This window comes from Pongo pygmaeus, chromosome 14, assembly GCF_028885625.2.
Source record: "Pongo pygmaeus isolate AG05252 chromosome 14, NHGRI_mPonPyg2-v2.0_pri, whole genome shotgun sequence".
Lineage (NCBI taxonomy): Eukaryota > Metazoa > Chordata > Mammalia > Primates > Hominidae > Pongo > Pongo pygmaeus.
The window spans coordinates 39,213,910-39,285,623 of NC_072387.2; the positions used below are offsets into that span (position 1 = coordinate 39,213,910).

At 45.2% G+C, this 71,714-nt stretch overlaps 1 protein-coding gene across 5 annotated transcripts; it reads left to right on the top strand.

Moving 5' to 3' along the window:
* The first annotated feature begins 642 nt into the window (after positions 1-642).
* Positions 643-53,024, top strand: ALOX5AP (arachidonate 5-lipoxygenase activating protein). Of its 5 annotated transcripts, XM_054446585.2 has the most exons (7): positions 643-737; positions 857-972; positions 24,028-24,152; positions 32,427-32,526; positions 40,714-40,784; positions 44,567-44,648; positions 52,540-53,024. In XM_054446585.2, the coding sequence occupies exons 2-7, from the start codon at positions 881-883 to the stop codon at positions 52,700-52,702; spliced, it is 633 nt and encodes a 210-aa protein (XP_054302560.2). In that variant the 5' UTR covers positions 643-737; positions 857-880; the 3' UTR covers positions 52,703-53,024. The 5 variants fall into 5 exon arrangements, with proteins under 5 accessions (XP_054302560.2, XP_054302558.2, XP_054302559.2 ...); XM_054446583.2 differs by having other exon boundaries at positions 713-972; XM_054446584.2 differs by lacking the exons at positions 643-737; positions 857-972 and adding an exon at positions 1,934-2,290.
* Positions 53,025-71,714: the final 18,690 nt, after the last annotated feature.

Here is a 71,714-nt window from a genome sequence, read left to right on the forward strand (position 1 = left end):
CAGTACTTGTAAATCCACTTACACTGCCTGCTGTTGAGTCATTTGTTTCGTCTTGAGGAGCATGTCATCCTTGTTCCTAGAAGATAGTGAGTTTATAGACAGTAGCCAAGCAACAGCAGAGCAGCCTCAACCAAAACGATTTTCCATTTTGGTGGGATGAATTGAAACACAAGCATCTTCTATCCAGGGGAGATTTGGGGATCATAAAGAATCAATCTGAGCTGGTACCACCATATTGGCTGCTGCATTAGTTTTCTAGAGTTGCCGTAACTAGTCTCACAAGCTGGGAGGCTTTACACAACAGACATGTATTGTGTCATAGTTCTGGATGCTAGAAATCTGGAATCAGGTTGTCTGCAGGGCTGTGTTCCTGCTGAAGTCTCCAGGGGAGAAGCTGCTCCATGGTTTTCTCTTAGCTTCCAGTGTTGCCAGCAATCCCTGGTGTTCTTTGGCCTGCAAGCGGATCACTCCCATCTCTGCCTCCATTGTCACATGGCATTTTCTCAGTGTGCCTGATTCTGTGTTTCTTCTCATAAGAACATCAGTCATATTGGATCACAGGCCCGCGCTACTCCATTATGACCTCATCTTAACTTAACCAATTACATCTGCAGTGATCCTGTTTGCAAATAAGGTCACATTCTGAGGTTCCAGGAATTAGAACACAGACATATCTTTTGGGAACAAAATTCAAGTGATAACAGTTTCGAAGACAGACTAGTTCTGGAGTTTGTAAGGTAAGCCAGGACCAAGGTGCCAGGATTGTCATTCTGTAAGGTCTAGGAACAAAGTGATGTTAACAGAAAGAATACGTTTTTGTTTTTTGTTGTTGTTTGTTTGTTTGTTTTTGAGACAGTCTCACTCCATCACCCAGGCTGGAATGCAGTGGTACAATCTTGGCTCACTGCCACCGCCATCTCCCAGGTTCAAGCGATTCTCCTGCCTCAGCCTCTTAAGTAGCTGGAATTACAGGTATGTCCCACCATGCCTGGCTAATTTTTGTATATTTGTATATATATTTCTTTTAGTAGAGACTGGGTTTCACCATGTTGCCCAGGCCGGTCTCGAACTCCTGCCCTCAAGTGATCCACCTGTCTTGGACTCCCTAAGTGGTGGGACTACAGGCACAAACCACCACGCCCAGACAGAAGGAATATGTTTCCTTCAAGTCTCACTTGACTGGCTGCTTCCCTAGATAACAACAGAGGATGTCTGTTGCAGTTCTTCTTGCTGGGGAGTCTAAACTGGAATAAAACACCCACTATCTCCATCAGGCTTGCACTAGAGCCCAGCTCTAGCTGGAGAGAAAGAAGCCAACCCGCACAGACACAGGACTGTAGGCATGGAGCATCCGGGGATATTTGGGTCCTGGCTCTGATGTGCCTGAGGCCAACTTCTCTCTGGCCATGCTGGCGTGCATGAGCTCACTAATCTTCCTTTTTGCCTTCCATTTTCTCCAATCCTGACTTAGCAAAGGCTAGGCAAAAGAGGCTCTGTGTGAGTTCGAGCAAAGCCTGAGATGCTGGATTTTCCAAGATACAAGAAGGGGCTGCAGGCTGGGTGAACTGGTGGTGGAGGAGGGAAGGATTAATTTCCCAAGGAGGGGAAGGGGCCAGGACATCAGGCCCAGGGGACTTTGAAGAGGGGGTCGTGGGTAGGAGGTAGATCAAGTAGAGTGACACAAAGGTCAGGAAAGAGGAAGTGTCCACACTGTCGTTCGACGGGCTTGAGTCTATGGGACTTCCTCCCTGCATGGTACAAGGAAATGAGTAAGTGAGATAATGTTGTAACTTCTGGCCCTCTGACATTGCACTGCCCCGATGTCACAGTTGGAAACTGTACCTGCCCCCATCCTTGTCTGGGGTGTGTTTGGTCTGGGGAGGGCTGGTGAAGCAAGAGGTACTCAGAAAAAGGACAGAAATTGCTTCCTATTATCTGGGCATTTGGAGGTGAAGGGGTCACAGCTCTGGCAAAGACAGGGTTGAAAGGGCCCAGGCTCCAGGGAGGGGCAGCTCTGCATGGCCTGATTCCTGCACCCCACCTTTGCCCACTCACACCTCCTCTCATCTCCCGTTTTTGAAGAGGAGGACCCTGTCACATCTGGACAACTCTGCAAGAACTCTGTAGAACTGACTTCACTGTGAACCAGGCTCCAGAAGTCAACAGAAACAAAAATGCTCACATTTAATCGCAATGCTCCCTGGCATACACAGAAGACTCTGAAAACTTCTGAATTTGGGAAATCCTTTGGCACCTTGGGGCACATTGGGAACATAAGCTATCAGTGCTGGTGTGTGTGTGTGTATGTGTGTGTGTGCACACGCACCTGTGTGTGCATCTTCTACCATGCCTCCTACAAATTTGACGTGGGCCCAGGGCCATGTTCAGTGGTTTTTAAGAACCGAGGCTCCCAGAAGCAGTATTGGGCAGCTAGAGTGGCCCCAGGATCTACATCAAACTCTACCTGCTTCTGAACCAAATTTCTTCTAGAATTTTATTCCATAAATCTGAATTACGGCATCAGACTCCTAGCAAACACTAAAGGAACTCTCTGCCTTGCATTAAATAACTGTGGTCTCCCTGAAAGGGTCCCTCTGGAGGTAACTCCTAGCCCTGGCTCTTTAGAGAACAGATGCTGAATAGGCATTAGGGAATGTGATGGATGTGCTAACCTTCAAAAAAAAAAGGCCTGAGCTGAGTGCTCAGAGATTCACAAAAAGCTGACAGCATCTCTCTGTTCCATTGGAAGCTGGGTGATCCTTTCTACTCTTTCCTGAGAAAGGCAGTTGGGCAGGAAAAAGCTGTATCTCTGTCCTCACTGAGAGAATTTCCAAGTCTGAGGGTGAAGGACCAGGAGAGGGAGACCTGATGGGTCGATGAAGGACATCATCCACTTGAGTGAGAACCAGAGGGATCCCATCATTGCCCAGGGCAGATGCCCCATTTTTGGGGGCATCATTCATTCTTTCCTGTTCTCCCTGCATTCTTCTGGCTCCTGCCCAGGAGAGGTGGCCGCTGGCAAGAGAGCTTGGTGGAGGTGGGAGGTGGGAGGTGGGGGGTGGGAGGTGGGGGGTTCTTGAGCCAGGACCTAGCACATAGTCTCCAGCCTGCTGATGGCTGTCTTGGATGCTTCAAAGGGGAGAAGATCCTATACGTGGGAAACATTGGTGGGCGTTCTGCTGGGGCATCTGTGGCCTCTGAGAAGGCTACCAGTCTCTCCTAAGCTTACACCGTCACACCCTGGGCACTTGTTGAATGACTTTACTTAGCTTATAGCCTCTGGTTCCTGTTGGAAAACTTAGGGCTTGCCACAGTGTTCATTTTCCTTTGCGGGCAACTCTGTTCCTGGCACTTATCATATTATGCACTGTACTCCCTGCTTTGAGTTGTGTCAAGGTTCTGAGAATCTATCCCTTGGCTTGGGAGGGGTCATCTCTGTGGCCAGATCATTTCCTGATGGGTCCTGAGGCACCACAACACATAGGAGGCTTGTCCTCTCTCTGGGGTTCACTGCCTTGCTCCTTCTCCAGGTCAATATGTGACCTTGGACCGGTTGCTTGAGTCCCCTGGGCATTCAGAAACAATTAGGTTTCCCTGGCTTTGGAGCCTGGCAGCCTGGCTTTGAGAACCGGGCTTTAACTTGTCACGTGACTATGGCCAAGTTCCTGGGGCTCTCCAAGCTTCACTGCCTCTGTAAAAAGGGCAATAATATAATACCTGTCTTACTGGGTTTTGTCCATGTTAGATGAGACATTGGGTACAAAGCACTTGGTCCCGTGCCTGGCACATTTACTGCACTTAATGTATGATAGTTTTCTTATTATTCTAAGAAACAGTATGGCTTTGGGAGTATAGTTCTGCCACATTGCAGTGGCCAGAGTGAAGGTGGTGAGTGCCTTCTGGGGCCCTGGGAGTCAAGGTTATCCTCATGCCCTTTCTTGCTTGCTCCTCAGTGTGGCTGCCTCTATGTCCACACCATGCAGACGCAACAGGTAGTTTGAACCTCTGAGGCCCACAGTGGGATGGGGAGGCAAGGACATCACTTATGGGGTGGGAAGTGGCCAATTCCCCAGGAAATGTCCCCAGCTGCCTTTTCCATGGCTCCTCTTGAAACCCTGTGGAGGCCACATTCGTGTTGGGGAGGTCTTTCCCATGAGGATATGCTCGGATGCCTAGGCATTTTGAAAAGCCCTCCATAGAGTTTCCTTTTATAACACATGAGCATCCCCTTGGGCTTCTGGGCTTCTGGGTTGTTTTTTTTTTTTTTTCCAGGACCTTATTTTCAGGCAAGTGGCCCTTTGACCTCTAAGGTTGTCCTTTCCTAGCTACTGAATCCAGCATTCAAAGTGATAAAACAAATATATAGTAATAGTAAAATATCAGTACTTAATGGCCTGATAAGAATGTCACTGCAATGCTGAGTTTGGGCCAACATTTGCCTACTCCTGCCATTGAGCCCGGGCTCCCCTCCAGAGCTGAGCTGCTGCAAGGGATCTGAGTAACTAGGGCTGTGTCAGAGTGGCCATGACAGCCACCGCATGCTAAGGAAGAGATCCCCAAGGACAAGGAGAATCCCACGTGGAGCTACTTGCTTCTTTGTCAGTCTTCTTTTTCTGTATTTCACAACCTTCTAAAACACAACCTCTCAACCTCTATTGTTGGCCTGCATTTTTCAATCACGAGCACAGCTTTACCTGGCTCCATGCTTTGATTGACTATACCTGCCAACACTGCAACAACAAGAAAAGGGACACCGGCCTCATACCACTAGATGGTGTGTAGCCTGGGCATGAGGATAATTAAAAACTCCCTAGGGGATTTTAGTATGTAACACAGTTTGGAAACCATTGATGTAAGACCTTCTTACTCAACATGTGCTCCAAGGAGCAGTTGCATTAGCTTATCAGAAATGCAGATCAGGCCGCACTTGGACCTGCAGAATCAGAATCTGCATTTTATCAGATCTCGATGTTATTTGCATGAACATTAGCTTTTGAGAAGTGTTGCTTTAAGAGACTAAGGGGGTCAATCTACCTCACTTTGCAGCTCTGTGTTCCTTAGTCATTGGCTAAAATATCAGCCCCCCTGCAATGAGCCACCCTCCCTTGTACAGTCAGTGATGGTCTGTGAACCTTTAGCCAACTGGAAGTGGGAGGGGACACAGTCCACAAAACACTCTCCTGACTTCTGACACCAACTACAAGTTCAAGGGGTTCCCCAAACCACCCTGAGTTGTGATAATTCGCTGGGAGATCTGACAGAACTCACTGAAAGTTGTTATACTCATGGTCGCGATCTCTTATAGGGAGGGAATACAGATTAAAATCAGCCAAAGGAAGAAGCACACAGCACAGAGTCCAGGACAGTGCCTGACATGGAGCCCCTACGGTCCTCTCCCGTGGAGTCACGGACAGCGACACTCTCCTGGCATTGACGTGTGACAACACGCAGGGAGTGTTCCCCACCAGGGAAGCCTTGGTGTCCAGGGTCTTTACTGTGGCTCTGTCACATGAGCACAGCTGACTGCCCATGCGGCCGATCTGTTCCCAGACTCTCCACCGCTACACATCACTCACAGTCCCTGCTCTAAATCACACACCATGACCCAATGTCCCCAGGAAAATGAAAACACTTCTAGCAGGCAGGATGTTCCAAAGCCTTAGAGATCACCTCTCAGAAGCTGAGGGCAGAAGCCAGACCTCTTTCTGGGCAGGGTTAAATTCTTTATCACTGTTTTTGAAAAAACTCCCAAATTGAGTTTTTCCCCTTCACTTATAGCAACATAACAACAGTCATCAATGCAGAAGACTTCTGTGAGCAAAGGTGTGGGGGAAAACCCCAAGCAGTGGACACCAGCTGGTGTCCTCCAATTTGATTCTGACTCTGTCTACTGGGAGATAGTGTCAGATCCTCAAGACTAAACCCTCCTTCTCCCAGTCAGAGAGCTGGCCTTTGGAACTTCTGACCAATCCACTTCAAGTTGAGATTCCCACCACTCCGCTCTTTGGGTTTGGTTGATTTGCTAGAGTGGCTCATAGAACTCAGGGAAACACAGCTACCAGTTTATTGCAAAGGACATTTTAAAGGATAAAAGTAGGCAGATAAAGAGATGCATAGGGCGAGGTGTGGAAAGGTACATAGTGCAGGAGCTTCTGTCCCTGTGGAGCGGGGGTGCACCACCCTCTCGTACATGAGTGAGTTCTCCTTCACCTGCCTATCAGCCTCTACATGTTCAGCTCCCCAACCCAGTCCTCTTCGGTTTTTATGGAAGCTTCAAGACACCCACATTCTTTCCCCAGGATATAGGGCAAGACCTTCTCTGGGGAGGGTTCTAAGACCCACAATCAGAAAGGTGGGGTGGGGGCAAGATTAGAGTCCTGCCTTGAGAGGCAGGTGAAAGGGGTTGGGGGAGTAGGTCAGAAAAATTCTGTTTCTTTTTTTCTTTTTTTTTTTTTGAGATGGAGTTTCACTCTTGTTGCCAGGGTGGAGTGCAATGGCGCAATCTCAGCTCACCGCAACCTCCACCTCCCAGGTTCAAGCGATTCTCCTGCCTCAGCCTCCCGAGTAGCTGGGATTACAGGCATGTGCCACCACGCCTGGCTAATTTTGTATTTTTAATAGAGATGGGGTTTCTCCGTGTTGGTCAGGCTGGTCTCAAACTCCCGACCTCAGGTGATCCACTTGCCTCGGCCTCCCAAAGTGCTGGGATCACAGGCGTGAGCCACCTTGCCTGGCCAAAAGATTCTGTTTTTGAGGCCTGCCTCTGAGGTCTAACACACTCAACCTTATAACAAAAGACTGTAGTAAGGGCTATGGGAGTTATGAGCCAGGAACTGTGGATGAAAACCTATTACAGATATGCATATGTATATATATATGCATATCTATAATAACTCCACAACTACACACTGCCTTATTGGTCAGTTCTCTCCATGTCTCTGACCCACCCTTGCCCCCTTCCTCCATCCTTTTCTCCATCCTCCATCCTTTTCTCCATTGCATACCCATCCACTGTGCCCTTTGGGATGCTCACACTATGAACTGCAAACTCTCGTGTGGCTTCAGCCTCTTCTCTGAAAGTTCCTCTCACCTATTGCTTTCTCTGGAACCTGCCATCCCTGCCACCTTCTCAAAAAAGGCCTTTTATTCTCTCCATTCCACAAAGCTCAGGGTCAAAACATGGTGTTTACACTGGAAGCTGAGGTCACATCAGTAGCCAGGATCAGAGTCGCCCTAGCTGCCCAATGCAGCTCCCAGGCCTCCTGTAAAACCTTGACATTTGAGGTCATGACAGCCCTCTCCCGCTATGCTCATAGCTGACCACTGAACACCTGGACACTCCCTCCCCCAAGTTCACAGAGAATGTGGGCACATGTCTTACAGTCTTCCCTTGATCCAAACTACTGCCTTCATCTTGAGTGACAGCAGCATCTTTCGGATGTCTTGGCCTGCCTAGCTTTATTTTTGTGTTCTGCCATCAAGTTGCCACTTCTGTTGCCATTGTGCCTGTCAGCGCAGTGCAGGCTGTGGTGAAATCCCAGGAGCTCAGGCATCACACTGACCGGGTCTGAGTCCTGTCTCAGTTGTCAGCTAGTTGTGCAATGGTGGGAAAGGGACCTACACTTTCCAAGCCTCAATTCACTCATCTATGGCATGGTGACAATAATGAAGGTTGATTTAAAGTCCTTTGTAAGAATTAAGGGTTATAATAGATATAAAGTGCTGTATCTGGTATACCTATAAAACATTCCATAAAAATTAGTAATTGTTGGTCATGTAATGATGACTCTCTAGGCTAGGATTTCAGCTTCGTTGCATGCACATGGTGCACTCACATGGCGTGACCTCTCTCTGTCTCAGTATCCTCATCTGAGGACCGGGATAATCATACCTCTTCAAAGGAATGTCGTAAAGATTAAATAATATGTGTAAGGCTGCTTGCATTTAGCTGCATTCAACAAATATTTCTGTATCCTTCTCCTCATTTCTCCTTACTTTCTTGCTTATTATCTGCTCTAGGTATAGATTTCAGAGAACTAGCTTGTTACAATCCTTCATAAAATAACCAGGCTGGTTAGGGCATTTCCAAGAGTCAATATTGTTTAGTGACTATTCTCTGTTTAATCTATTTTGATTGTCCAGTGTCATCTTTGGCTATGTCATAGGTTGTTGGCTTCTTCTAGAGAAGTGAGACTATGGACAAGTTCCAAGTGAGTGAGGCAACCGGTCAGGATATTCTGCTGAAAAACTCATGTCAGTTCTAATTCGTGATTGTAATTCAATCACAGCCTGAGAACAGTAGGACTGTGGTTCAAATGCTCTGTTCCCTTTTTTTCCCCCAGAGGATAATTTTTTTGTTTTGTTTTGTTTTGTTTTTTTGTTTGTTTTTTTTGAGACGGAGTCTTGCTCTGTCGCTAGGCTGGAGTGCAGTGACGTGATCTCGGCTCATTGCAACCTCCGCCTCCTAGGTTCAAGCAATTCTCCTGCCTCAGCCTCCCAAGTAGCTGGGACTACAGGCGCATGCCACCAAGCCCAGCTAATTTTTGTATTTTTAGTAGAGACGGGGTTTCCCCATGTTGGCCAGGGTGGTCTTGATCTCTTGACCTCATGATCCGCCCACCTCGGCCTCCCAAAGTGCTGGGATTACAGGTGTGAGCCACCATGCCCAGCCTCTAGAGGATAATTTTTAAATGTGCTTTTGCATTTGGAAAATGTGATTGGCATTTTTTTCTAATTTTCTAATATGATACGCTGTCGGATGCTATGGATTACTTAAACCCTCTGGCCACCTAGAAAGATCTTTAAGTGGTTCTCAACAAGCTTCATACGCAATGTAAATTGTATTATCTCTCAGGATGTGTGAGAACATCTGTTTTTCTTCTAATGCAGTAAACATATAAGGGTCTCTTGGGATATCTTTTAAATAGACTTAATACAACATTCAGGGATGATAACAAAGTATAATCACAGTCGTAAGGGAACGTGAGCACTTCATATTAATAACATTGGAATCTTATGCTTAATACAGTGTTAAAAGTTGACAAACATGTAGGAGTCAGAAAATTCAATTAAAATTATCACAGTAATATGAATTTAGCCACATCCTGTGTTAGTTATGAATCCATTTAACACCACAAACAGTAATATTTTTAGCCAGTTTATTCAAAAGGAAAACAGGAACTAAACCACTTTCATGCAATATATACTCTGTTAATGTGGTCAGGCTAATTTTGCTGGGGGAAGGAACTTAACTTTTGAATATTTGAATGTCCAGTCATTTAATCTGAATATCCTATTTCCTTGCATGTTGCAAAATTTCTGTCAATAAAAGGCAGAAAAAGAAATCTCTTCTCCCAGCTCATCCCTAAGAGAATGGGTTGTCTGTACCCTGAGAGCATTTTATGGGGGGGGACAACCACTTTTCTAATTTTCCTTCCCACTTCTCTGTGGGCACAGATGCTCTTTGGTTGAAAGAGTTGTAATTCAGTCCCAAGATGAGGTGTGGATACTGCATCCCTAACCTAGATCTGGGGACCCCATAGCCACACACATGGGGGAAATGGAGCTTGTCATTCAGTTCTCTAGTCACTGCACAGGGTTCATGGACTCTTCATTGATCCCACCCCATGCTCCTTCTCTCTGCTAGCCGAACACACTTCTCTCTTCTTTATCAGGAGGCCATAGGAGATGGGCATTCATTTTTAATACACATACATCTGCATCAAGTCTAATTTTGCCATGTCTCAATCCAACTGTCAAATGGGTTGTTTGGGGGCTATGGTGCTTATCAAACATTTACTCAAGAATAGCCAAAATCAGCCAAGCAAGGAGAACTTCAGCAACATTCCCAAATGGCCCCAACCAAGTACTGTAAGACTGAGGATAGCTAAAGGGTCTTGAGAGGGACTTCTCAGGCAGTGGCACCGACATTCATCTGGTTGTTTAAGTCAGAAATCTGAGCACCGTTCTTGACTCCTCTTCCTTACCCCCCATCCCTCACTAAGCATTGTGCTGCTATTTAGTAAACAGACCCTCAATGCACAAACTTCTGTCTAAGGCCATGGCCACCACCCTAGTCTAATCCACCATCTCTTCTCTGGAACAGACCCCAGCTGCTCTCCCTGTCTCCGTGCTGGTCACTCAATCCATGCTCCACACTGCAGCCAGAGTGCTCTACAATGCAAATCCATTTGTGAGACTCCTCCTCTTAAAATCCTCAAGTGGCTTCTCTTCGCCCCCAGGATCATTTTGAAACTCGTTAATGGAAGAGGCATGGCCCTTTGTGATGTGGTTCTCCAACCCCTCCCACATCATCTTTTCAATCAGATTTCCCACTAAATGGAAATTTTTTCAGGTCCTCAACTTTATGGTGACTTTCTCTTGCTCAGGATCTTTGAACATATTGTTTCTTCTTTCCTTTGTATTTGCCAAGACACCACTTCCTCTGGTAAGATTTTCCTGACATCCTCTATAAAAAAAGATTGAGATAGTTGACTACTCAAAATGTTTCCCATTCATTCCAAGCTCTATTCAAGGCAGTAAAGTGCCCGGCTGACAGATTGCATTCCTCGTCTTTTCTGAAGCTAGCAATGGCCATGCAACAGCATTCTGGCCAATAAGATAGAAGTGGAAGTCGAAGGGTGGGATTTCCAAGAAAGCTCGTTGAAGACATAATTCCTCATTTCACTTCTTACTCTTTCTCTTTCCTGCTTCCTAAAATGCGGTGCAGATGGCAGACACTTCAAAGCTGTCTCAGGCAATCATGTGATGTTAAGGCAGAAACCTGCTTTATGATGGGTAGAAGAGGAAGAAAGAAGGCACCTATGTTCTTGTTCACCTTGGACCACACCAGCCCTGGCTTGCCTACCCCTGGAATTCCTTTAATGAGAGGCAAATGAAAGCTTACATGTTTAAACCATTGCTATTTTATTTTTTTTTGTTTATATGCAAAAGAACTTAATCCTAAACAATATTAACACTAACTGGGTCTATTGCTTGGTACTAAGCCAGTGCATGACACATGGTATATATGCTCAGTAAGTATTTGTTGAATGAGTGAAGAAATAAAAGAACATAGAGGATATATAACAGTCCTCCTGCCCAGATGTCATCTGATCCTCTATCTAGGCCTGTAAAACTGTAACTGATATAGTTTGAATATTTGTTCCCTACAAATCTCATGTTGAAATTTGATCCCTAATATTGGAGGCAGGGCCTAGTAGGAGGTGTTTTGGTCATGGTGATAAATGGCTTGGTGCCGTTCTCACAGTAACGAGTGAGTTTTTATTCTAGTGGTTCCTGCAAGAACTGATTGTTAAAAGAGCCTGGATCCTTCCACCCCTCTCACTCTTGCTTCCTCTCTCTCACCTTGTAATCTCTACAAGCTCTTCACCTCCCCTTCTCCTTTTGCCATAAGTGGAAGATTTCTGAGGCCTCACCAGAAGCAGATGTTTGTTCCATGCTTCTTGTACAGCCTGCAGAACCATAAGCCAAATCAACTTGTTTTCTTTGTAATTTCCCAGTCTCAGGTATTCCTTTATAGCAACACAAATGGACTAAGAGAGTTTCTAATGCTATGGTTCCTTTAGTAGGTCAGTGTAAAACCCTGGATTACTCCTGTAACAAATTACTTGTAACTCTTCTCACCACACATATTTAAAAATAGTTGCCATGTTGAAAATCCTATAAGATCATATTTTATTTCAAATCCAACAACTCATTGCTAAAGAGATACAAGAAGCAGAAAACACACAGAGACTAATGTGTTGATGATTTTTGTGAGGGACATAAGGTCTGTGTCTAGATTCATTTTTTTGCGTGTGGCTGTCCAGTTGTTCCAGCACCATTTGTTGAAAAGACTATCTTTGCTCCACTGTATTGCTTTTTCTCCTTTGTCATAGATATCTGGTCACCTTACCTTAGAGTCACAGATGAATGGTCCTATTACTTAACCACTGAAAATACAGGCCAAAGCAAATAGAGGAATAAGGGATATATAATAAAGTATTTGTATACTTGACTTGGCTCTAAAGGAAACATTGCGTGTCTGTGTAAAAAGAATGAGTGAGAGTTTTCCACCATTCAATATTTCTAATCTTTCTGAAATACAAAGCCAGGACATCCTCTAATCCATACATTCCATAGTTTGGTTAATATAAATTCCTTTATTAAATTCTTATTAAATAAAGTTATTTATGTTTCTATGAAACTCATTTTAACTCCTAAGTGAAAAATACTACTGAGCTAACTAAACATCAAACATTTTTAATTTTTAAAATTTTTTTAGAGATAGGGTCTTGCTGTGTTGCCCAGGCTGGCTTTGAACTCCTGTGCTCAAGCAATTCTTCAAACTCAGCCTCCCGAGTAGCTGGGACTACAGGTGCATGCCACTGTGCTCAGCTAAAAAAATTTTTTGAAATGCTCTTTTAAAATCAGTTTTATTGAAGTATAAGTTACATACAATAAAATGTACTCATTTTGAGAGTACAGTTTGACAAGTTCTGACAAATGTGAACAACCATGTAGCCATCATCAAAAATAAAGATATGAGACATTTCCATTACCCCAAAAAGTTCCCCTGTGTCCCTCTCCAGTCAATATCCAGCCCTAGCCCCAGCTCCAGGCAACCACTGATCTGCTTTCTGTTGCTATAAATTGTACTTATCTTTTCTAGTGTTTCACACAAATGGAATCATACAGCATTCACTCTTTTGTGTCCATCTTGCTCAGCATAATGTTTTTGAGATTCATCTATGTTGTGTTCCTCAGTAGTTTGTTCTTTTTATTACTGGATAATTCCATTATAAGAGTATACCACAATTTGTTTATCCATTTACTGCCTGATGGGCATTTGGTTGTTTCCAGCTTTGAACTATTTTGAATCCTAAAAGACTGCCAGTTTTGAATGAGACCCCAGAACAATGAATGTAGGCTCTGTATACAAGTTCAGGCTGCTGGGCAAGCTGCTCTGCCACTTAGGCCTTAAGACCCAACTGACATGGTGGTGCTTAAAGTAGATGTGATGGAAAGGGAGGCTGTTTGGAGCCTTTGGCGGGCCTTTATAGGTGAACCCCAGCATAGCACTTAATGATTTGGAGCAAAGCTGTGTCATTCCCCGAGGATAACTATTCACCTTTTGAGAAACATCTTCTAGCTACTATCAATAATAAACACTGAATGCATCACCATGGGCCACCATGTTGTCTTTTGACCTGAGTTTCCATCGTGAACAAGAGTCATCTGACCCAAGGCAGAAAGTTGGGTGCACACAGCAGTGTTCCATCATCAAATGGAATATGAGATTGGGCCCAAGTAGGTCCTGTAGGCACAAATAAGTTGCAAAAGCAAGTAGTACAGGACCTTGGCCTGGCCAGTACTGTTGCCAAGTTGACTGCTCCCTCTCAGTCTGCATCTGTGGCTTCATGGGGAGTTTCCTACGACTACTTGATGGAGGAAAAAACAAACTGGAGCATAGTTTATAGTGCTGGTATTACCCAAAGTGGCTAGCTGAGGCACTACAGCTCCACTCTGGGGTGCCCGTGAAGGACAGTGCCAAAGGAAAACCCCCTCAGTGGGCAGAACTTGGAGCAATTCAAGTGAGTGTTCATTTTACCTAGAAGAGAAGATGGCCGTAAGTTGCAGATTTACACAAAATCACAGAGAGCGGTTAATGGTTTAGTCTGATAGTCAGAACTTCCAAGAGACATGATTAGAAAACTGGTGACAAGGAGTCCTGGGGAAGAGGTATATGGATACCTCTGAACGCACACAAAACATGAGAATATGTATCCCATATGAATGTTAACCAAAGAGCAGCCACAGCAGAAGAGGATTTTAAAATCAGCTGAATAAGATGACTCATTCTGACAGCATCTGCTAGTCTCTTTCCCCAGCCACTGTTGCCCAATGGGCTTACATACATCATGGCCATGGGGGCAGGGCTATGTATGGACACAGCAACATGGATTTCCACTCATCAAGGCCAATTTGGCTCCAGCCATTGCTGAGTGCTCAGCCTGCCAAGATAGAAATCTATGCCAATATGGCACCATTCCCTGGGCTAGAAAACCAACTGGTGGAAGATTGATTACATTGGACCTTTTCCATCATGGAAGGCACAGTGCTTTGTCTTCCCTGGAATAGACATTTACTCTGGATATGGATGTGCCTTCCCTGACTGCTACAATGCTCTGCCAAACCTACCATCCATGGGCTTAATTTTATTTGTTATAAAATTTCAACCACCATTGCTTCTGACCAAGAAAGTAATCTTACAGCAAAGGAAGTACAGATATGAGCTTCTGATCATGGGCTTCACTGGCCTCACAGTGGAGCAGGTGGCCAGATTAGAACAGTGGAATGGATTTTAAAGGCTCAGTTACAGCACCAGCTGGGTAGCAACACCTTGCTGGCCTAGGGTTATGTCCTCCAGGATGCTTTAAGTCAGTGACCAGTATGTGATGCTATTTCTCCCATTGTCAGGATTCATGGGTCCAAGAATCATGGGGTCAAAATGGGAGTGGCTTTTCTCACTATCACCCTGGTGTTCGAGTAGTAATTTTTCCTTCCCATTCCTGTAACTTTGGGCTCTGCTATTGCAGAAATCTTAGCTCCTGCGGGGGGAATGCTTCCATCAGGGAATACAATGGTGGTTCCACTAAACTGACAGCTGAGTTTGCCATCTCCTCATGCCAGTGAATACACAAGCAAGGAAGGGGGTTCCTTTCCCACCTAGGGTTACTGATCCTAATTACCAAGGAGAAATTGGACTGCCACTTCACAGTGAGGGTGAGGAGTATGTACTCTATGTGTCTGTGATTAATGTCAATAGAAAGTGACACCAACCTAGTACACAGAGGACTGATCATGGTCCAGGCCCTTCAGGAATGAAGCTTTGAGTCACCAGGCAAGGAACTTGGACTCACTGAGGTGGGCGTATTCCAAGGAGAATATTTTATCTATGTCCATCTATGTCCATCTATATTCCATCTATGTTCCCCTTGGAATTCCTGTTCATGAACATGGGGAATTCCAAGGAGAATATAGAATGAGTAGTGGAAGGTAGTTATAAATGTCAGTCAAAAACCACACAACCAGTTTGAGAAATGAGGAAGGTAATAGTGTTGAATATTTCTTTTTATCTTGATATAAATGTATTTGTGCATATATTAACCAGTTTATTTATTTATTATTATTTTTTGAGATGAGCTCTCGCCGTGTTGCCCAGGCTGGTCTTGAACTCCTGGGCTCAACTGATCCTACCACTTAGTCCTCCGAGTAGCTGGGACTACAGGCATGCACCACCATACCCAGCTAACCAGTTTTTTTTTCCTATTCCTCCACTCAATTTCTCTACTATGCAACATAATATGTGTTAATGGTAGTTAACTTTATATCTCAGTATTAAGTTACAAGATATCAAAAAGGGAATGCGACTTAGTTACAAGCAGAATGAATATCACTCAAAGACGAATAAAGAGAAGAGGATTAATGCATTTTCTGTTGGATGAGAGAAAGTTTCATTGTTAGGCGGAAGCATGATTTTGCCTTCTTTTTCTTTTCCAAAGTCTCACTCCATGGCCGAGGCTACAGTGCAGTGGTGCGATCTTGGCTCACTGTAACCTCTGTCTCCTGGGTTCAAGTGATTCTCCTGCCTCAGCCTCTACAGTAGCTGGGATTACAGGTGCGCCAGGCTAATTTTTGTATTTTTAGTAGAGAAGGTGTTTCTCCATGTTGGCCAGGCTGGTCTTGAACTCCTGGCCTCAAGTGATCCACCTGCTTTGACCTCCCAAAGTGCTAGGATTACAGGTGTGAGCCACTGTGCCCAGTCACCACGGTCTTTTTGGGAGGCAACTTTAGCATGGTTAAGAGGTGTGAATGGATGCTAAGCTAACACCAGGTAAGCCCTGGTAGATTTGTATTGTGTCAGTGTGCCTACGCTGGAGCCATGTTTCCCCAAATTCACTTTTCCTACATACGTCTGGATTAGTGTGGGCCACTGGAGACATTTCACATGAGATGAGGAAGGTGGGAGTGAAGGAGCAACATATTTTACACTGAGCAGGTCAGGGAGGGCATATGGCTCTGTCTCACATTGTTGGGAATCTGCCCATCATCTGGTTGGCTTAGGTCAGTGGCTGAGCTCACAGCTGTTCCAGCTTCTGCTGGAAACTCCTTCGGTTTCTCTGACTGCTCTGTGATGAGGGCATCAGATTCTCCTGCAGAAAGCCCCAGCGTTGAAGTTGGGGCTTCATGTTGGTGAGTGATAGTTACTGGTTCTAGCCCATCCTGTGGTTTCTTGCAAATTTCAGTGTCACCTGAGTCTTGTGGGTTTTGGGTTGTTTTTGCTTCCCACGCTTCATGTCTTTCTTGCTCTCCTGACAGTTTGCCCTTTAGATTTTAGGATTCAGCACCAGCCACAGAAGCAGCAACTGCACTGTTAAGGGTTGAATTGTGTCTCCCCAAAAGGTAGGTTGAGGCCCTACCTGCCAGGACTTCAGAATGTAACCTCATTTGGGAATAGCATGATTGCAAATATAATTAATTAAGATGAGGGCATACTGGCTCAGGATGGGCTCCTAATTCAATACAACTGATGTCCTTATACGACGGTCACAGGAAGACAGAGACGCCAGGGGAGAACACCATGTGCTGATGGAGGCGGTGGCAGCTGCCAGCCAAGGATTATAACCAGAAGTCAGGAAAAGGCAAGAAGGAATCCTCCCTTAGTGATTTTAGAGGGAGCATAGCCTGCTGACACCTTGATTTTGGACTTTTATTCCCTAAAACTGTAAAACAATACACTTCTGTTGTTTTAAGCCACTCAGGTTGTGCTACTTTGTTACGGCAACTCCAGAAAACAAAAACACACTCAGACTCTTTAATCAGCCTCCATAATTGCATAAGATCTAATCCCTATAATAAATCCCTTAAAAATGTCTGTGTATATATATTTAAAAATATAAAATATCTTCTAGTGGTTCTGCATCTCTGGTCAATCCCTGACTGATACAGAATATGTATTTTCATTTCTAATGATGAAATACCTGAGTGGAATTTCTAGGACATATGGTAAGTGTATGTTTAGCTTTTAAGAAACCGCCAACTTGGGGGAATTGCTTGAGGCCAGGAGTTCAAACAGCCTGGGCAACATAGTGATACCCTGTCTCTACAAAATAAAAAATATTAGCAGCGTGTGGTGGTGTGTGTCTGTAGTCCCAGCTACTCAGGAGGCTGAGGTGGGAGATTCACCTGAGCCCAGATCTTTGAAGTTATAGTGAGCTATGCTCACGCCACTGCACTCTAGCCTGGGTGACAGAGTGAGAAAGCTGGTCTCTAAAAAACAAACAAACAAACAAACAAACAAAAAAGAAACTGTCAAACTCTTCCCAACATGTTGCCATTTTTACATTTACCATTTTACATTCTTACCAGCAATGATTGATAGTTCCAGTTGCTCCATACCCTTGCTGACCATTCCAATAGGTGTATTGTATTATCTCATTGTAGTAATAATTTGTATTTCCCTAGTGACTAATGATGTTTAACATCTTTTCATGCACCTATTGGCTATATGTATATCTTCTTTAGCAAAATATCTGTTGTTATTTGAAGAGCGGAAGTTTTACATTTTGATGAAGTCTAATTTATTGATTTTTTTTTCTTAGATGGCTCATGCTTTTTGTGTTATCTAAAAATTTTGCCTTCTTCATGGTCACAAAGACTTTCTCCTATGTTTTCTTTTGGAAGTTTTATATTTTTAGTTTTTGTGTGTATGTTTAAGACCCATTTCTAGTTACAATTTGTGTGATTTTTTGGAAGGGTCAAGATTCATTTTCTTTCCCATAAGAATATACAGTTGTTCTAGCACACTTGTTAAAAAGACTCTCCTTTCCCCATTGAATTACTTTGTCAAAAAATCAACTGAGCATATATGGGCATCACGAGTTTTAATCCTATTAGAACTGAATGTTCCCAAGGCAGGCCATACCCATGACTGACCTGCTTTTCTTGGATTGCCTACAAAACAGATAAAGCTAAGTCTGGAGCAAGGAAATCCATGTCTAACCTGTTTTTTTTTTTTGTTTTTTTGTTTTTTTTTTTTGAGATGGAGCCTCGCTCTGTCACCCAGGCTGGAGTGCAGTGGCGTGATCCCAGCTCACTGCAATCTCTGCCTCCTGGGTTCAAGTTATTCTCCTGCCTCAGCCTCCCAAGGGGCTGGAACTGTAGGTGTGCACCACTATACCCATCTAATTTTTGTATTTTTAGTAGAGATAGGGTTTTGCCATTTTGGCCAGGCTGGTCTTGAACTCCTGACCTCAGGTGATCTGCCCGCCTCGGCCTCCCACAGTTTTGTGATTATAGGCACGAGCCACTGTGCCCGGCCTTAACCTTTGATTTCTTACACAACACACTACGTTATGTTTTCCATATGCATAGGTCATTTGCTTCATTTACCTACAAATGCATAAGCAATACACTGTGTAGTGTGAATTTGTGATGGGAAAAGGAAGAGGTTTTGCGGATACTACATTGGCTTCCTGCTATCTGTCTGTGTGAATGGCTATGGACTTTGTCTTCTATTTGTTCGCTTTGCACCGATATGATCAGCTTACAACGTAAGATTCTAGAGAAAGAAGGTTATATCTGTAAAGCACTCTGAGCCTGTGTGAAGTTTAATCAATAGCGTATGAGGTTACAGCAAATTCACTATCTTTCTTTCTTCAGCTATAGAATGACGTGAGGATTCATCTCAATTTAGTTCTGTTCCGTTCAGAACCATGAGCTAGCTGTTCATGGAAGGAAAGCCCACCTGATTGTGGCCAGGAAACGAGAAACAACACTTTAACCAGGTTGATTTGGTTCTCACAGACACCATTGGCATGTAACATCTGGAACAGACCATGACTGGTCTCTGTTCATATCACTTACCATTCAGCTCAATATTGGTCTGAAGATTCTTTAGACTAACTGAAATGAAAAGGAACTGTTGTGTAACCATCCATAATTCCAGCCTGTAGACCTGGGCTGTATCTCTATGCCTTGCCTGGCACTGACCCCACCTCCTGCTCCCTCTCCCTCACCACCAGTCAATCCTTGTCCTAATGAACAGGGAGGGCAACCCTGAATGGGGAGTGGAGGGAAGAGATGTCATGAGATGGCAACGTGCACCCTGAAGTGAGGATGAAGGCTACGTGAATGCTGTAGGCTGACAGCCGGGCATAGTGGCCCCGTTGTCATGGCGATGGAGGCATGTTGATGCGAAGTGTCTGCACAGCTCCTAGGATTTTTAACAGCAGCTGGGCAGAGCCTCGGCGTCCCTGAATTGTTGCCCCCCTGAGTCACTGCTTGGCCCCAGCTGTCCTGATCTCTGTTGACAAATGGTTGTCCTTCACAGTCAAACTACTAACAGTACTCTAATTAATCAATGTGCTAATTATTCTTGCCTACTCCCAGCACATTTGTCTAACTAACCTGTCACACACAGATCAGTGCAGCATATGCATAATTACGGAGGGCGCTGGGAGCAGGGGATGGGTGGGAGAGGGGTGGGCTCACAGCCCTGTCGCTGTGGGATATTTCTTGTAAAATTACCTTTGCTAATGGTCAGATGTTGTGGGGATATGTTATTTCCCATGAAGTGTATATGTCTTCCTTTCTTTCCTTTCTAAAAATCTATCTTCAGGGCTGAGGGGCCATTGCTCAGTGCTTTAGCCTGTGAGGGGATTGCCAGGCACAAATGCAGAAGGACCAGGGAGCCCCAGGTTCTGAAGACTATTCCGGTAGCAGCACGTAGAGTGATTAAAACTCCAGACTTTAAAGCCAGACCGGCCTGGGCTTGAACCCTTGTTCTGCTCCTTGCTATGTGGGTCTTTGCCTTGACCACATTTTTTTTTTTTTTTTTTTTTTAAGACAGGATCTCCCTCTCTTGCCCAGGCTGGAATGCAGTGTTGAGATCACAGCTCACTGAAGCCTCCATCTCTACAGCCTCAAGCGATCCTCCTGCCTCGGCCCCGAGTAGCTGGGACTACAGGTCTGTGCCACCACGTCCAGCTAATTTACTTTTGTAGAGACGGGAGTCTTGCTATGTTGCCCAGGTTGGTCTCCAACTCCTGGACTCAAGCCATCCTCTAGCCTCGGCCTTCAAAAGTGCTGGGACTACAGGCGTGAGCCACCGTGCCAGGCCCTTGACCCCTCTGATCCTCAGTTTTTTTAACCCCTCTGATCCTCAGTTTCACTTTCTGGGCAATGGAAGGGGGATAATTTGTCCCTCAGAGGGTTGCACTGAGGAGCAAATGTGAGGCTCTGGGTACAATGCCCAGTACAGACTAGGTCCCCACGACACAGCCGCTCAGCGGCTCCGGATTCTGGGCTGCTCTGGGCTGCGGCCAGGCAGTCTTGGGCGGGAATCCTGGCAGGCACGGCGGGCTGCGCTCCCCTCCCCGGCTCTCGCGGTGCCCCTTGTCTTTTTGTTCTGTCTCAGCAGCTCTCTATTGAGATGAGTGGCATTTCCAGAGGCTTCACCTCTGATAAGTGTTCCTCTGCAGCTGCAGCCAGAATCTTAATGTGCGCGCTGTAATTTAATGGCCGTCTCGGCTATTAACACGCTCTTCCCGGGTGAAGTGGACTCCCTCCATCCCCGGGCCTCTGCACGTGCTCTGCGCGCTGGCTGGGGTGACTCCAAGGAGCTCAGAGGGTGGTGCCCGGCACCTCTCCCCAGGCGCCTTTGGACCTTCTAAAGCGCGAATGGCTGGAATTTTCTCCCATGTGTGGGGCCCCAGAAGGTGTGGGTCCCTGTGTTCCACGGAGCCCGGAAGGTTTCCAGTGGTGGTGGGGGCTGACCACGTTGGTCCCCGTGGGTGCTGTTTTCATGTGCGGCAGATTGGGAAGAGTTTTAAAGCCAGAAGCGTGTAGGATAGAGAAACTTCTTTAAAAACTGGAAATTTAAATCTGGGGATTATAACTATTGGACAGTCAAGTGCAATAGTAAATACACCTCTCACTCCCTCCTCCCAATTTTTCTTTGCGGGATTAGTCAGTCCCCCTCTGCCACGTGGTAGTTGTGAGAACTACCAGGGTCTTCATTCTCCTGCCATCTGGTTGACGTCTCCAAGAATGGACACCCGGGCAGCCTGGGCCAACGAGGCTGTCCTAAGACATTAGATGAGAGAAGTCAGTCTTTGACAGGTGATGGAAGCTATAAAATGTAAAACTCCAGAGTTGTTGAAGATGTCTCCAGGAAACAGGTCTGCAGAGAGAATACGTTTGACATGCTAAGAGAAGCTGAGAGAGAGCGAGAGGAGAGATTGGAAGAAAGACAGACAGAGATAGAGAGAAGGGAAAGAGAGAGAGAGAGAAAGGGACAGAAGAGAGAGAAAAAAGAGGGGGCCGGGCGCGGTGGCTCATGCCTGTAATCCCAGCACTTTGGGAGGCCGAGGCGGGCGGATCATGAGGTCAGGAGATCGAGACCATCCTGGCTAACACTGTGAAACCCTGTTTCTACTAAAAAATACAAAAAAATTAGCTGGGCGTGGTGGCGGGCGCCTGTAATCCCAGCTACTGAGGAGGCTGAGACAGGAGAATGGCGTGAACCCGGGAGGCGGAGCTTGCAGTGAGCTGAGATCGCGCCACTGCACGCCAGCCTGGAGCCACAGGGCAAGACTCCGTCTCAAAAAAAAAAAAAAAAAAAAAAAAAAAAGAGGGGAAGGGCGGGAGAGAGAAAGAACTACATTTAAGAGAGAGAGAGAAAGCTCTCTAGCTCCAAGGCCTAACCACATCTCTGCTCTTTTCAACTTCGGTTGTCAGATTTTTTAGACTCTTTGAGTGAATAAGTCCTCCTTTTTGCCTAAACTAGTTTGAGCTAAGTTTCTGTTGCTTGCAACTGGAATACTTTGTAAGAGGACTGGCCTTCATTTCTGATGCATTGTCACTAAGATGTAAGTGTTAGAAGGGCTAACTCTTTATGGGGTTCATACTCCTTGGCTACCAAAACCTAAGGGTCCCCTGAAACTTACCAAACTGCAGGTATGAATTGGATCTCACTAAGGTGAACATACAAATCTTGCAAGTGCTGAGCCCTAATCAATCTTGTAAGAACTCTGTGGTAGTTAATTTTATGTCAAATTGATTGAGCTAAAAAGTGCCCAGGTAGCTGGTAAAATGTTTTTTCTGGGTGTGTTAGGGAGGGTGTTTCTGAAAGAGATCAGCACTGGAATCAGTGGACTAAGTAAAGAATTCCCACCCTCACCAATATGGTGGGTGTCATCAATCCACTGAGGGCCTGAATAGAACAAAAAGCGGGCAGAAGGGCAAATTCCCTCTTCTTCTTGAGCTGGGCCATCCATCTTCTCCTGCCCTTGGACACTGGAGCCCCTGGTTCTCCAGCTTTTGGATTCAGACTGGGTCTTGCCCCATTGCCCTCCTTGATGATCGGGCCTTTGAATGCAGACTGGTCTCCATCAGCAGCTTTTCTGAGTCTCCAGCTTGCAGATGGCAAACCATGAAACTTCATGGTGTCCATGAGCATGTGAACCAATTTCTATTATAAATCTGCTGTATATATATATGAGGAGATTTATTTATATATTGGTTCAGTTTCTCTGGAGAGCCTTGGCTAACATAAAGTCTATACTCTACAAAGTGCCCTAGGTACTCAGGGAGTACCCAAGTGTGTCATGACCAGCCCCACAGCCCTGGCTGCTGGCTTCCCCGCATGCAACTCTGCACACTGCCTCCATCAGCCTTTCTCTCTCAGCTGAACCGAGGGCAATGAAGCTGGCCTCTGGCACTGTACATATGAGGGAGCAATATCTTCCCCCACAATGACCTCTTCCATGCCGAGATGCAGCCCTCCTTGCTGCCACTAGTTACAGTGGTCCATGTTCCCTTTCAAAGTGAAGTTTTGATAAAAGCACCTCTTAACCAATGCCAAATAGCTAAGTCTGGGACAAAGATTGCAGGTATTTTGCATTTTCCATGTAAACTCGGAGGGATTGCCAGTCACACTGAGCTGAGCTGCAGAATACCAGGCAGCCACCTCACCCACCCAGCAGGTCCACTCTTATACTTTCTCAGAAAGCACAGCCACTCTACTCTTATTAAGTTGAAAAGAATTTCCAGGAAGGTGTTTCTGCAATTGCCTCAGAAAAGTCAGTTGCAGTGTTTAACAATCCTTTGGAAATTTCCCTTAGGGATCATCTGTAACTCCATTTCTGCCTTTTACCTGAATTCTTTGGTTTGGTTTGAATTCTTTGGTTTAATTTATTAATTCCTTTTATTACTTTTCTCTGAAGAAATGGAGATATCAGCTGTCCCTCCCCACTGCCATTTATTCCTTCCTTCATTCAAACCTTATGTGGCTGCTACTTACCTTGTGTTAAGTGTTCACTATTTTTCTTGGAATTCAAAAAAAGAAGGACAGTACTTGGGGCACAGATCTTTTGGTGTTCTATAAATTTTTTTAAAGTTTCATTTTACATTTCTGTGTGTGTTTGTGTGTGTGTGTGTGTGTGTGTGACAGTCTTGCTCTGTTGCCCAGGCTGGAGTGCAGTGGTATAATCATTGGCTCACTGTAGCCTCAAAGTCCTGGGCCCAAGCGAACCTTCCCACCTCAGCCACCCAAAGTGCTGGGGTTACAGGTTTATGCCACTCTGTCTGACCTGAAAGTTTTGGGTTTACTTTCCCTTCTTTCTCTTTGCTGAAGTCAGAGATGATGAGAGCTTCCAGATTCTCTGGTGCCTGTGCTGGGCTCATGCTGCTCATGGTCTTGGGTCCAAGATTCATTCTGGAGACTCTCAGGGAAGTTTCCCATGACAAGGAAGTGTAGGAGAGTGTGCTGGCTTTGTGTGCTCCTCTGCCAAGCCCTGCTTCTCCTGGTAGGTCACACTGAACCACAGCCAGGGCATTTTGGTGGTTAGTTAAAAAAAAAAAAAAAAAAAGGAAGAAGAAGGCACTGTGTAATTGTGCTGGGGATCTTCAGAAATTGTAACGATGAAAGAGTGCAAGCTCTCACTTCCCCTTCCTGTACAGGGCAGGTTGTGGAGCCGGAGCCAGAGCAGTCCTCTCTGGAGAGCCTGAAGCAAACATGGATCAAGAAACTGTAGGCAATGTTGTCCTGTTGGCCATTGTCACCCTCATCAGCGTGGTCCAGAACGGTAAGGAAAGCCCTTCACTCAGGGAAGAACAGAAGGGGAGATTTTCTCTGATGGTTGTTTGGAAGTCAGGCTTAAACAATTGTGTCTGTGTGTGCGCATGCACACACACTTTTACCTTATTTTTTTTTTTGCTTCTTTTTCTTTGAATGTATAGGGTTGTGTGTATTTCTGTGTAAATTTGGGGTTTTCCTCCTCTTAGTCTTTCACTTTTGTGGTGATGACTAGTCCCGTTTTTAGAGCTAGGGCTGCAACTTGAAGGTTTTGCTAAAAACCCTCACCGAAGTGTCTATGATCAGCGTTTTAACTATTAATTAATGGGGCCAGGCAAGGGGTGGAAGGTGAGAAGACTAGAAAGGGAACATGGTATACACATTTACTTAGATACTGGGCTTTTCTAACATCTGCAGTGCAATTGAAGTTACCAGTCATCTGCAGTCTAAAAAGAAAGTGATTTTGGGAGGTGCGTAGAAAAAATAATCTCATTATTTTTCCTCTATATTACTTTTTTCTTTTTTTCTTCTGAAGAAACTTTTTTTTGGTGATACCTTCTTTTTCTCTAGCACGTATAATTTTGAAAGCATTTTTCATATGCATTGTAGACTTCGGAAAGAGAGAGAGAGAGAGAGAGGAAAATTGTCCTGTTCGGCGTTTGCATTTCCATTATTCCTGCTATTAGTTAAAAACAACAACAACAACAACAACAACAAACAAGCAGGATACCTAGGTCTGGAAAAGGGAGGATTGTGTAGAGCTGTCTCCCTAAAGTTCTGAGTTAGGACTGCCTCAGACCACTTTCATAAGTATCTCCAGTGGCTTTGTGTTTTATATTTATTAAGATAGAGAAAAAAAGAGTAATTACTAAGGGCAGCTGCTGTAGCTTTATGGTGATTACTGAACATTGACACGCTGTCATGTTTTGGAACTTTGAGTATTTAATCACTTTGGGATATTCTATTTTCCCCCATCTTGAGTGTGGACAGATGCTGGTGATGTAGCCTTCTGGGCACAGAGCAAGCCTCCCCCTCAGCCTCCACACCAGAAAGGCTCAGCTTCACACACTCCAAGTATGTTTTCTATAAGAACTACACTTTGTGGCTTTCTGACCCAAACATTTTTATACTAAATTACACACAACAAAGTTGTAGCTCAGAGAGGGAACAAATGGCTTATTTAGGCCACCATTTTCTTGAGCCATTATGATTTCACACAGGGCTCCCTTGGCCCTGTAAATTGGCAAGGATTCCATTATTCAACCTGCATACATGTACAGAGACCCTGCTCCGGGCCAGATAGTATTCTGGGTACAGGCAGATAGAGCAGGAAACAAAACAGCTACAGTGATGGACAGGTCAGCCTGCAGCAACGCCTGCAGTCTCTGCGAAGGTAGCTGTATGGGTGAGCAAGTGGCCAGCACTTATTCAGCTCTGGAAGGATCTCCCCTCTTGCCTCTCCCCTGACAACCATCAATAAAACCGAGGAGCATCGGTGGACAGGGGACTTTGTGCCGCCTCCTCTGCCTGTGCAGTTGGGGCTGAACCCAGCTACGAAGTTTGAGCTCACTCTCTCCGGCTCCCTCTCAATTCAGAGCTGAACTGTGGGAAGCTTCAGAGCTCTCTGTTTCAAGGACAGGTTCTCCTCACCTCTCCTAATGGAGGTGCACCAGGGAACTGGCCCTGCTCTGCCCAGGGCTTTGTCCTGGACTTTGCCGTCATGGTCTAGCAAACCCTGTTCAGATTGAGGTGGGTGGTGAGATTTCGAATTTTTTTTGACAGATAGGATTAAGTCTTCTTCCGTGGGACAAGTGGGAGGTAGAGGTAAGATTAAAGATGGCCAAATGTCTGAGTACTGACAGCCACAATCTGGAGATCTAGATTTTTACAGACCACAGGGCACAGTGGCCTCACTAACAGAGTTCCCGGAAGTGATGAGTGTGCCGGGGGCTTCCTGGTTGAAGAGATACTAGCATGGACCAGCTGGAAGCTAATTTTTTGGGCTGGAGTGTGATGGCCTGCACATCACTGCCTCTGTCCCTCCATTGTCACAGCTGCCCCTTGGGAGCCAGCTGAGGCAATCTGTGGTCAGAGTGACTTTGCACAGTTGTCCTGCCTGTGCTCAGGAAGGGAGTTTCTGTGGTCCCTTTGAAACCACAGAAGAGCCCCTCGTATACTTCTCAATGGAGGGGGCAAAACATTCAAATAACTCAGGAGATAACACCACTATTTGTTTTTAACTGTGAGTTTTTAGGCAATCACAAAGATTCAGATGTATGCCCAAGCCTCTCTTTGCAATTCTAATTAACCTCAATGTTGCAACCATAGACCTACCTTACAGAGTTCAAAAAAATATGCAAAAACTCTGCCTTTCTTCTTCCTCATACCCCAAAACGCCATTCTGAACACTTCCTGTTAGTTAAAAAAAGATTTCCATGGTGTTACCAGGCACTGTACACAGTCTGTGTCCCAAGACAATGAGGTACAGTTCCACATGCGCCCATGACTGGGCTGGGCTCTGCACTCTCTCTATACTTTGAGAGCCTGATTTTCTGTGATTGGGCAGAGCTGGCCCACCTGGTGCAATGTCCTCCTCTGCCTTTCAAACATGCTTTAGTCATCAAGATCTTCAAATTTGTAACCCTTTCCAGCTTGATCCAGCAGAATGCAGATTTGGAAAAACAGAACAAGTTTAACATACATGATACTAAGAAACCTGGACCAGAACTATCAAAACTTGGTTTCCCAGAGAATATAGCAAATGGGCTCATTGGCCAATACTATGACACTGGCTTTTGAGAAAAGAAAGCCTTTATTGCAAGGCTGGCCAGCAAGGAGACAGGAGTTGGGCTCAAACCTGTCTCCCCAGTTTGGGGCTTAGGGCAAGTTTTAATTACATGGATGCATTTCTTATGAGTAGCAGGCAGAGAGCCTCCAACTTCTCCTGCCTAGGTACCAGCAGCCTGGACATGATGCAAACCTGGGAAGCACATACTGTATTCGGAGAAAGTGATTGGGAAGAAATGTGAGCTACACTTAGTGATGGCAGATGAAGGATGTCCTCCTGCAGGAGGCTGTTCCACATCTGCTCTGGTTGTAGGGGAAGCTGGCAAGCATTAGCAGCGTCCTCTTTCCCCCAAGACAGGCAGCCTCCTCTAAGTTTTGGTGGCATTATGGCCCTGCAATCATAAGGGTTTGTGAGCATAGTGCTAAGGAGGGAAATGGAGCTGCTGTTACTAGTTCCACCCCAACATACATACACACACTCACAAGAAACCTCAGAAGCACCGTATTGGAAGACTTTTCCATCCAACCTGGGATTTGACAGGCTCTAGAAGCAGAATCATAGACTCATGAAGTTCCCCCAAAGCAGGAATCTTCCTTACAGTAACACCCAACCGCCACCCCCACCTCCACCGGCTGCTTCTTCCTGAACACTGCAGTGTTTGGAAAACTCACAAACTTCCAAGTTTGCCTTTCCTGTTGTTGCATGGATTGAAAGCTTGAGTTGTGTGAAGAATGGCGCTTTCTGCTGTGCTTAGTATTATCTCATATAATCTTTGCACCATTTAATCCTTGCACTCACCCACTCATGCAACTGCCTTTGCAGAGACTGGTGGGGTCGCTGTAGGCTGACCTTTCCTTCACTGTACCTCTTTTGTTCCCTGCTTTATTCCCCTGCACCCAGGACACTGCCTGGCACAAAGACAGGTCTTTATAAGTGTATGCAAGTGAATAAAGAAATATATATTATGATTATTATTTTTGAGACAGTTTCACTCTGTCAGCAAGGCTGGAGTGCAGTAGCGCCATCTCAGCTGACTGCAACCTCCGCCTCCCAGGCTCAAGTGATTCTCATGTCTTAGCCTCCTGAGTAGCTAGGACTACAAGCATGTGCCACCACACCCAGCTAATTTTTGTATTTTTAGTAAAGACAGGGTTTCACCATGTTGGCCAGGTTGGCCTCCAACTCCTGACCTCAAGTGATCCTCCTGCCTCGGTCTCCCAAAGTGCTGGAATTACAGGCATGAACCCAGCCTAGAAATACACACTATTATTTATTCCTGTTTTACAGATAAGCAAAGTGAGTCATGGAGAATTTGGTTGAAAGTCCCAAGGTCAGGAGTCGTGAAGCTGGGATTAAAACCTAATCATCTGAGTTTAGAGAGTAGACACTTGCTCCATGCATATTGCCTCCAATTCATTCATTCAAGCACTCACTGTTCAAGAAGTTCTTTCTTATGTTGAGCTGAAATCTGCAGCCCTATGCCTTTTATCCAGCAGTCCTGGTGCTGTTCCCTAAAATCACTTAGACTGTGCCTGCTCTTTCTGTGTTTACAATGTCAGCTGTAACATCCCCCTCTTCAGCCTATAATTTCTGAAGTCCCTTGCCACTGGGTCTCCTCTCCTCTTCCTGTGTTCTTTCTAAGAACACCTATGCAGATAGGTGTCTTCTGTACAGGGAAGCTGTTCCTGAGATCCGGACATCAACTCTGTTAGAATAATCTACGTCTGAGTTATTTTTTTGAGAACTATGTGTCATTGCTGACTCATATTAACTCTGTGGCTAACTAAAATCTCAAGATCTCTTTATGTTTGTTGAGAAACTTATTTAACTTCTCTGGCCCTCAGTTTCCTTCACTGACCAGTGGAGTGATTGATAACCTCCACCTGTGGTTGCTGAAGGTCTTGCACAAGATGATATAGTTGAAGTAGCTAGCAGTGCCCACGTATGGCAGATGCCTCACAACGGTTTGCAGCCATCTCTCTATCTGTGTCTTTGTCTCTCTCTCACACTGGTTTTGGCTTACTGTTAGCAGCTAGCCGAGATAAGTGTGTTTATGGTCTTTGCATGCATTGTTTCTGTAGCATACTGGAGGATTACAAGAGGTTGGGGAGTGAGGGGGCGGTGAGGAGTAGACAAAGGCAGCCAACTCTTCCAAGTTTAGCTTAGAAGGAAGGAGAGGTAAATCCTAGTTGAATATTGGACTGAAGCAGGTTTGTTTTTGTTTTGTTTAAAGGGTAGGGAAGATCTGTTGGTGTTTCCAGGATAAAGAAAAGGACAGAATATGATATTAAAGATTCTGGAAGTGGGAGAAGGAGCAATGAAATACAGACTTGAAGTCAGTGGCATGGACAGGGTCAAGATCACAGGTAGAGGATGCAGCCTTAGAGAAAAGGAAGGGGCTCGGTTCTCTGAGCAAGGAGGGAAAGAAGAGTGGCAGATGCAGAGAAGTACAGCACATCATGCTGCTGGTTGTAGAAATAACCTCTGACTTTTAATACAGTCATCCCTTGGTATCCCTGGGAGATTGGTTCTAGGACCTCCCTCGGATGCCAAAATTCATGGATGCTCAAGTCCCTGATGTAAAATGGCATAGTATTTGCATTTAACCTACAAAAAAATACTTTTTTTTTTTTTTGAGACGGAGTCTTGCTCTGTTGCCCAGGCTGGAGTGCAGTGGCTCGATCTTGGCTCACTGCAAGCTCTGCCTCCCGGGTTCATGCCATTCTCCTGCCTCAGCCTCCCAAGTAGCTGGAACTACAGGTGCCTGCCACCACGCCCAGCTAATTTTTTTTTTTGTATTTTTTAGTAGAGACGTGGTTTCACCATGTTAGCCAGGATGGTCTCGACACATCCTCCATATACTTTAAGTAATCTCTAGATCATCTCTAGATTACGTGTTTTGTCTTTTTTTTTTTTTCTTTTTGAGATGGAGTTTCACTCTTGTCACCCAGGCTGGAGTGCAATGGTGCAATCTCAGTTCACTGCAACCTCCGCCTCCTGGGTTCAAGCAATTCTCCTGTCTCAGCCTCCTGTGTAGTTAGGATTACAGGCCCCTCCCCACCCCCCCAACAACTGGCTAATTTTTGTATTTTTAGTAGAGATGGGGTGTCACCATGTTGGCCTGGCTGGTCTTGAACTCCTGACCTCAGGAGATCTACCCGCCTTGGCCTCCCAAAGTGATGGGATTACAGGCATGAGCCACTGTGTGTGGCTTAGATTACTTATAATACCTGATAGAATGTAAATGCTATGTAGAGTTGTTATACTGTATTCTTAAAAGATAGTAACAAGAAAAAAATTTATACATATTCAGTCCAGACAAATGGTTTTCTGTTTTTTGGTTTTTTTTAAAAATATTTTTGGTCAGTGGTTGGTTGACTCCAGGAATGCAGAACCCGCAGATACAGAAGGTTGATTATGTGTTCAGAGGCAGGGAATACCACCTTGGGTTCCAGAAAGAAAATGATCAGCATTTTCTGTCATACTCTGGTAAAAACAGATCTTTCGAATCGACAGGTATATTAAACCCTGTGGAGCTGGCTGGGCCTGGTGGCTCACACCTGTAATCCCAACACTTTGGGAGGCTGAGGCGGGTGGATCACGAGGTCAGGAGTTCGAGACCAGCCTGGCCAATATGGTGAAACCCTGTCTCTACTAAAAATACAAAAAATAGCCGGGCGTGATGACGCGTGCCTGTAGTCCCAGCTACTCGGGAGGCTGAGGCAGAAGAATCGCCTGAACCCTGGAGGTGGAGGCTGCAGTGAGCCGAGGTCACACCACTGCACTCCAGCCTGGGCGACAGAGTGAGACTACGCATCTAAAAAAAAAAAAACAAAAAACCTGTGGAGCTGATGAAATCCTACAGGGAGCTTCACGGTGACAGCAAGAGGAGAAACGCATCCCCATATGCCCCGGAGAGTTTGAAGTCCCGGCTGCACCTCTGCCCAGTGGCAGGTTGACTCTGGAAAGTTGCAGCGTTCTTACCTACAGAGTGGGAACAGTACTACCCATTGGATAGAGTGGGTGCAAAGCTCAGTGACGGAATACATGGCAAGTGCTCACCACATTGCCTGGGATGAGGTGGGCCCTTCCTTTATGCAAGAGAGCCCTACAGATACACTCAAAGTGGGCACATTCCTACAGAAGGAGTGTTATTTGTGTCGAAAAGAAAAACATGAAAGGCTTTTATTCCTATACACAATAAAGCACCTCTTTAATGTCTTTTTGAGGAGGATAATATGAAATTGATGAAAAGGAACCCTGTGGTTGGATCCCTGACAATCACATGTATCCCTTTTTTCACTCTTGAAAAAGGAGTAAAGGAATAAAATAGAAGGGGAGGGGGGCAGGGAGACCTTCACGGCCCCCCCACTCCCCATCATCCAATCTATAGTCAAACCCTCCAGACTGTGTCTCCTTGGCATCTCTGACACCCCCACCGCCACCACCCCAGTCGACTCCTATCTTATCCCCCAATCCTGGATCTGATTCTGCTAAGTTCCTGCCACACTAAAGACAGGGTGGCTTTCTGATGACAACATTCCTCTGCTTAAACCTGTCAGTAATTCCTTGTAGCTCTTAGACGGAACTAAGTTCTGAATTTCTTCACACGGCTCTCAGCAAGGTCACAGTCGCCCTGCTAGGTCCCAGGGGCAAATCTCAATGGTCATCTTCTTGAAGCCCTGGCTCAGTTATTACTTTCTCATTGAGGCTCACGACCCCACCTTCTTGCGTGCATCAAACGGCCCCTTACCATGCTCTTCTTTCGCCCATAGCTCAGCACACCGTATCATTTTAATTTATGTATTTTGCTTACTGTGGATGATCTGTCTCCTCCTCTGCTGTCCTCACCAGAGCATCAGTTCCTCAAACCAAGGCTCTTTGTTTTGTTCTTGGATGCAAACTAAATGTCTGGCATGTGGCAAGTGGTCATAGATACGTGTCATTGAAGGAACGATTCATCACCTCCCTCTTTGGCCTTGTCTGTGGTTCTACCAAATTCCGTTCCCTCCCCAGTGCCCTCCATTCCCCCTCCTTTGTAGAGCGGCCCCTCCCCGTCCCTCTGCTTGGCTAATTTCTACCTGTTCTTCAGCTTTTATCTTAGATGTCATTCCCTCAAGGAATCCTTCTGTCACCCAACATGGAATTAAGTTGCCTCCTTTGACCCTGAAAGCACCGTGTACTCAATCTCATCTTGGCGTGACTTGCTCTGCTGTGTGGAATGTCTGCTTTCCTTGCTGGTCTATTCCTTTAGACTGTAAGATCCTGGAAAGTGGAGGCCGTGCCTTGCTCACGACTGTGTTTCCAACACCAAACACAGTGTTCAGTAGAGAGCAGCTGCTGAGTACATTTCTGCTAAATGACAGTTGACAGAGGACATTTAGGGCTGTTTGGAGGTCAAGTCAAGGAGGCATTTAACATTCTGGTAAAACAAGAAAGTAACAGCCTCCTGAACATGCCCACGATGAACCAGATGCAAACCTTTTCCCTTGGCAGGATTCTTTGCCCATAAAGTGGAGCACGAAAGCAGGACCCAGAATGGGAGGAGCTTCCAGAGGACAGGAACACTTGCCTTTGAGCGGGTCTACACTGCCAAGTGAGTCCAAACCCTGATGTTGCTAACAAGTGGGGGCATGGGCAGGGGGGCCTCCTTCTAGGAGTGATGAGCACCCTTAATACCACATGTCTGTCTGAGCCAAGTTTCTGAGCACCAGGGAGGTGAGGAAGGTCGGACTTCACCAGAGAGGCTTTGTGGACACCCTTTATCATCTTAGTGAGTGCTAGTGTCAAAAGAAAGGGAGTGGGGATATGGGGCACATTGGTGGAGGGAGGTGTGATCTTCTGCAGCTTCAGAAAGATCTGAGAGAGTCATTTGGTTAGAGAAGTTGACCTATTTCCTGTGGGTTTAGACCAGGGGTGCTACTGTGAACACCAGCCATGACTTACCAGTCACCTTCAGAAGCCACAGGTACGACACGCTGGTGACAGCCTTCAATTCACCCACCCCTTGCTCACCTGCAGGTGGAAGTCTGGAGGTGACACCACTGCATTTTCTAACACAGGGGCTCCTTGAGCAACTAGAACAAGAACAGAAAGAATGGGGACATTAGCAAGTGCTTTCCCCCCTCTCATTCTTTTCTTTGAATAAAAAGGCTGTTTGAAAACACCTGAGTGGCTCCTAAAGATGGGTGCAATCTATTCGGGATGCAAATCTGAATGAATGTTATTCAAATGCTCCTCTCTCCTTTATGCAGAGTGTATTTCAAGGCTCAGGCAGTGGCAGGTGTGCTGGGGACTATGGACTACGGACTAGGGGCCTGTCACAGAGGAAGGCCTCATGCTGGAGAGCTAAGGGAGGAGCTGGCCTTCAGTTCCATGCCAGGAGCAACTTTGATGTTCCCAGGGATCCTTCCAAAGGGGGGAGTCATGGTCACCCACGAAAAATGCATTCAGAATGCCATGAATGGTGCAAACTCAGGACAAAAATTCACACTGCAGGGTTGGAGTCCCTGGGCTTGCTGCTGGCACCATGGGAGGGAGGGTCCCCTTCAGGGGTACCGTTGGTTTCCTGTGAATTAAACTGGCTTCAAGTGATCTCGACTGAACAGGCCTACATCACATTCACTGATATACTTTCTCTTCAGTCCTTCTCCTCATCTAGGTATTTTTAATTGTTTCAGTGAGGTGTAGGCATTAGGGAATTGGAGGGGGCGTCTCCTCTGTTGCAGTTTTTCATTGGCTGCTTTGCTCCCTCAGCTCCGAAATTGCTGGGCCACTCTTGAACGCATTAGTACGGTAGTCACAGGCTGATTGCCTGGCCCCTTGCCCTTTTTGGGCATTTTCCCTTTCAGACAGCCCCTGAGTACTCACAGTGCTGCTACAGCGGGCCACCTAGATCTCCCTCTTTGTCCGTGCTCCCACCTGCTCTGGGCTCCACTCCCTTCTCCCAAGCACTTCCGTCCAGGGCTATTCCAGCAGTCTGAGCTCAAGGAAATCCTTTGCTAAACTGACTATAAAGAGGTTTCTATTTTAACATCTAGGCCTTCCATGTATTAATTCTCAGAATCAATTTAAGATGTTTAAAGGTGTAATTTAAGACATTTAAAAACCATTTGGAGGAGAGTACAGAAATTATGTCAGTTGCTGTCAGCCTCTTTGCACCATCTGCAGAGAAAGATACTAGAGTCCCGCCTCGGACACATCCACATGCAAGAGGTGCAAAGAAGGTGTCTTGGATGAGGCAAGGTCAAAACTTCTCCCCAGATGAAATCCAAAGGAAGCATTCCTACTCTGCTATATCAGTTTGGAAGGAGAAACTTCTGCCAGGTGACTGCATTCTCACTGGTCACATTGTGTTCCTATGGACTCCTCAGCTCAACCAATTTGGAGAAGTTATGGTGCAATTTCACCATATCTGGTTAGAAGTTAAGTTTCCATTTTGCAGGCAATGAAGAAGAAATGGAGCAGGCCAGGCTGTGTAGTTTCTGCCATGTGCCCCCAGGAGTGAACAGCTCTGTTTCTAAGAAGCCATGGTGGCCGGGTGCGGTGGCTCACGCCTGTAATCCCAGCACTTTGGGAGGCCGAGGCAGGCGGATCACGAGGTCAGGAGATCGAGACCATCCTGGCTAACACGGTGAAACCCTGTCCCTACTAAAAATACAAAAAATTAGCCGGGCAAGGTGGCAGGCACCTGTAGTCCCAGCTACTCGGGAGGCTGAGGCAGGAGAATGGCGTGAACCCCGGGGGGTGGAGCCTGCAGTGAGCTGAGATCGCGCCACTGCACTCCAACCTAGGCGACAGCGAGACTCTGTCTCAAAAAAAAAAAAAAAAAAAAGAAGCCATGGTGCTTATACCTGGCTCGTTAGTTGCCAGCCTCCAAATTGCAGAAGTGCCCATTGGTTGGTGGCTGTGCTGTGTCACTTGGGAAGGTCGTTTGGAAGCTCCACAGTCATTGTGGGGCTCCAGAGATAAAAAAGCATAAGAGGAGAGTGGAAGGTGATTATTGCTGCTTGGGCATCCCCACTGTGTGGATGCTTCAGCCCAGCTCTCAAAACCCACGGGTCTGTACACTCAACCTCCATGAGAGGGAAAGAGAAGGATGAGGGAGGGGAGAGATAGCCATGGAAAGGCAGGAACTAAGCAGGCAGGGTGGAGAGTTTTCTGTAAGATAAAAACTGTCTGGACACTGCTGCAGTTCCGTTATAAAGACCACTTCCTCCCTGGGCCAGCAACATATCTGTGTGCCTGTCTGGGTTGTAAAAAGGGTCAAAGATCAATGCAGCAGGCAGCTACATGCTGGCAAAAGCCAGAGGCAACTGGTCTGTTTGCCTGTGCCAGGAAACCACTGGCAATGGGGTTGTGTGTTATTCTAGGAGAAAGTCGTCCCAGCAGCAGCTTCTCCAGGGGCATCCAAGAGCACTGAAAAGGGTTGCAAGATGACCCATGAGGCTGCAGGAAGAAAAGAACATGCATTTAATCTTGCTATCTGAAAAGTAAGAAATGAAGCTTTCTTCATTTTTAATATACACATGGACAGTAGTACGTGTATATAGTTTATATGCAAATATACTTGTTATAAGGTTGCATGCTCAACATTTTTGGTTGATGGGGTGTGGGATCATAAATGTTTAGGGACCATAGCTATCAAGGAAAAATAGCATGAAGGATAAATGATACTGGTGGATTAAAAAGACAGATGCATGTATTTTTAGCATAAAACACAACTGCTGACTGATACAGATAGCTCAAGATTCTGGGGCAGCTGCTGAACAGATACACTAGCCAGTGTGGCTCATCAGCTCAGACTTGGCCTTAATTAATGGGCTGTCCCTCCACCCATCTCCCATGAGGGCAGAGCTGAGTCAGGGTTTGAGAGCTAAAAGGAATTGGACCTGGACTCTGTTCACGTGTATATTTTAATTCTGATCAATTCATTCTTTTGAAAGACAGAGTCACACTCTGTTGCCCAGGCTGGAGTGCAGTGGCACAATCTTGGCTCACTGCAACCTCAGCTTCCCAGATTCAAGTGATTCTCCTGCTTCAGCCTCCAGAGTAGCTGGGATTATAGGCACATACCCCTATGCCTGGCTAATTTTTGTATTTTTAGTAGAGATGGGGCTTCACCATGTTGGTCAGGCTGGTCTCAAACTCCTGACCTCAGGTTATCCACCCGCCTTGGCCCCCTAAAGTGTTGGAATTACAGGCGTGAGCCACCGTGCCTGGCCTGTTTACGTGTGTAAAACACAGTTTAATGTCCTATTCCCAGCCAATGAGCACGGCTAGAGCAGCCTTGGTCAAAGTTTGGTTTTTGGAGAAAAATCCTTGTTAGCCGACCTAAGATTCCTCTTTGTGAGTGTAAGCACAGGTTGCAGCGAGGAGAAGTGTCTCTGGAGAGGTGTAATTTTCTAAATGGATTACAAGTTCATGGACTTTTAACAGTTGTTACAGGGGATAACAAGTTCTTTATAGACAGACTTTTGAGGACGTTTAAGGGTATTCTGATTCTTGGTTTTCTAAGAGGGGAATGTATTATTTAACTACAGACACCCCTACCGCCTGCTTTTTGCAGAGTGTATCAAAACATGTTTTTGGAATACCACCCTCATGTCGCTTCTCCCTGTATCTCTTATCTCTTGGTGTCCATTCTAGACTCACTTTCTTTCTTTCTTTCTTTCTTTTTTGAGATGGAGCTTCACTCTGTCACCAGGCTGGAGTGCAGTGGTGCAATCTTGGCTAACTGCAACCTCTGCCTTCTGGGCTTAAGCGATTCTTGTGCCTCAGCCTCCCGAGTCGCTCGGATCACAGGCATGAACCACCATATCCAGCTAATTTTTGTATCTTTAGTAGAGACAGGGTTTCACCATGTTGGCCAGCCTGATCTCAAACTCCTTACCTCAGGTGATCTGCCTGCCTCGGCCTCCCAGAGTGCTGGGATTACAGGCGTGAGCCACTGGTGCCTGGCCTAGACTCACTTTCAAGTGGCATAGACTTGTAAAATTATTTAAAGGTGATAGGTCTACAATGATCCTGTCAATTAGTATTGACACTATTATTAATAAACTGTTATTAATTATATTTACTTACTTTAAATTAATCCAAACTAATTAACAGAACACTAAAGAGTTTCTATGTTTTATTCCCAGAGGTGGAGGAAAATGAAAGGGAATATAGCAACGAATTCTTTTCTCCATAAAAACATGAATAGTGCAGCACTTCAAGTTGAACATAGCACAGCGAATTGTTGCAAGATCTGCTGAGTAGCTCCTATTTAGACCTCAAGGAATGAGACTCAAAATGGGTTCGTCAGTTCTGTTTCGCAGAAAAAAATGGCGCAAAATTTCTCAAAAGAAAATCCATAATAATAATAATTTGTCAATAGGAAAGACATTTCCACTGGGGGTTAAGAAGGAAGACATTGGAACAATGATAGCCACCACTTATTGAATGCTTACTGTGAGCCAGGTTGCACTTCACCTTGTTTCATTCTCACAACAGTCTAGGGAAGTAATTACTAACGTCTCCATCCACCTCTTGTAGATGAGCAAATTGAGGCTCAGTGAGGCTAGGAAATGCACCCACACTCACATAGCCCATAAGAGGCAGCCATGGCAATGGGCCCAGATCGTGTGAACTTCAAAGACTGCATGAGTAGCCACTGGACAGCTGTCATGGCTAGAGCCACTTGAATTCAGCTCAGCAGCAGCTCCCTCTCCAGGAGGGGCACATAAGCTTGCAGCTTTGGGTAGAAGCTGCCCTCGAAGTCCTGGATGGAGAGAGGGACTGGCTTGAGCCAGAGCCAGGAACAAGGCTCTGAGAATATTCTGGAAATCCACAGGAGGAGCCCATTTTCTTACAGCTGGGAGAATTTCATTCAACTCCAGGCTGACCATGTTTTATTAGGAACCAAGATGACTTGAACTAATAGTCAGGAATGGTTGAATACGGACCCGATGTCAAATCACTAGGCAGTTCCCATTTCTAATGAGCAAATCCCTTAGACAATTAAGAATTTTTTCCTTTTGCATAACCCAGACAAAATCGCTACTTAAAAACAAACCAAAGACCCGAAACATGAGAAAGAGAAGGAAGCAGGGGAAATCTTAATAGGTTTTTAAACAATAAGAGCACCAGACATCTTACCCCATCAGACACAGAATGTTATTCAAATAACCAAAAAAGGAATTTTTTCTCTAAGTTTCTTGAACTGGAAAATGAATCATATTTTCTCAGTCCTGAGGCTGCAATTTTGTGCCTCTAGTAATATATAAGAATAGCTGTGATGCCAGTGCCCAGTAGCTGCTGCAATTGTTACTCGGGGACCTGTTTATTCACTAAGGACTTCACCCCAATGGTAAATTTGTAGAGGCCTCCTGCCCTTTGGAGCTCCTACCGTGTCCATTAGATCAGTGGAAATTCTGGGATTCAGAGCACTTTGCAAGGTCAGCAGGGGTCTGCTCTTTCTGTCCTGTTCCTGGTTTTTGGTTGTGCCTGGATTCCAGGGTAGCTTTCTCATCTGTTACCTTCATAGACTTCTCCAGAAAAGGATCTTTTGACCATCAGAGGAGCACGAAGATTCCAGTGGTGAGGAACAGATAACCTGATCTCTCTGGGTTCTCTGCAGGACACAGATGAAGGGCTGGCCATTCCCGAGTTCTCAGTGGTACCACTGAGGCATGAGACCCTAACAGTTTGCATGAGCAGTTTGAAAATTGCATCTTTGTTTTTACCTATATAATCACATGAAACCCGTGGTTCTCAAACATCAGCAGGCATCAGCATCACATGGAAGGCTTGTTAAAACAGATTTCTGGGCCCCAACACAGAGTTTTAAATTCTGAAGGCCTGAGGTGGGCGTGAACATTTGCATTTCTAACACGTTCTCGATGCTGCTGCTGCCGCTGGTCCCGAGAGCACGCCTGGAGAACTGCCACCTTCGACCATGGACTGTGAGAATTCACATGGACCTCAGCATTATAATCAGTCTCTCAGTTTTACAGACAAGGAAACTAAATCCAGAGAGATTGTTTTGCCAATGGTGAACAGCTGGTTAAAGTCAGAATGGAGATTTTAATCCTAGTCAAGTGACCTTTCTGCTGTATTTATTTCCCTCCCTTTTTATGCCTCTCAAGTCTAGTTACACTGTTTTTCATGGATGGGCATATTTATTATCCTGATCTGGACTGCAGACTTCTCAGGAGGACACCTATGATTTAATTTAGTATAGTCGAAGAGTTAACAGACATGGCTTTGGAGACAGACTGATTATGGTGTGAATTCTGGCTTTGCCACTCCCTAGCGGGATGACCCTGAGCAAGTTATTCAGCTTCTCCAAGCCTCAATTCCTTATTGGAAACATGAGAGCAATTGTGGTAGGCAGAATAATGGCCCCCTCACCAATCATGCCCACATCCTAATCCTAGGAACCTGTGAATATGTTATGTTACATGGCAAGGGGAAATTCAGGCAGCTAGCCAGTTGGCCTTAAAGAGATTATCCTGGATGATCTGGGTAGGACCTGATGTAACCACAAGGGTCTTTTTAATGTGGAAGAAGGAGGCAGAAGAGTAGATGTCAGAGTCATTCAAAATAAGAAAGATTTGACGGGCCATCCCTGACTTTCAGGTTGGAAGGAGGTTCTGAGTCAAGAAATACAGGTGACCTCTAGAAGCTGGAGAAGGCAAGGAAATGGTTTCTCCCCTAGAAGCTCCAGAAGGATTGCAGCCCTGCTAACATCTTGACTTTATAGCCCATTGAGATTTATTTTGGATTTCTCACATCCTGAACCATAGTAAAGGGGTGTTTTTTTTTGTTTTTTGAGACAGAGTCTTGCTCTGTTGCCTGGGCTGGAGTGCAGTGGCGTGATCTTGGCTCTCTGCAACCTCCGCCTCCTGGGTTCAAGTGATTCTCCTGCCTCAGCCTCCTGAGTAGCTGGGATTACAGGTGCCTGCCACCACGCCTGGCTATTTTTTGTATTTTTAGTAGAGACAGGGTTTCACCATGTTGGCCAGGCTTGTCTTGAACTCCTGACTTTGTGATCTGCCTGCCTTAGCCTCCCTAAGTGCTGGGATTACAAGGCGTGTTGTTTTAAGCCACTCAGTTTGTGGCCACTTGTTACAGCAGCAAGAGGAAACTCATACAGTTATCATGTGAACTCACAGGTATATGGTGAGTTAAAAAGAGAGGAGGGGTGCAAAACATCCATGGTAGAGTGAGAACTCTCCAGGGAGTGAGGACTGTGCCCAGCACACAGTGATCACCCTCTCAGTAAGCTAACTTTCTGAGCACCAGCTTTTTTGAATTGACTTTGGTGTCTTTAACACTTGAAGATCACCCTTCTTTGCTCAGCCTGGCTTGCAGACCTGGGCTGATTTGTGGATCTGATAGAAAAGTTTCCTTAGTTGGGCTCTTATCCCCCACCACCCCCACGCCAGTGTGGCCACATCCTCTGTCTGCATTGCTCACTCTTGAATTCCAAGAAGCGCAGGGGCACAGCCAGGAACAGGAACCCTGCCAAAGGAATACACCAAGAAACCAAGTCTCCCTTACGCATCACTGTAGGAACAGAGTTAATGGATTATGAACATGTGTTTGCTTTATACCATTGTTTGTTTCCCAGGTGGCAGCTGGCTGTCCCATCTTATTGGGTAGATGTAAGTGGAATTACGAATGGGATTTATGTTTCATGCACGATGGCGATTATTAACTTCAACTTACAGGTAATTTTCAGACCACATTGCACTAACTTGGTCTCTGATTGTCTTCTCCTTGTTTATTTATTCTGCAGCCAGAACTGTGTAGATGCGTACCCCACTTTCCTCGCTGTGCTCTGGTCTGCGGGGCTACTTTGCAGCCAAGGTAACTCAGACTTCCCTTTGTTCATTCTCCTTCTATAAAGTGCATCTCAAGGAGGTTCAAAGGGCAGGCTTTTTGTTGAAAGGACTTTGCCTGACCTCTGGCTCCCATCTGTGAAGCCCTGGAGAGGTGAGAGCCCTTGGGAGGCTGTGTTTCAGGCATGCTCTGCGCCCGTGCAGAGCGCATGTGATAATGCATTGCTAATGCTTGCTCCCTGGTGGCTGGTTGAGAGCTGCTGTGCTGACAAGGGTGGTTTAAGGCTAAATGTGACTCAGAATCCTTAAGCAGTGTTAGTTCAGATACAAGGGCATTATAAATGAGAGTGCCTGAGGGATCTATTCTGGGACCGCTGTCACTTGGCTCTTCTGCTAATAAGCTTCCAGTGTGGTGGCCCTCCTTCAGGCATGTTTCCACTGAGCCACGGGCTGGATGCCACATCCCCAGCCTTCCCACGGTTATCAGCAGCCCGCAGGCTTGACTTGAGCAAGTTGGAAAGACAGATCAACTTCCAGAGTTGATTTAACATTGAGTGGAAATCAGTCATACTTTTGGTCCCCTTTCGGGGCCACGCCTGGCACTGTGCCTAGTGGCAGATTGGCATGAACTGGCCAGCTTCTGTGGCCCTGGAGGGCACAGGCAGAAAGGCCACACTCAGTCCCATGATGAACTGTTTAAGACTTATTATTGTCTCTCCACTCTATAAAGTAGATAGAGTGGATCTTATGTCCCTTATTACCTTTCAGGATACTTTGATTCAGGGAGATAAAGTAACTTGCTTATAGCTACTCAGCTGGTGAATAACACAGGCAGAATGAGTGCCTGGGTCTTTTGGCCTAAAATTCTGGATTTTTCACAAAGATCCTCCTACTTTATTCATTTACATAATAAATATATATTGAAGAGCTACTCTGTGCCAAGCCCTGTGCCTAGATATACAGTGATAAATAAAGGAGATGGCGGTGAGGCACATGCCAGCTGGCAAGATGGACCACAGAAGTCAGTGAATGAAGACAATGACAAGGGTGGGAAGCGCCATGCAGGAAAAGAACTAAGTTCAGTGATAGAGAGCAGAGGTGAGGCGGCAGCAGAAACCACTTAAGGGACACCACGTGGCACTCCTTCTGTGCTGAGAAGGCTGTCAGTAAGCTCACCACTTATTTCCTATTTTCTATCCTGAGTTAAATACGAAACATGTCTTGCATTACTCGAAAAATCAAGTCAAACTATGCTCTTACTAGGAGTTATGGTTCTTTTTATGTCTTAGTGATGCTTGATCTAGATGAATGTGGACTTGCTGTAGCTAGATAAATACAATGGGAGTTTGAAGGTGTTTCATAGCCCTGGAAATATGTATTTCCTGTCAAAATAAGCTTTGTCATTGCCAGCAGACAAAAGCATCAGTAAACCTTGGTTGATAATCGTCATTTCTTATGAATAAAGTAGACTGTAGAATTTTTTTAGCAGAAAGGAAACCCAAAGATAATTCTAGTGCAAATCCCTCACTTTATAGAGCAGAAGCTCAAGTCCCAGAGGAGCAAGTGGCTTGCACGAACCTCAGAATTTTAGAGCCTGGATTTGTACCCTCCTGGTGCCAGCAGCCCACTTCCCTGCAGGAGGCACTCACCTTCCTTGCACAGGGGTATGAGTGTGGCCATTTTCCACCCATAATCTCTGTTAGCTCATGTTCAATTGGGTTCCCATTGAAAGAAAAATGGACCAATAAGTTGGAGCAGAATCATTCAGATGGTACAACATAGGAAAAACTTTGCCCAAGGCAAATCGTGATTGTGACAGTTTTGTGATTTTTAGAGAATAGCATGGGCTGGGCACAGTGGCTCATGACTGTAATCCCAGCACTTTGGGAGGCTGAGGCAGGAGGGTCACTTGAGGTCGGGAGTTCGAGACCAGCCTGACCAACATGGAGAAACACTGTCTCTACTAAAAATACAAAATTAGCTGGGCATGGTGGTGCATGCCTGTAATGCCAGCTACTCGGGAGGCTGAGGCAGCAGAATCACTTAAACCCTGGAGGCGGAGGTTGCGGTGAGCCAAGATAGCACCATTGCACTCTAGCCTGGGCAACAGGAGTGAAACTCCGCCTCAAAAAAAAGAGAAAGCTGAAGCTCACAGTTTGTCTTTTGCTTTGATTTTCTTATCTGCCAGATAACAATAGTATTTTGGAAGGCAGGAGGAATTGTGGAAAGAAATGGGTTTTGGGGAGCGGCTGATTGGAGACAAATCCAAGGACGCTCATTGCTGGTGTGTGACTCCAGGCTGTTACTCAGCTTTTTCAAGCCTCAGTTTCCTTATTGTAAAACAGGACCATGGTCTAGCTAGTAGCATTCCTACGGTGAGTGAAGTAATATGTATAAAGCTCCTGACACAGTGCTTGGCATATATCAGATTGAGCCATGTAAAACTGCCAATATCTGACTACGACCTACAAAAATAGCACTTCATATGATTCCGCCTAACATCTGAAGCGCAATAAATATTATTATTTATAATGCGGGTGGTGGTGATAAAGTTTTGAAATCAGAAAGACCTGGTTTCAAATTCCACCCCTTCACTGGCCTGACTTATTTTCATTCATTTGACAAATATTATTTTGAACACCCCTTTGTGCCAGGCACTATGCCAGGCTCAGAGATGATCTAGGAAAAAGACAGATGTCCTCATGGCTCTTGTGGCCTGAGCCTAAATTTCCTCGTCTGTCAAATGGTGACAATAACACACTCCTTACCAGCCGCTGGGAGGATTGGAGATTCAAGTTCCCAAAATGCCAGGAGCACTGCGGCAGGTGAAAAGTATTCCCTCAATGGCGGAAGTGTTTAAATTGCTTTTATATCTGTGGCTCCAGATAACACCAGTTCCAGCTGAGTTAACTCTCAGCTCCAAGCCTTCAGGACTTCATAGAGTTATTGGGGTGCTGCTCTTGGCAGTTTCCCAAAAAGCTAGAACGCAGAGGGAATCTCCTTCCCAAAAGGCTAGAACGCAGAGGGAATCTCCTTCCCAAAAGGCTAGAACGCAGAGGGAATCTCCTTCCCAAAAGGCTAGAACGCAGAGGGAATCTCCTTCCCTAGAGATCTTTTCTAAACGGTACCTGTTGGTTCAAGAAAGGTTAAACATTGTGCTGTGGGGAGGCTCAGGGGTGAAGGGTGTACTTTTAAGAGAACCAGTTTCAGAGCTGGGTTCGGGGTTTAAGCCCTACCCTCTGCCCCCTTTTACCAGCTGACAGCCTTATGCAAGTCTGGTTGACCACCTGAACCCACGTTTCCACATCTGGAAATAGAAATGTGGATACTAGTTATGTTGAAAGGACTCAGGTTAGATGATAGATATGCAAATACCTTGGAAACCAGGAGTATCCAATCTTTCGGGTTCCCTGAGCCACACTGGAAGAAGAGTTGTCTTGGGCCACACATAAAATACACTAACCCTATCGATAGCTGATGAGCTAAAGAAAAAAAGTTGCAAAAAAAATCTCATATTTTTAAGAAAGTTTATGAATTTGTGTTGGGCTGTATTCAAAGCCATCCTGGGCCACGTGCGACCCGCAGGCTCCAGGTTGGACAAATTTGTTGTAAACAATGCCATGATGCCGACATAAAGTCGTTACCAGTATTATAGGAAGGTTCTCAGGTTTCCTGTAGCCCTTGGGCTCTTTTTCTGAAGTGCGTGTGTCCTCTGCTAGATTTTGTGACCAATGTTGATTGCCTAATTGGGCTAACAGCATGTTTTGGTGGCTACGAAACTGACATAGGTGTTTTCATTTCTCCGCTTAGTTCCTGCTGCCTTTGCTGGACTGATGTACTTGTTTGTGAGGCAAAAGTACTTTGTCGGTTACCTAGGAGAGAGAACGCAGAGGTAGGTAACTGGGACTACTAAAGAACTATGGAGTGATTCCTGATTTTCGAGCAGGAAGAGTGATAATTCAAAACAATATTTGACTAGATTCACGGCTCTGTAGCATCCCCTTGGGTGGGAGGGGGAAGGTTGACTAGGACCTCTGATCCTTCTCTCCCTGAGCTTTGAAGGCTCTGAAAATATAGCTGGGGGGACTTGCCCAGTTTTCTCATTAAGCAATTCCTCCGCATGGTGCTGACTTTCAAAGGGTGCTTCAGTGCTGTTTACCGCACGTGCCTTGCAGCCCCACACCCCGCACTCCCATCCTGCAGAGTCTGGCGCTGGAATGACTTTTTATGTCTGGGTTCCCAGGCCTCCTGAGAGTGAAACGTTTCATTGTTTGTCTACAGAAATGAGAACTAAAGCTTGCACCTTGTGATAAGTTGTCCTGAGGAACATATCTTCCAGGGACCAGCAGAAACAATGTTGGGAAAATAAGATGCAGTAAGATGCAGACATGACAGCAGGGTGCGGCGGCTCATGCCTATAATCCCAGCACTTTGGGAGGCTGAGATGGGTGGATCACCTGAGGTCAGGAGTTCGAGACCAGCCTGGCCAACATGGTGAAACCCCGTCTCTACTAAAAAATATACAAAACATTAGCCAGGCATGGTGGTGGGCACCTGTAATCCCAGCTACTCGGTAGGCTGAGGCTGGAGAATTGCTTGAACCCAGGAGCCAGAGGTTGCAGTGAGCCGAGATTGCACCACTGCACTCCAGCCTGGGCAACAAAAGCAAAACTCCATCTCAAAAAAAAAAGATGCAGACATGAGACTGTGAAACTGACTAGTGTCACCATTGCATTGTTTATAGATGTTGCCAGACAGAAAGCCCCAAAGCAGCACAGTACCTTCCTGACACCTGGATTAGGAAATCTAGATTTTAGTAAAATACGTGCTAATACTTACAGAAGAAACGTTGGCGTTAGAGTATGCCATCAGTTCCTTAGAGACTGCAATTCCTAATGCACTAGTATGGTTTCGGGTGCCAGGAACACGTTCTGTGAGGCTGCTGCCCCAGGTGCTGACCCCAGCCTTCCACACCATTTTCCTTCCTTGTGTTCACAGCCGCTCTGTCTTTTACAATAGCACCCCTCTCTAGTGGCTAATGGGCTCTATGATTAGATAGCATCCTTCAGTAGTGATAAAGGCAGTGACATCCTAGGGAGGTCAGCGGGTGAAAGCGCTATATCTGGAAAACCTGAGAGCCTGTGAAGCTCAAGGACTTGACGGGGTTAGACCGTGAGCCGGGCTGCAGCTGGAAAAAGAATGACTGTTCTTTCAGCAGATCCTTCCCTGTGCTATCTCTTTCTTCATTCCTCTCCAGTGGCATTCTTATTTATCCTCTAAAATCACAATTCCATTATCTCTCCTATTCTTATCAACACTGCCCTAAATGATATTCTTTATTCTCTTTTGCCCTGGAAAACCTCTATCATGCCTTTTCCCATGTGATTACCTCGTTAAGAGTGGGGGTACAATGTCTAGCAATGAAATAAGAGGGTCTTCTCTTTTGCCTGGCTCCCTATGCAGTCCTATCTTACCCCCGCAAAGTCCCAGGGATGTGGCTCAGTCACTGCTCCTCTCTTCATCTGTCACCACTTGCTTGAGATCCTACAGCTGCTTTAATTCCGAGACCATCTGCAGAACATGACAAAATTTGTCCACCTACCCACATGTCCTTTTAACTTTAAAGGTTTTACTAACTGATTCCTATTAGGGAATGAACAGAGGTGGCAAAATTAAACAATAGGAGATTGATTTACAAGAAATCTTTGAAATAGTAGATTTTTTCGGACCTCATTGAAATATAAATGGCCTGACTTCTTGTGTCCCTCCCTGGTCTCCCTCTTTAGGTGATAAGAAGAAGATCCTGCCAGCCCCATAACCCGCCATCTGCGTGGGTTCTAGATCCCCTTCTCCTCCCCTCTGGCTGTGGTAGGCATTACTGATGAATCATGGTGCTCTTTCTTGCAGAGACCAAACCTGGCCTCAGAATCCTTCTTAACACAGATACTGCTTAACACGAGCACTCTGAGCAGCTGTCATCAGTAGAAGTAATAGATACTGGAAGAAATGTCTAAGCCTAATCTAGACCAAAATACGGCCTGATATAGATGCAAGCCAGAGGGGCTTTATGGTTAAATGCAAGGAGATTTTCAACCCTGCCGTCTAGAAGCTACTTGCTGAGATCTTCTTCAGTTGGGCCCATCTCCTCCCCAGGCCCCTCTTCTGTTCCTGGGCTATGTCACACTTGGACTCTGCAGACACCTAATGCTCTTGGGACCTGCTTTAGTTCTTGACCTCACCAACCGGGGAGGAATTGCTCGATGAGATCCTTCCCCCGGAATTTCTTTCTTGAACCCCAGATGGTCCCTTGCCCCTTTCCAGAAGTTGCTCCAGCCCTGTCCGCTTAGGAAATTCAGTGTCATCCTTGGTCCAGTGGGTAGGGAAGACATTCCATAATGTATGCCCCAGCCTGAGCTTCTTCCTTCAGGCTTCAGGCTGCTCTGCGAGGATTTTGCAGCTCCCTTTTTAATACCCTCTAGAAGTTTCTGGCTCTTATTTTCAGCCCTTCATCCTACTCTCTGACCCCTTCCTCTATCCTATTTAGTTCACCTGTAGCAGTTACTACGCAGCAGTGAAGGATGAACCTTGGTTTCATTTCTTTTCTCTTCTTTTCTTTTTTCTCTTCTCTTTTCCCCCTCCCTTCCCTTCCCTCTCTTCACATCACCTCATCTCACCTCACCTTACATAGTCTTGCTCTGTTGCCCAAACTGGAGTGCAGTGGCCTGATCTTGGCTCACTGCAACCTCCATCTCTTCCCAGGTTCAAGTGATTCTTATACCTCAGCCTCTTGAGTAGCTGAGACTACAGGTGTGCACTACCACACCCAGCTAATTTTTTGTATTTTTAGTAGAGATAGGGTTTTGCTATATTGGCCAGGCTGGCCTCGAACTGCTGAACTCAAGCAATCTGCCAGCCTCGGCCTCCCAAAGTGCTGGGAGTATAGGCATAAGCCACCCATGATGCCCAGCCTGAATCTTGGTTTCTTCCCTGTTCATTTAAGCTATTACCTGGGCCTGAACTCAATGGCACCTGGCACCAACTGGCAACTGACTCTTGGCCTTTTATTACCTACCTTCTGTAGCAGGCACTAGGTTGCTCCCTCTTCCTATCCCTCAGAGTCCTGTCATCTGTTGGGGCTCCCACTGATCTTCTTGGCAATTTGAAGTTCTCAGCTCAGTGGTGGGTGGGCAATGACTGCCAACTCTTGAGGCCAATGAACTCAGGTTACCCCACTCCTCCTTCTCCTTAGTTGCTCACTCACTCCTCATTCACTCAACATTCATTCAGTAGATATTTGCTACCTGCTCTGTGCCAGGTACCAGGTCAGTTGCTGAAGGAATAACAGTGAACATGACGGAGTCTTTGTCCCCAAGGAGACCCAAGGTGCCTCCCAGAGCCAGGGGCACATCGCAAGACCAAATATATTCAACTTACCAAAATAATCATAGATCTAGTTCTCAAAAAGCAAGAAGACTGATTCCTCGTTGCCATTTCTCCTCCTCAGCATCAATGTTTTAGAGTCTGTGGGCCCCTCCAAGTGTGGAGTATGGTGTTACTTCACCAGAGTTTGAGGAGAAACATTCTTGTTTTGGAAGGCCGGGGAGCATAGATGGATATCAAGGCTGCTGTTTCTGAAAGCGAAACCCACCAAACAACAGTATTAGAATCATCTGTGGTGCTTATTAAAGATACAGATTCCTGGGCCCCATCCCAGATTTATGAATCAGAATCTCTGCCAGAGGAAGCCTGAGAATTTGCATTCTCAGATGATTCTGCATTCTCAGATAACACATTCTTTAGGTGATTCTTACAAACACTGGAGTTTGGGAATCGCTGAAGGCTGTTCACTTCTCTTTTCTGAGAAATGATTCATTCATTTCAGAAATATTTGCGGAGGTCCTGATTTATTGGAGATTTGTGGGTGGGCAGAGGAGAAATATCTTGTCCTCACAGAGCTTACAATTTTTATTTTCTTTAGAGGTCACCAGGCTTAAAGTGACACTTCACTAAATTCTGAAAAGAACAGATTTTTAAAACAAGAAGTGACTGTAATGTTTTCTGTTCCTACCTCGTATTTTATGCACATTAAGAACCTGGGATGGGAAGTGGAGGAGGGGTGGTGACTGATGGGGGGGCCACAGAGAGCTGAGCTGGGGTGGTCTCGAACTCCTGAACTCAAGCAATCTGCCAGCCTCGGTCTCCCAAAGTGCTAGGATTATAGGCATGAGCCACCCACGATGCCTGGGTGGAACTCAGGGCTCTGGGTGCCTGGGCACCCCCATCTCCCACACTACGGCACCTCATCCTAGAAGTGGTTAGCACCTTTGAGATGGGAATTGTTTAGCAGGATGCTTTTGTGTTTTCATATGAGTTTTATGCTGCCTGTGGAGGACACAGCTGTTTCAAAACTAATAACCAAATTCTGGTCTCTGAAGTCTGAAGGCGTCCTTTGCCCTGCAGTGCAAAGCACAGGACTCTGGCCTCACACAGGCAGGTCTAAACTCCTATGTTGCCTCTTGCTGGCTGTGGGACCTGAGGCAAATCGTGCAACCTCTCTTTTCTGTTTGCCTAGATGGAAAATAGATTTACAATACGCCCCCATAGGGTGGCTGTGAGAATTAAAGGAAGTCATGGGTATACAATACCTGGCCCTGACAGATGCTTAATAATTTAATTCTGACCTTCCTCACTCATTTAGGATTATGTACCAACTTTTAGAAACAATGAAAGATTAGTGAGTCTTCTGTGGTTGGTATAAAAAAATAGAAACATGAAAGAGATGTCTTTCTTGTTCAAGGGCTAATGACCCTGGTGTGCTCTGTCTAGGCCCCCAAGATCTTCCTTCCCTGCTCACAGCATTTCAGGTTCTCCGCAGCTTTGCTTGAGCCTGGGTCAGGTTCGGCATCTGCCCACCAGGCTCACTTGCCACAGCTGTGGCGCCATCTCCAAACTTCAGAGACTTAAAGGTGCAGCTAATGACGTGCCTGGCCTGGGGTCACATTCCCTGAGCCCTGCAGACAAGGGAGCAGGAGGCTGAGCTCTTATCTTCCACACCCTGTGCACAGCCTGGGAAAAGTTAAAGCACCCTAGTCCTATGATGCGAGGGCCACATGCCCTGAGACCTTGGAAAAATCCTACCTGAATTGAAGAGCATCACTATTTCATCAGGAGGCGCTGCCATTTCATTTTTCACTTCGGTTTTATCTTGAGTGTAAAACAGCTTCGCAAATCACTTTTTCTTGTTTCTGTAATGAGCATATGGTGGCCTCATTCGTGTGATAAATCTGAGCTGCCATGATATTTGACTTTTCACAATTTAATTTATCTGAACCCTCTATTCTCTGACTAAAAAATATCCCTTACTTGGACTTCTTTATTTTCACTTCCCTTACCAGCACTAGCAGGGGACTCTGTACTCATCTGCTGGGGCTGCCATAACAAAGCACTGCAACCTGGGGAATTTATTCTCTCACAGTCCTAGAGGCTAAAAGTCCAAGATCAAAATGTGGGCAGGGTCAATTTATCCTGCAGCCTCTCTCCTTGGCTTGTAGAGGGCCACCATCTCCCTGTGTCTTCACGTCATCACCTCACTCAGCGTGTCTGTATCCAAATCTCCTCTTCTTATAAGACCCCAGTCATACTGGATGAGGGTCCACCCATATGAGTTCATTTTACCTTAATTATCTCTTTAAACACCCTGTCTCCAAATACAGTCCCATTCTGAGGAACTGAGGGTAAGGATTCAACATATGAATTTTGGAAGGGACCTAATTTAGCCCACAACACCCTCTTTTGGGATGTTTATTTTCCCCCTTAAGGAGCTAGTTAGGATGTCTTATCTCATGAACATGACTGTTAACAGGAAAACAGAGAGAGAATGAAGCTGGCCAAGGAACAGGGCTGGTGTCAGCTAGCAGTGCTTTTCCGATGTGAGTGGGTCCCACAGGGAGCTTGTTAAAATGCAGATTCTGATTCATTAGGTTCCAGAGGGACCTGATATTTCCCATTTCTGACAAGTTTCCAGTGTGGGGGCTCATGCTGTTGGTCCACGGACCATACTTTGAGTAGCAAGGAGCTTGATACATATTGGCTGAGTGACTTTCAGACTCCTGCTGTAGAAAAATTATGAGTTGGCTGGGCATGGTGGCTGACGCCTGTAATCCCAGCACTTTGGGAGGCCGAGGTGGGCAGATCACCTGAGGTCAGGAGTTCGAGACCAGCCTGGCTAACATGGTGAAACCCCGTCTCTACCAAAAATACAAAAATTAGCCGGGCATGGTGGCAGGCGCCTGTAATCCCAGCTACTCAGGAGGCTGAGGCAGGAGAATCTCTTGAACCTGGGAGGCAGAGGTTGCAGTGATCTGAGATTGTGCCACTGCACTCCAGCTGGGCAATAGAGCTTGACTCAGTCTCAAAAAAAAAAAAAAAAAAAGGAAAAGAAAAAGAAAAGTTATGAGTTATATTATCAGCATATGGGGTGCCTTTCAAATTGATAAGATTTCTAATATTAAACCTGTGGATGCCAAATGCTGCTCTCTGATTACGGCAGGAAATGGCACTTGGCAGCACGAAGTTAGCTGTTGGGCTGAGCTGGCTCATCTCGTTGTGCAGTCCTGATTGCCTAAAGACGCCTTTCCGGGATCTTTACTAACAACCCTCCTGAGTCATTTGGACTTTCCTAACCTGTTAGCACCACTCAGATGGGCCAGCCATGGAGGCAGTCAGAGGAGGGCTCTGCAGAGGGAGGGCAGAAGCAGGGTGGCCTCTGCATGCCATTAGGAGGTCACATCTCACTGGGGGATGCAGTTTAGGATTTAGTGCCTTGGAGAGAAGGATAGAGTGTATTAAAACATGTCTCCGCCGGGCGTGGTGGTTTACACCTATAATTCCAGCACTTTGGGAGGCTGAGGTGGGTGGATTGCCTGAGCTCAGGAGTTCAAGACCAGCCTGGCTAACATGATGAAACCCCATCTCTACTAAAATACAAAAAGTTAGCTGGGGGTGGTGGCACGTGCATGTAGTTGCAGCTGCTTGGGAGGCTGAGGCATGAGAATCACTTAAGCCCAGAAGGTGGAGGTTGCAGTGAGCCGAGATTGCACCACTGCACTCCAGCTTGGGCTACAGAATGAGACTCTATCTTAGAAACAAAGAAACAAACAACAACAATAACAACAATAATAACAACAAAAACCAAGTCTCTCCCTCCACTCAAGAATGCAAGGGCCTGTCTCCCATTGCTGGGTGCCCAGGTCTCATGAATGTAAACATGAATTATTCCAGGCAGCCTCAGGAGACTAGAATGAGCCCTCAGATGCCGAAGCACCTTTCAGATTCCACCGGTTTTATCGGCTCATTTAAACTTCACTTCTAACACAGTCTTGCATTACACACGTGTCCCTTAGGGGCAGCTGCAGAGAGGGTCTTAATGGTCCTGATGCTCAGTGAGGATGCCCAATGGTCAACAGAACCTGCCACCTTCAGGCCATCGAGGAGCTCTGGAGTTAAGGAAATCATGAGAGCACAGAGAGGCGGGTACAGCAGAGCCCTCGCAGTAATGGGTTTTGAGGTCTAGGCTCTCTTCACTTGGGTTTGAAATAAGGTCAATGACTAGTAATAGCTGAGACACTTCTATCCTTCATATGAAGTAAATGGGAAAATGGAGCATTGTTGAGTCCAGGGAGCTATAATTTAAACCCCATGTATCTAAAAGGGGTAACATTTTTGTGTGTGAAATTGGTGTCATTCGCACTGCATCTACAGTTTTCTTTTTCCTTCTCTTCCAGCACCCCTGGCTACATATTTGGGAAACGCATCATACTCTTCCTGTTCCTCATGTCCGTTGCTGGCATATTCAACTATTACCTCATTTTCTTTTTCGGAAGTGATTTTGAAAACTACATAAAGACGATCACCACCACCATCTCCCCTCTACTTCTCATTCCCTAACTCTCTGCTGAATATGAGGTTGGTGTTCTCATCTAATCAATACCTACAAGTCACCATAATTCAACTCTTGAAAGGATTCTGCTCTTCTTTAGATGGCTGTAAATCTATTGGCCATCTGGGCTTCACAGCTTGAGTTAACCTTGTTTTTCCGGGAACAAAATTATTTCATGTCAGCTCCGCCCCTTGAACGTGACCGTGGCCCCAAATTTGCTACTGTCACGCATTTTGTTTGTTTCTTCACTTATTCTGTTCCCTGGAGATGTTTTGTGACCAGCTTTGTGTTTTCTGAAAATAAAATGCAGAGACATGTTTTAAGCTGATAGTTGAGGGGTTTTGTTAATGGCTTTTGAGGGATATATCTCTATACCCACAAATGACTAGTTTGTTTTCCTCAAACTAAATGATAATATTAAAAACATACATCCTGGCCAGGTGTGGTGGCTCACACCTGTAATCCCAGCACTTCGGGAGGCTGAGGCGGGTGGATCACTTGAGGTCAGGAATTCAAGACCAGCCTGGCCAATATGGTGAAACCCTGTCTGTACTAAAAATACAAAAATTAGCCAGGTATGGTGGCGAGTGCCTATAATCCCAGCTACTTGGGAGGTTGAGGCAGGAGAATTGCTTGAACCCGGGAGGTAGAGGTTGCAGTGAGCCAAGATCATGCCACCGCACTCCAGCTTGGGCAACAGGGTGAGACTCCATCTCAAATTAAAAAAAATACACATCTGGCTTCTGGAAGAATTCCTTGAAGATCTTTTATGACATCCATCCCTCTTCACACAGCCATGTGAATTAGGTTGGTGTCTTCATATGCTAGCATCGTGGCCAGCACTTCCATGTTATACAGTTTAAAATGTTCTGTAATTCCCTGTGGGAGCCTAAGATAATGCCAGGCCCATCATAGGTGCCCCCAGATATTGGCAAACCAATGATTAATGAATGAATGAGTTTATGAATCGCTACCTGGCTGTATTTAATGAAGTATGTGTGTTGAGCCATTGCCCACAGTGTAGACAGATTTGTCCAATAATATGGGCCTCTTCCCAAAGGCCCTACCACCTAATGCCATCACACTGGGGATTCGATTTCAACATGTGAATTTGGGGAAAGTGCAAACACTCAGACCATAGCACCATCTCAGTAAATGTCCCACTGGTCACTCAGTTCATAGTGACAGTGATCCAGCCACTGTCATGACAGGTGCCACTTGGCAGAAACAGCACAACTTGAAAGATGGCGGGGTGTAGTCAAGATTCCAGGACCCCCAACAGAGAAGCCAGCTCTTATAGGGGAGCCATTCATCAGGATTGAACTCTCAATCGAGGTGGACAGTAATAGGTGGGTCTGTGTTATTCCCCAGGTGAGTATCATGACGGTCACAATCCTAGGAAGGATGTGAAGCCTCTCCCAGCTCTCCTCGAGTTGCCTGCTTGGGCAGCAGAGATGATGGAATGTGGAGTCTGGTGTGGTCTGAGGCCTGAATCCATGTGCCTCATGTATGACACTCAGGCAAGAGGATCTCTCAATTTAAGGGAGAGGGCCTGAATGAGCCTTGCTTTCCAGGCCCGTCTGATGGTCCAGGCTGAAGCCCCTCCTGGCTTGCAGTGCCAGACCTCATCCAGCAGGAGCTCCTTGGCATTGACTGCTTCAGGACAGTTGCTTCTGCTCTGAGCTCTCTCTAAAGAGCAGTGCTCTGCCATCCAAGCTGGGCTTTTCTTTTCTTCTTGCTGACAGGGAAGGCATGGGACATTGCAGGATGGAAGTGGCCCCCAGGCCTCCTCATGCCTGGGCTTGGTTTGGAGGGTGGTCAGGTGGTCAATAATCCCGATTTGCCTGGCATTGAGAAGTTTTCCTGGGATGTGGTCCTTTCAGTTTTTTAAAAATTATTTTTATTGATACACATATTTGTAGGTATTTGTGGGGTGCATGTGATACTTTATTACGTGTTGGATTGTGTAATGATGAAGTCAGAGAGTTTAGGGTCTTCATCACCTTGATTATCGTTTCTATGTGTTGGGAACATTTCAAGTTCTCAGTTCCAGCTATTTTGAAATAGACAGCCCATTATTGTTAGCTATAGTCACCCAACCCTGCTGTCAGACATTGGAACTTAGTCCTATTGAACTGTTATTTGTACCCATTCACCAAACTCTCTTTGGGCTTTCAGCTTTACAACTGGGATGATCCTGGGAAAACTAAGGTAAATCAGACACCCCACATGTGAGCTAGGTTATAATATGCCCAGTGGATCCTGGGGACATCTTAGCTTTCAGAGGTCATGCTGTCCAAGCTAACTGTGGGGCTTCCAGAGGGTGGGGAGAGGAAATGATGCAATGGCCCATCAGAGGCACTACTTGGTGGGGCCTAGGGCCAGAGTGCATGTCTAAGGCATTAAGGGGAGGGGAGAGCAGCCTTCATAATTATGAAGAGGAGTTTAAGGTGCACAGCTTCTGATGAGGGACCCTTCCTCTAATTGAAGACAGCGTTGTGTAATGCTCAAACTCCCTGTCTTCAGAGTGCCTGCTGTATCCCATCCTCAGTTCTGTGACTTCTCCCTAAGCCTCAATTTTGCATGTGTTACATTGGGATAATAATAGTGCCAAACTCATGGGGTTGTGAGGAATAATGAGGTAAAGCAGTTGAAAAGGTTTAGCACAATATAAGTGCTCAATAAAAGCCATTATTATTATTTTATTACACTAGTTTTCAATTCCTGCATAGCAAATTATATTCTCAAAACAATATGAATTTATTATCTGACAGTTTTTCTGGGTCAGAGGTCTTACCAGGCTGTAATCAGAGGGCAACCAAAGCTGTGATCTCAGCTGAAGCTCAGGATTCTCTCCCAAGCTCACTGGTTGTTGGCAGAATTCAGTTCTTTCTAGTTGGAAGACTAAAGCCTACAGTCTTCAGTCCCTAGAAGCCTTTTCTCTGGCACAGGTTTCTCTACAACATGGCCGTTTATGTCTTTAAGGCCAATAGGAGAGCATGATTAGCATATTTTTTTAAGTAACTTTTAGACCCTTTTTTTAAAGGCTTACCTGATTAGACCAGGCCCAAGTGAGCTTTAAGTCAACTGATTAGAGACCTTAATTACATCTGCAAAGTCCCTTCATGTTTACCGTATAACATAACTTAGTGAAAGGAGTGAAATTGCAACCAGGTTCTGCCTGCACTCCAGGGAAGGGGATTCTGCAGGAGTAGGGGTCATGGGGGGTTTATTTTGGGATTCTGCCAACCTCAACCTCACTGAGTCAAAAGTAGCTGAATGGATGTGATGCTGAGGTTCTTGGGCAGCAGCAGTGTGTGTGTGTGAGTGAATTCATACGTATGACCACCTGGGAAGAAAGGAGGCTGTGGCTTCCTCCACCTCCTGGCAGGCAGAGAAATTTATTTCTTTTCTTTTTTTTTTTTGAGACAAGGTCTGGCTCTGTTACCCAGGCTGGAGTGCAGTGGCTTGATCTCTGCTCACTGGCTCACTGCAGCCTCTGCCTTCCAGGTTCAAGCAATTCTTGTGCCTCAACCCCAAGTAGCTGGGATTACAGACACACACTGCCACGCCCAGCTAATTTTTGTATTTTTAGTAGAGACAAGGTTTTGCCATGTTGGCCAGGCTGGTCTTGAACTCCTGACCTCAAGTGATCCACCCACCTCAGCCTCCCAAAGTGCTGGGATTACAGATGTGAGCCACCATTAACCATTTTTCTGTCTCCTGTGGGAAAGGGCACAGTGAAAGAACAGATGAAGCTGAGACATATAAGTGAACTCCTCCCTCCTCTCCATTTAGACTAAAATAGGATTATTCATACTGAGATTCTCCCTGGTTGCAAAGAGATAATCTGTGCAACTGGGTTTTTACAATTATCCCTACCCTATGCTTTCCTCATCTGTCTTCCTTGTAGTCAGCTCAGGCTGCTATAACAAAACACCATAACTGGGGGCTTTTGAACAACAAAACTTTACTTCTCACAGTTCTAGAGGCTGGAAATCCAAGATCAAGTTTCTGGCAGATTCAGTGTCTAATGAGGTCCTGCTTTCCAGTTTATAGACAGTGCCTTATTGCTGCCGCCTTACACGGTGGAAGGAGAGGACGAGGAACTCCTTGGGCTTTTCTTTCTTTCTTTCTCTTTTTTTTTTTTTTTTTTAATAAGGTCACTATCTTAGTCCATTTTGTGTTGCTAAAAGGAACATCTGAGGTTGAGTAATTTATTTTATTTTAAAAAGTGGCCAGGCATGGAGGCTTATCCTGTAACCCTAATCCTTTAGGAGGCCAAAACAGCAGGATTGTTTGAGGCCAGGAGTTCAAGACAAGCCTAGGCAAGATAGTGAGACCCCATCTACCCCATCTCTACTAAAATTTTAAAAAATTCGCTGTGTGTTGTGAAGTGTGCTTGTAGTCCCAGCCACTCGAGAGGCTGAGGTGGGAGGAGTTCAAGGCTGCAGTGAGTTATGATTGGGCCACTGCACTCCAACCTGGGTTACGGGGCAAGACCTTGTCTCTATTTAAAAAAAAAATCTTTATGTGGCTCACTATTCTGGGTGGCTGGAAAGTTCAAGATTGGGCATCTGCATCTGGTGACAGCCTCATGTCGCTTCCAGTCATGGGGGAAGACGAAGGGGAGCTGGTGCGTGCAGATATCACGTGGTGAGGGCAGAAGCGAGAGAGAGAGGGGAGAGATGTCAGGCTCTTTTTAACAACCAGCACTGAGGAAACTAATAGAGTGAGAACTCACTCACTCCTGAGGGAGGACATCAATCTATTGATGTGCAACCTGCCTCCATGACCCAAACACCTCTAGTGAGACCCCACCTCCAACACTGCCACACTGGGGATTAACTTTCAACTTGAGATTTAGAGGGGGCAAACTTACAAACTATCGCAGGCACTAATACCACTCATGAGGGCTCCACCTTCATGACCTAATCACTTCCTAAAGGCCTTACCTCTTCATCCCATCACATTGGGGATTCGATTTCAACTTGAATTTTGGGGGGACACCAACATTCAGGCCATAGCATCATCTCAGTAACTGTCCCATTGGTGGTCACTCAGGCCCCAACGAAGGAACACTCCTCCAGTCCCTTCCTCCCTCCCACCCACAGTCAATCATCCCCAAGCTCCATCAGCTCCACCTTTACTGGCCAACCCACCTCTGCCACATCTCACCATCTCCGCTGCTATCCCTGTCACCTGGGCCCACCATTCTCTCTCCTGGACAGTCTCCATAGCCACCTCTGTCAGATTTTTTTTTTTTTTTTTTTGAGACAGGTTCCTGCTCTGTTGCCCAGACTGGAGTGCAGTGGCATGATCACATCTCACTGCAGCCTCGATCACCTGGGCTGAAGCAATCCTCCCATCTCAGCCTCCCAAGTAGCTGGGACTACAGGTACTACCATACCTGGCTAATTTTTTGTTGTTGTTGTTTAATTTTTAGTACAGATGAAACCTCACTATGTTGCCCAGGCTGCTCTTGAACTCCTGGGCTCAAGTGATCCTCCGGCCTTGGCCTCCCAAAGTGCTGGGATTACAGGCATGAGTCACCGTGCCCAGCCCATCAGATGTTAATGCTACACACACTTGCTTAAATCCCCCAGATAATTCTCACTGCTCTTAGAATAATTCCCACACACCTCGGCGTGGCCATGCAGGCTCTGTGCCATCAGATATGTCCCTGCCCCTCTCTCCCAACTCCTCTTTTCGCTTGCTCGTTCACTCAGTTCCAGCCACATTGCCCTGGGAGCTGCTCCCACCATGGGGCTTCCTAACGCACTGGTCTCTCTCATGCAGTGGGGCCTCTCCCTCCTTTTACTCAGTGTCTACCAGCACCCACCTCCTCCAGAGCCCTCCCTGACCACCACACCTACATCTAGGCCCTCCCTCCTCCACGCTCCCTCCTCCACCCCAGCCTCCTACCCATGTGTCACTTCTTTATACTTGCTGCCACCTGAAATTAGATCATTTATTTACCCCTTTACTTGTTCAGTTTACCTTATCCGTTAGAATATAAGCTTCCAAAGGGCAGGAGCTTTGCCTATATTGTTAGGCCGGGCATACAATGAGCACTCAAAAAAATATTTGATGAGCATATGAAAGAATAGACTGGGTTATGTAATTGTGCCTACTTACCTGTATGACCATGTGGTGGGGTTTATGGTGGGTGTGGTGGTGATGGCTATAGGGCTATAAGCAAATTTGGGACAGGGAGTCTAAGAAATGTTCTCAAATTTTGGTAAGCAAAGCATCCTCTACAGAACCTGTCTTAAAATATGAAAGTTCCTTAGTGCTACCCCCAGAGGTATGATTTGGTAGGTCAAGGATAGGGCCTGGAAATTCACATTCTTATTAAGATTTTCTTCATCCAGGGTTTGTTGACCACCTTTTCAGAAGATTTTTGCTCTATAGCTGTACTACCCAATGCAGTAGATCATAGTCAGTGGGGCTCCTGAGCCCTTGAAGTGTAGCTCCTCTGAACTGAGATGTGCTGTAAATGTAAAATGCACACTGGAGTTTAAAGAGTTAATACAAAGAAAAAGGAATGCAAAACATCTCATTAATAATGCTTTACACTGATTACACATTGAAATGGTAATCTTGTAGATACAGTGTGTTAAATAAAATATACTGTTAGGCTTAATTTCACTTCTTTCTTTATACTTTTAATGTGGCTACTAGAAAAATTTAAATAACATATTCAGCTCACATTATACTCCTATTGAACAGAGCTGATCTATAAGTTCCATGGAAGATGGCAAGTCTTCGCAGCTGAAATAAAGGCTGGATCTCATTCTACAGGCTCATCTTTGCAATGATTTCTTGCATTTTTCAACGATATTGAAAAATGTGGCAATGAAAGTTACCACAAGCATCAAACCAGTCCTGCCTAAATCTGGAAAATAGTTATCTGAGGCTTGTTACCATATGATCATGAGAGCGTTTCACCATGGATTTCTGATCACAGATGTGGCACATTATTAAAATATCACTTTTACAGTCACCCTAGAGGCTAGGGTTATCTGAATATGGAGAAAGAAACAGCTGTGGAGCTGTTGTATAAATGAAATTACTAGAAAGTAATGCACTCAATTGCATATTGGCTCGGGGGGTTATTCTTATTAAAATGTTTAGAGAGGGCTTTCTGTTCATTTCTGCAGAATTGCTCTTCAAATTAAAAATTTGCTTGACACACTAATAGACCACAGTCCCAAGAGAAGTTTATCCTTTTTTTCTTCTTATCCTTGCTAAGCACTTAGCTGCTCTGCTGATAGGTAGCATATATCGTCTATATGAAGCTTATGTGTTAACATTGACTGCAGTCCCGCAAGTTGGCACACTCTTACTTGGCCTAAAAGAAATCAGCACAGGCTTTAAGAAAATCAGATGATCTACCTAAAGGAACACAACTCTGTCTCTCTTTTGACAATTGTTGTAAACAAATTTTAATGGAAATTTGCCTTAATTGTGAAGAAGTTGCTGCTAAAATGGACTTGCTATTAATGGACTGGAACCCATTGCATAAACAGAATGAAATATAAGCCTTCTCAGGATTCACACTTATAAAAAGCCATTCAGCCAATCAACAAGAGGGCAAAAGAACAAACATTTGATGCGTAATTACTTAGTTTAGTGCATATGCATTTGGGTCCTCAATGTCAGCACTATGGCAACCAGAACATGGCCACAACAACTGTCTGGAAATGTCTATTCTTACCTGGACCCAGCAGGCCATGCCCCACTAATTATATAATCTCAGTCTCTCCTTGTTATGGTCTGAATGCTTGCATCCCTCAAAAATTCATGTGCTGAAATCCTAACCCCCAAGGTGATGATATTAGGAGGTCAGCCTTTTAAGAGGTAATTAGGTCATGAAGACGGCATCCTCATGAATGGGATTAGTGTCCTTATAAAATAGGCCCAAGGGAGCTCATTCACTTTGTCCACCATGTGAGAACACAGCTAGAGGGCACCATCTATGCACCAGGAAATGAGCCTTTTCCAGACAATCTGTCGGTACCTGAATCTTGGACTTCACAGCCTCTAGAACTGTGAGAAATAAATTTCTGTTTTTCATAAGCCACCAAATCTATGGTATTTTGTTATAGAAACCGTAATGGACTAAAACACTCCTTAATTATATTTAAACTTATCAGTGCACTGGGCAGTGACATATTAAAAGAATGCTGGCCAATGTAATTGACACCATAAGGCTGGATGATTCTTGTAATTTTCAGCCTCAGAAAAAGGCTGGGGAGAGGAGTCAGGGGAAAGGAGGTGGTGTGTGTGTGTGTGTGTGTGGTACAGTGGATGCCTGCTGAGAGAGAAAGAGCTATAATAACATTCTGTGATTCAGCTGACACATCCTTTCTGCGTCCCCTTCAATCACCTGGGTTAATGGGGACCTCGCTAATGTCTGAACCTCATCTCATTTTAACCTTTTGTTTCAAAGCCTCTCTTTTCATGACTTCCTCTCCTTCATTTTTCCCATATGGTGGGGTTATTATTAAGACATTAAATGAGAGTGGACAGGCAGGCAAAGGAAGTGGGTTGCAGGGGAGTTGAGCATTGCCTGTGTACTTTTCTAGACTGTTCCACTTCATATCAGTGAAAGATTCCCAATTGATATTATCATGAAACAAAGCAGATGAAATGCTGAGCACAGAGCCTGGTCTTGATGAAATGCTGAAAGAAAAGAAAGGAAAAAGAAAGTAGCTATTATTTTTACCCTTCCTCCCACCCCTATGTTTACTACTCTTATTTCTCTTTTGTATTGTTGTGTTGGAAGCACAGCATCAGAAAAGCTCCCAGTATTGAGAAATAACTCAGTGTTTAGTTCACTTAAACCTGAGAAAGGAGAAGAGGATGCCACCGTGAGGTCCAGGACATAAAGAGGAAAAAAACAGACAAAAAATCAATATGAAATGAAAATGTGAAAGAGGCGCTTTCAAGCAGATGAGTGATATAGATTACAACGTTGAGAGCTGTTTGTGTCCAGAGCTGCATGCTGCACCTGGTGGGATAAACACTGGTCTAACAGAGGATCCTTGTTTCAAGGAGGCTACCTTTTATTTTGGGGGACAGAATTGTTTTTGAAAGATGCTCAGTGGTTCAAGCTACAGCATGGTGGACTAGCAGAATGGACTCCAGGGCCTCAGAGGAGGCAGTGACTGCTGCCAGAAATAGTCAAGGATAGAAAGGAAGGACTTCACTGAGGCCTGGGAGAAGATTATGGAATGGGACTGAGAGCAGTGACGGGGAGTACAAGGGGGTGTCTGGGGGAATTGTGCCCCATGGTGAGAGCTAGAGGGTTCACAAAGACTTAACCCAACACATCTCTCTCACCCTGGAGATTGGGCCCGTTCAATCTAACTGGATGGCTATAATTTAAAAGGTTTAGTTATTATGACAAACATGGACATATTAGGTGATAGCAATGCAAAATGCATATGGCTTCTTGATATAAAACATAAGACTTGAAAGCAGCATCTTTGGTTGGGTACTACAGCCACCCTCCTCTGTCACTGAGGGAGGCTTTTGTGGAAAGGGCTGAGAGCCTCTAGACTGTGAACAAAAGTAGGTACAGAAGAACAGCTGGAGATAATAAGTAAACCATCTTGACAGGAGTGAAGAATTTCCTGAAAGGAAGGTCCCTGAGTTAGGTTGTTGGATGCTTTCAGTAGTGAGTTGTTGAAAGTGTTTGGGGTGTGTGTGTGTGTGCATGCAGTATATGTGTGTGTGTGTGAGAGGGAGACACACACACAGAGAGGGGAAGATAACTTGTGCAAAGCAGGGTTTTAATAGAAATAATTTGGCAGTTTCCTAGAGGATAGTTTGATGATAAAAAACCAGCCAGGCTAGAAACAGGAAACCAGCTGCAGACAATTGGTAGGCGACAATTTCAACGGTCTAAATGCAAGATGGCACCCAGACAAAGATGGCAGCTGACAGGATGGGAAAATAAAATGAAAGGTGTAATGTTATGAATGACAGCAAACAGGAAGCAGGATTGGTTGGCAGGGATCAGGGAAAGGAGAGAGAATAAGAGAGAATGCTTGGTTTTGAGCCTGGGTGCTGAGGAGACTCAGTACAAATAAATCCCAATTGCACTCCTACCATATACCAGGCATATGGATAGGTCCTGGGCATCAGTGGTGATGAGAGAGACAATGTGCCTGTCTTTGCAGAACGTTCATTGTGCTGGAGGATAGGAAGCAGTCAGAGAGGCAGCAGAAACACCAGAGCAAAGTAGATCACAGAAACCCAAGAGTGAACAGTTTCAATTTATAGTTCTAAATAAATCATCATGGAAAATGAAAGTTAAAGGACATTGGAAAGCCATTTATAACAAGAAAGAAGAATACCTAAAATCATAATAATAACCATGACCATGTATTTGTTACTTTCTTACTGTAAGCCGGAAGTGCACTGTGTACTTTGCATGCTATATTAGTCAGGGTTCTTTGGTGAAACAGCACTGATAGAATTGATTGATTGCTTGATTAATTGGTTATGAGAATTGGCTCACACAATTATGGAGGCTGAGAAGGCTCAAGATCTGCTGCCTGCAACCTGGAGAACCAAGAAAGCGGTGGTGCAGAAGTGTGTAAGTCTGAAGGCCTGAGAACCTGTGTGGGAGGGGACATCGGCATGGTATAAGTACCAGACAGGGTCTGGAGGCCCAAGAACCGGTAGCGCTGATGTCCAAAGTCAGAAGAAGATGGACGTCCCAGCTCAAACAGAGAAGGAGAGAACTTACCCTTCTTTTTCCTTTTTTTTCCTCAATGAATTGGAGGATGCCTGCCCACATTGGTGAGGGCAGAGCTTCTATATTCAGTCTACTGATTAAAATGCTGAATCTTCTGAAAACACCCTCACAAGCACATTAAGAAGCTATATTTAACCATCTGTTTGGGTATCCCTTAGCCTTGTCAGGTTGACACATAAAATCAACCATCACATATGCCTTATCTCATTTAATTCTCTAATAACCCAATTAAGTAGGTAATATTCACTTCCTTGTTTTTCTGGTGAAGACATTTGCCCAAGGTCAAAGAGCTAGGAAGTAGCATATCTGGGATCCAAATTCAGTCTATCTTATCTTAAAGCTGTTGTGAACTGACTTTAGCAAATAGGTCCATGTACAACTCTTGCATTCTTTTGGGTATGTGATGGCACTGAGATGTTTAAGATGAATGAGAGTTAGATGTGTCCTTAGATCTTGTTATCAAAAAAGCAATTATCAGAAGAAATTCTGCCAAATACAGACTGTTTTTGAAACAAACATTCCTCTCAAAAGCAAGCCCAGGAGAACTCATGAAACTGTGAGCTTGATGGATTCTACCTCCTGATGAAAGTTCCCTTGAGGCAGAAGCAACAATATTCCAGAGGTAGGACTCTGATACCCTGAAGTCAGCATTAGGCAACGAGAAATCCTCCTAACCAGTAGCTGGTGGCAGAACTGTCTATGGATGGATCCACAGTGCAGAGCCTATGGGCATGGCCACAGGCCTCACTAGATTCCTACTGCCTGTTCAGCACAGGTGTGGAGCACTTTGACAATATTTCTGACAATACTTTACGCAGTCACCAGACTTGAATACCTTGAATTTTACCATGGAGAGCCTTTTTTTTTTTTTTTTGAGACAGAGTTTCTCTCTTGTTGCCCAGGCTGGAGTGCAATGGCGCCATCTAGGCTCACTGCAATCTCCACCTCCCGGGTTCAAGCGATTCTCCTGTCTCAGCCTCCTGAGTAGCTGGGATTACAGGCATGCACCACCATGCCAGGCTAATTTTGTATTTTTAGTAGAGACGGGGTTTCTCCCTGTTGGTCAGGCTGGTCTCGAACTCCCGACCACAGGTGATCTGCCCGCCTCAGCCTCCCAAAATGTTGGGATTACAGGCGTGAGCCACCGTGCCCGGTCGAAAGCCTATTTCTGGTATTCATACTGACTAGCAAACCTCTTATATCAATCAAAATCTATTTGTGATGCTTACTATGCTAATTTTCAAAGCCTCAGGTGATGACTGAGATCTGAAGAGCTGAAGTCTTTCTGATGGAATACCAGCTGGCCACCTGCGGAGGTGAAGTTTCCATTACAGCAGCTTCATGCCTCTGGAGTTGAGGCTTCTACTAATACAAACTCATGATTCAATTCTCAGTGTTGAGGTATTTTAAAGTAAGTTATGGACATTGTAAAGTAAATCCATACTTTAAATGGTTACTCCATAAAACCTGTAATAGAGATTGTCCCTTTTAATTGATACAGATAAACTATAAAATACACATATTACGCTTTTTGACCAGGGAATCTTAAATTCATAGCACAAGCAGGAAAATAATGGCTCAGAAAGACCAACCTTCATTATGGGCAAGGTATGGTGCCAAGCGTTTAGATACATCTGTTCATTTAATCTTCAAAACAAACCCATAAGCCAGGCACCACTATCTCATGCTCATTTTAAAGAGAAGGAAAGTGAGTCTTTAGAGAGAGCAAGTAATTCACTACAGAACATATAGATAGGGACTGATAGGTAAGGGATCGGGGTATGGACCTCAGGGGTGGGGAGGCTTGAAAACCCTGAAATTAACCTCACGATGGTGTGTATGTGGACATCCATGCTGTGCATGTTGTTTTGGCTGGGTGGTTGTGGTAAGATTCCTATGACTTTCACCAGATTCTTGAGCGCTTTCAACACCACTGTCTAAACAGGCTCCGTCACAATACAGATGCCTTGCCTGACAGCTGCCTGTTATAAGTCATTCTTATAATGGGGCCCAAGACAGGATGTTTCATTTCCTTTTCTGCAGACGGACATATTGAACTGGGTCTTTTAATCTAAAAACACAGCAACATTGTCCTAATTTATGGAAAACATGTCAGGTTAGAAAAATCATAATAAATCAATTGATCCTGTGTATTTGTCATTTATTTTTCTGAATTTTTCAATTTAGAACAGGGCCCAAAGACAACAGGATGGCTCCACCCCGTGAAAAATAAAAGTAAAGGTCTTTTTCTTGTTAGTTTGTTTAAGAAACACAACTTTAAGGCATTTTCCTAATAACTCTCTTATAAGCCTTCAAGACTTGCAGGTAATTTCTAACTCTAGGGTCCTTTGCTATTTGAAAAAATAACCTACTCCCATATGGTCAGCACCAAAGGAAAAATGATCACGTTTCTTTTGTCTCTGGCATGGTTTTGACAGAAAAGATAATTGAAGTATCTTACTGGTGCTAAAGCAACCTGACTTAAAACAAAGGTGGTAAAGTGAGTACAGAAAGTGGACATTTTAAAAAAAATATTTTGTCCTTCTATCTTCCTTCAGAGTTATCTTGAGTGTTAATGGAATAGTTTTCTTTTTGTACCAATTCTTGGTACAAAGAGAGTAGTTATTCTTGGGTATAACTACAAAATATATAGTTTCTCTTATTCCTTCTCTACTCAAGTGATACACATTTATCTTAAAAATTGCCTGAAATTTCTATAGGAAATGGTATCTAAATTTTGCAATATGTTGAAACATATTTCACCAGCCCATGCCCAGAAATCCACCACTTTCATGTCTGGCCCATACTTTAACAATTAGGATAAAACAAACACATGCCTGTGTGCACTTTGAGACCTGTCTGCCCCTTATATAAAGAGTTCCTGTGAGTACTGAGGCTTTGCTCAATATAATGTGAGGATTTGGTGATATCATGCAGAAATTGATGAAATTCCCACTATAATGTTTGGGTATGGAGAGTTGAGAAGTTTTTTTGGGTAACTATATCAGAACTCAGGGAGAAATTGGTGTGGAAATTGATTTTTCCAAAGCCTCAACATTTCAAATGCAAAACCTCTTTCATCTGGTTACTTCTGGGGAAATAACAGTTGGGAGCTAATGAACGGGAAGAGATATCAAGAAACATAAGCTCCACATTGGCCCTCATTCCACTTCCAGCACCAGTCCTGGTGAATGCTTAATCATGAAGCGGAGCATCTTGGAAAAGCCTCCTCTTAGGATTATGGGTTGCCAGTGTGCTATGGGGTTCCTTCCTGGAGGTTGTCATGGTCATTTACTAATTTATTCCCATCTTCTTGCCTGATCCCTGAATCCTTAGAACCTACGTGTGAACTGCAGCAAAGGGAGGTAATTCAGGCCAGAGATCAGTTAACAGGCACTGTAATATGAATGGCCCTCTCTGTCTTCCAACACCTAGTGCATTTACACTCCATACTATGACTGCCTGCTTTTGTTTCTCCACTAGTCCCCCCAACAAAATTGCAAATTCCATGAGAGGACAGAGTTTGTCTTGCATTTCTCTTTTGTATTTTCGGCAACAAGGAGAGTGCTGTGTATACAGTGAATAATGAATATCAATGGATTAATACCTTCTTTTAATGTTGCAGAAGCTTTCATGGATGATGCGTTTTTTTCCCCCAGTAGATAGAAAGCTTTATGAAGATAGACGCTGGGTATTAATCATTTTTCCATCTTGCACGACATTCAGTTTCAATTATTGCTCAGAGTAGATGTTTAGTAATTGTCCCTGAAGAAACTGGATTATCCCCTGGACAGACTGAATTATCCTTGGAGATAATTCAGCAGATTGTCAATAAGTGGACCAAGTTGTGTGATGGCCTCATTAGAACAATTTATAATATTAGAAAATGGGGATAGGGTGGTATTTAGATTTTCTTTTTGGCACGGGAGAAGAATTTACTTGGCACGGTTTGATCACTCTCTCTTCTTAGAAACAGTTTCTTTACTTGGCTTCTTGCTTTTTTTCTATGCCATCCTCTGGTGCTAGATCCTTTCTGCTATGGTTTGACCCCACTAAAACTATGTTGAAATTTGATCCCTAATGTGGCAATGTTGGGAAGGGGGGCTAGTGAAAGACATGTGGATCCCTCATAAATATGTTGGTGCCATTCACTTGTTCACTCTGTAATGAGTGAGTTCTCACTCTCAGTAGACTTCATTAGTTTTCATAAGAGTGGGGTGTTAAAAAGTGAGGACACCTTTGGGTTTTGTTCCTTCACACACGTCTGCTTCTCTTTTGATGCTCTACCATGCTGTGACACAGCATGAAAGTCCTCGCTAGAAACTGAGCCGATGCAGGCACCAAGCTTCTTGTGCTTTCCAGCCTGTAGAACTATGAGCTAAACACACCCCTTTTCTTTAGATGTTATCCAGCCTCAGGTATTCTGTTACAGCAACACAAAAGAGACTAAGACAGAAAATTGGTACCAAGGAGTAGGATGTCGCTACACAGATATCTGAAAATGTGAAGTGGCTTTGCAACTGGGTCATGGGCAGAGGCTGGAAGAGTTCGAAGGAGCAGCTAGAAAAATACTATATTGCTATGAATTAAGCATTAAGGATGATTCTGGCGAGGGCTCAAAAAAATACAAAAAGATGAAGGAAAGTTTGGAAATTCTTAGAGATTTGTTAAGAGGTGGTAGCCAGAATGCTGATAGAAATATGGACAGTAAAGGTCATTCTTATGAACTCTTAGATGGAAATGAGGAACTTATTGGGAGCTGGAGTAAAAGGCATCCTTGTTATGCCATTGCAAAAAACTTGGCTACACTGTGTCCATGCCCTAGGACTCTGTGGAAAGCTGAACTTAAGAGTGATGGAATAGCATATCTGGTGGAAGAAATTTCTAAGCAGCAAAGTGCATGGGCTGCTGAGTGCTTGCTTCTAACTGCTTGCAGTGAATTACTAGAAAAAGGGAAACAGAGCAGAAACAATTGGAAAATTCATAGCCTGGCCATCTGGTAGAGAATGAAAGAGCCCAAGGGTGAGGTCAGGCAGAGAAACTCCTTGCTAAAGAGATTAGCATGGATAAACGGAAGCCAGGTGCTAAAAGAACAATGGGAAAAAGCAATGGGAAAAAGGTCCCCAAGGCATTTCAAAGATCTTTAAGGTCGCCTCTTCCATCGTAGACCCAGAGGTCTAAGTCTAGGAGGACAGGTTGGTTTAGGAGAACAAGCCCAGGATGCCGTGTCTCTGTGCTGCCTGGGGACACTGCTCCCCACATCCTGGATGCTCCAGCCTTGGCTCTTGTGGCCCCAGGTTTGACTCATGCCACTGCTCTGTAGAGAGCAAGCCCTGAGCCTTAGCAGCATCCATGTGGTACTAATTCTACAGACACACAGAATGCAAGAGCAGTGGAGACATGGCAGGTTCCTCCTAGATTTCAGAGGATGTATCAGAAAGCCTGGGAGCCCAGACAGAAAATTGACACAGGGGCAGAGCCACTACAGGGAGTGCCTACCAAGGTTGGTGGAATCATAAAGGCAGGGCTGCCCTCAAGACCCCAGAATCGTAGAGCTACTAGCAGCATGTAGTGCCTGCCTGGGAAAGCTACAGGTGCCTAATTTCAAGCCCTGGAGCAGCCACATGGGCTCTGCCCAGCAAAACCATGGGGATGGGGCTGCTCCAGGTCTTGGGAGCCTACCCCTTTCACCAGTGTGCCTAGGAGGCAGCATCTGGAGCTTTAAGATTTAATGTTCCGTCTACTGGGATTTGAACTTGCGTGGGACTTGTCATTCTTTTAGTTTGGCTGATTTTTTTCCCCTTTGGAATGGGAATATTTATCTTGGAAGTAGAAAACTTGTTTTTGATTTTATAGGCTCACAGTTGGAAGGAGCTTGCCTTGAATCTCAGATGAGACTTTGGACTTTAGACATTCGAGTTGATGCTGGAACAAGTTAAGACTTTTGGAGACTATTGGGAAGGGATAATTGTATTTTACAATGTGAGGAGGGCATGAGTTTTGTGGGGCCAGAGGTGGAATAATATGGTTTGGATATGGTTTGTTTATCCCCACCAGATCTCATATTGAAATTTGATCTCCACTGCGGCTGTGTTGGGAGTTGGGGTCTGGTGGGAGGTGTTTGGGTCATGGGGGGGTGGATCCCTCATGAATGGCTTAGTACTGTTCTCAAGGTAGTGATTGAATTCCCACTCTTGGATTAGTTCTCTTGGGAATAGATTGTTTCCCTTGAGGGTGGGTTGTTACAAAGTGAGGACACCTCTAAGTTTTGCCCCTTTCCTTTGACCTTCCACTATTTTATGAGGAGCAGATGTTAATACCATGCTTCTTGAACTTCCCAGCCTGTAGAACCATGAGCTAAATAAATCTCTTTTTTAAGAAACAAATTTATAAATAGAATACCCAGCTTCAGGTATTCTGTTATAGCAACACAAAATAGACTAAGACACTCTCCAACCTCCTAATTATGGAGAGCTCAGGCTTGCTGCACAAGTCTCTTGCACATCTCCAGATACCTGAGTGATCTTCCTCACATTTGATAATTTCTAAAATTTGTCTTCTCCAAAAGAAACCCCTTTCTTAACCTCCAGACTAAAATATCGCGTTGCCCTCATCCCTACTTAATGTGTCCAAAACAAAACCTCTGATTCTCCATCCACACAATCACTTTCTCCCTTATTGGGCCCATCTCAGTAGGTGGTAACTCTGTTCTAATTGCTCAGGATGAAACCCTGGCATCAACATTGGCTCCTCTTCTCTCATACTGCACATTCCATTCTTAGCAAATCCTGTCAATTTTACCTTCGAAAAATTATTTTTAAGATCTGACCATTCTCACCACCCCTGCTGCCCAATGCCATTCTAAGCTTCCACCATCACTGCAGCATAAAGCTCCATGAGGGCAGAGGGCTTTGTCTGTTTTGCTCACTGCTATGTCCTCAGCTCTCAGCACATAGTAGGTGCTCAGTTGCTATTTAATAAGTAACCTCTCACCTAGATGATTGCAGTAATCCCCTAGCTTGGGGTTTCTTGGCCTCAGCACATTTGACGTTTGGGGCCAGATAATTCTTCATTGTGGTGGGCTGTCCTGTACATTCTAAGATGTTCAGCAGCATCCCTGGGCTCTACTCACTACATGCCAATAGCATCCTCCACTCCTGAGGTGCAGCAACCAAAATGTCCCCAGACATTGACCAATGTCCACTAAGAGGCAGAACCACTGCCACGGCTGATCTTCTACTTTCCATGCTCCCGCTCACACTGTCTCAGAGCCTTGCTCTACACACGTAAGTCAACCTGTGGCTTGCCATCAACTCAGAGTAAAATCCTTACGGTGCCTGTAAGACCTCTCCCTTCTCTCACCTCATCCCTCCCCACTGCTCCTCTGTCTCAGGCCCACTCCCTGCTCATCCTCTGCACACTTCAGGAAGCCCCAGTGCTTCCACACTTGCTGTCCCTTCTGCCAGAAACACCTTACTTCTGGACACCCACATGGAACTTCTCAGGCCAGCTCTCCTTGCCACCCTCCTCCTGTAACACATCCTCCCCCTCCTCCCCTCTGCACTCCACCATCCCCCACCTTGCTTCTGTTTCTCCATAGCACTGACCACCTCTTAACAGACAAATGAGCCTAGGATGGTGCCTTGCAGGGCACAGACTCACAAAACGTCTGTCAAGTGTGTGATAAATGGACAGTGGGTGTATACAGAAGGCTTCACTGGCCTCCATCCTCTGTCTTTGGCTATCTCTGAATTCTTATCAAGTCACAGTTGGGCCTGTTTCCTCCTGACATTGAATGTATGAACAGAACTCAACAAATGGTATAAAACAAACTGACATAAACAACAAAAAGCCTCACACGGACCTCCCAGAAACCAGCTTGGATGCAGTCCCCTTTGTGTGTCAGGCTTGGGGCTCTGTTTGGGATTTTCAGCAGAGCCTAGTGATCAGGGCTTAGAGTTTGAAGTTGAATTGCCTGGGTGCAAACCCCGACTTCCTCACTTATCCCCATGTACCCATGGGAAGTTACATTTCCCATTTGGGCTTCATGTTCTCATCTGTAAAATGGGATAATAATATGGCAGAATTCTCAGGGCTACTGTGAGGATTGAGAGAATTATACTGGAAAAGTGCTTAGGCCTGCAGTAAGGCCTGGGTCTGTCTGTTATTAGTACTATTACTAGCCATGTATGTATGCTGTCTTCACGAGGATTTGGTGCCTGGTGATAAGATGAAGCTTTGAAAGTTGC

Bases quoted from the DNA above. Each gene is read 5' to 3' on its own strand.
- ALOX5AP (XM_054446583.2), top strand. From the start codon at position 794: ATGTTAACAGAAAGAATACGTTTTTGTTTTTTGTTGTTGTTTGTTTGT. The intron at 24,153-32,426 runs GTAAGGAAAGCC...TTCCCTTGGCAG, and splicing joins CATCAGCGTGGTCCAGAACG to GATTCTTTGCCCATAAAGTG. The intron at 44,649-52,539 runs GTAGGTAACTGG...CTTCTCTTCCAG, and splicing joins CTAGGAGAGAGAACGCAGAG to CACCCCTGGCTACATATTTG.